The following is a 65335-nucleotide window of genomic DNA, read 5'->3' as shown; positions in this document are numbered from 1 at the left end:
GCATTGAAGAAGTACAAACATTTGACAAATAATGTCAGTTTACATAAACTATGTTTCACAATTGGATATTCAAATGTATCAAAGTAATGAAGTGGGTTATCTTCAGCGTTTGTTCAAATGATGAGCCCTTGAAAGCTGTTGTCACCGACAGGTGAAGGTTGCTGGCCGGATAATTGCCAACATGTGGCTGAAGCTTTGAGGTTTTCCAACCAATTGTGTCGAAAATAAGTTCATTACTCGAGGCTTTGATTAACGCAATGTACACTAGTGGCACCTACTGGTCAAAAGAGTTTAGAGCAGCCAAATGATTATAGATGACGTCTCACACGCTGTAGCACGTGCACAGAGTAGCCTTTTTTGTCTTCTACCCAATCAATCAGATGGTTGTTTGACAAAACAAAGCTTCAGACGTCATTGATCACGTTCATCTGAAAAAGTGATACAGGTATCGCACACTGGGCGGTGGGGCGATTTGCACGTGGAGCTTGGCAAAGGGGGGGGGGGGGGGGGGGGGGGGGCGATTTGCACGTGGAGCTTGGCAAAGGGGGGGGTGGGGCGATGTGCACGTGAGCTTGGCAAAAGGGGGGGTGGGGCGATTTGCACGTGGAGCTTGGCAAAAGGGGGGGTGGGGCGATTTGCACGTGGAGCTTGGCAAAAGGGGCGGGTGGGGCGATTTGCACGTGGGCTTGGCAAAAGGGGGCGGTGGGGCGATTTGCACGTGGAGCTTGGCAAAAGGGGGGGGTGGGGCGATTTGCACGTGGAGCTTGGCAAAAGGGGGGGGTGGGGCGATTTGCACGTGGAGCTTGGCAAAGGGGGCGGTGGGGCGATTTGCACGTGGAGCTTGGCAAAAGGGGGGGGTGGGGCGATTTGCACGTGGAGCTTGGCAAAAGGGGGCGGTGGGGCGATTTGCACGTGGAGCTTGGCAAAAGTGTGGGGGGGGGGGGGCATGATTTGTCGACGTATTTGTAATCCAAATCCAACCGTCATTTACTCATTGTGCCGCACTGAGGTTTCAAACTCAGTTTTGTGACGAGAAATACTTGATGACCAAAATATAAGAATTGGGCTGCCTGTGTGAACGCAGCTATAGGGGCACTAGCTTTGGGAAAGTGATCTGGATTCGTCTAAGAAGGGATACTGTCTTTACAAAAATAGATTAAAGTTTACAAACTATTTCAGCTATTTCCTGGTCAAAGGTAGCTAGATATTTCAAATAGTTAATAAAAAAAATAACTTTGATATCAAGTGTGCATTTGACGCACTAGGTCAGTTGTTGTGTGTGACCGGATAAACGGTGTCGTGGCTGTTGAAAGGAGAGGACCAAGGTGCAGCGTGGCGAGCGGACATTTTCTTTATTAAATCAAAATGACGCCGAACAAAACAATAAACACTACAAAAACAAACCGTGAAGCTAAAGGCTACGTGCCCTAAACAAAGTCAACTTCCCACAAAGACAGGTGGGGAAAAGGGCAGCCTAAGTATGGTTCTCAATCAGAGACAACGATAGACAGCTGCCTCTGATTGAGAACCACACCTGGCCAAAACATAGAAATAGAAAACATAGAAATAAAGAAACTAGAATTCCCACTCTAGTCACACCCTGGCCTAACCAAAATAGAGAATAAAAGCCTCTCTATGGCCAGGGCGTGACAAACGGTTGAAACATTGCCCCTCAGGAAAGCAGGAAGGCCATCCACAGAGAAGAGCGTGAATAAATAAATAACTGAATAAATTGAAAAAACAGACACAATTAACTCTGGGCAGGGACACACAACACAACAATCATCCTGGCACCGAGGTGTCATGGCGACCTGCATACAGACTGAGGGAGGAGACAGATGAGGTAACTAGATCAACAGGAAGCTATGCCGGCCGAGGCAGGGGTGAAAGATGGCTCTCTCTAACCACAAACAAAGGTATCTGGAGTACCAACACTCACGAAAGGGACGTGGCGCAGTAGGAGTTCCGATTCCTTCTATTTTTGACAGCATTGTTATTTGACAGCATTGTTTCACAGACCGTGGCATGAATTCTTGAAGAGTGGAAGGGTCAAAAGAAGGTTGATAAAATGTAAACTTCAAGGAGCCAAAGATTCCAACGTGAACATGGCCCAGTTTATTGAATATTCCTGTCAAATCCCATACAGGTAATCACCAAAATTGTGTTGTTGACCTTTCCTATTTCCTAGCTGTTGCCAACTTGCCGTGCACAGCAATATCTCCATAGTTTAGGTGAGCCAAAACATATTTTTAGTTATTCCTTTAAGGACGGCAAGGATGCTCTTCTAAAAGGATCGTCTAGGTCCTATTTCTGGGTGTGATTTCTGCCACATCTAATTCATCTATCTCCTGAGCTCAGGCGAGGAAGAATCTTTTCTGAATTTCCATTTTCTAAATTCAATCACACGAGTCATATCTTCCAGCCGCTGCAGTGACAGTAAGATCTAACCTTGAACCTACAATCAGATAACTGGGGGGGGGGCTGTCAAGAAAAGCCTGTGTAACCCCCATCACTACCCTCCCTTCCCTGACTCCATCCCTCATGCATACAGTATAATGTCCTGGGTGTAACCTAGCCTGGTGGAACCAGTCTGATCACTGTGTTCACAACCACCATTGAAAATGTAATCTCTATGTGTGTATGTCAATTAATGGGGCTCTGTAAAGACCTCACCTCCAGCCTCACCTCTAGTCTCATCTCCAGCCTCACCTCTAGTCTCATCTCCAGCCTCACCTCTTGCCTGCTCACCAATGGTCGTCGATGGGGAGAACAGAATAAGGTTGGTTTAACCTGACCTGTTCAAACTTCAACATAGTACCTGTTTTTGTGTGTCACCTATCCTAACTGGCGTTAGTAATGTAACAGTGACTATGTGTATATGTGTCCACAGAAGCATGTAGTCCAGACTGATTCGATACTGACGTCTCTGAACGGAGAGAGACCTGGTACTTAGCATTAAGATTTTACTAGACACAACTTTTACTTGTATTGTCTTTTTTAAATGTATTATTGTGTGTATTATTGTGTGTTCTGCACCAGGATCAGGTATCAGTCAATATGTAGAGGGAGAAACCCTGTGTATTCTGCACCAGGATCAGGTATCAGTCAATATGTAGAGGGAGAAACCCTGTGTATTCTGCACCAGGATCAGGTATCAGTCAATATGTAGAGGGAGAAACCCTGTGTATTCTGAACCAGGATCAGGTATCAGTCAATATGTAGAGGGAGAAACCCTGTGTATTCTGCACCAGGATCAGGTATCAGTCAATATGGGGAGGGAGAAACCCTGTGTATTCTGCACCAGGATCAGGTATCAGTCAATATGTAGAGGGAGAAACCCTGTGTATTCTGCACCAGGATCAGGTATCAGTCAATATGTAGAGGGAGAAACCCTGTGTATTCTGAACCAGGATCAGGTATCAGTCAATATGTAGAGGGAGAAACCCTGTGTATTCTGCACCAGGATCAGGTATCAGTCAATATGGGGAGGGAGAAACCCTGTGTATTCTGCACCAGGATCAGGTATCAGTCAATATGTAGAGGGAGAAACCCTGTGTATTCTGAACCAGGATCAGGTATCAGTCAATATGTAGAGGGAGAAACCCTGTGTATTCTGCACCAGGATCAGGTATCAGTCAATATGTAGAGGGAGAAACCCTGTGTATTCTGCACCAGGATCAGGTATCAGTCAATATGTAGAGGGAGAAACCCTGTGTATTCTGAACCAGGATCAGGTATCAGTCAATATGTAGAGGGAGAAACCCTGTGTATTCTGCACCAGGATCAGGTATCAGTCAATATGTAGAGGGAGAAACCCTGTGTATTCTGCACCAGGATCAGGTATCAGTCAATATGGGGAGGGAGAAACCCTGTGTATTCTGAACCAGGATCAGGGAACTCCTGTTGCATACAGGACACCACCCAGGAAGGTATGACCACTGACATGTTACCATGGTAGCACCATTACCACCACCCAGGAAGGTATGACCACGCTGACATGTTACCATGGTAACCCCATTACCACCACCCAGGAAGGTATGACCACGCTGACATGTTACCATGGTAGCACCATTACCACCACCCAGGAAGGTATGACCACGCTGACATGTTACCATGGTAGCACCATTACCACCACCCAGGAAGGTATGACCACTGACATGTTACCATGGTAGCACCATTACCACCACCCAGGAAGGTATGACCACTGACACGTTACCATGGTAGCACCATTACCACAACCCAGGAAGGTATGACCACTGACATGTTACCATGGTAGCACCATTACCACCACCCAGGAAGGTATGACCATGCTGACATGTTACCAAGGTAACCCCATTACCACCAGACAGGAAGATATGAACACTCTGACATGTTACCATGGTAACCCCATTACCACCAGACAGGAAGATATGAACACTCTGACATGTTACCATGGTAACCCCATTACCACCACACAGGAAGGTATGAACACTCTGACATGTTACCATGGTAACACCATTACCACCAGACAGGAAGGTATGACCACTGACTAAGGGTTAAGGTTAGGGTTATCCCTGAGATAGCCTCTAAGGGTTAGGGTTATCCCTGAGATAGCCTCTAAGGGTTAGGGTTATCCCTGAGATAGCCTCTAAGGGTTAGGGTTATCCCTGAGATAGCCTCTAAGGGTTAGGGTTATCCCTGAGAAAGCCTCTAAGGGTTAGGGTTATCCCTGAGATAGCCTCTAAGGATTAGGGTTATCCCTGAGAAAGCCTCTAAGGGTTAGGGTTATCCCTGAGATAGCCTCTAAGGGTTAGGGTTATCCCTGAGATAGCCTCTAAGGGTTAGGGTTATCCCTGAGATAGCCTCTAAGGGTTAGGGTTATCCCTGAGAAAGCCTCTAACGATTAGGGTTATCCCTGAGATAGCCTCTAAGGGTTAAGGTTATCCCTGAGATAGCCTCTAAGGGTTAAGGTTAGGGTTATCCCTGAGATAGCCTCTAAGGGTTAGGGTTATCCCTGAGATAGCCTCTAAGGGTTAAGGTTATCCCTGAGATAGCCTCTAAGGGTTAAGGTTATCCCTGAGATAGCCTCTAAGGATTAGGGTTAGGGTTATCCCTGAGATTGCCTCTAAGGGTTAAGGTTAGGGTTATCCCTGAGATAGCCTCTAAGGGTTAGGGTTATCCCTGAGATAGCCTCTAAGTATTAGGGTTATACCTGAGATAGCCTCTAAGGATTAGGGTTAGGGTTATCCCTGAGATAGCCTCTAAGGGTTAAGGTTATCCCTGAGATAGCCTCTAAGGGTGTCTGCCGTTCACATTATTATACTTATTCCCATCATCTGTCGATCCACTTTTCGGTACACCGCGTGTGTTCACCATTGTCGGCCAATGAATTTCTTACTACCGCTGACTTTGCTGATAGCAGCTTTATTCAGGAAATGTTTTACTTACTATGATTGTGATATGTGGTTGTCTTACCTAGCTACCTTGAGATGAATGATGTGGTTGTCCCACCTAGCTACCTTAAGATGAATGATGTGGTTGTCTCACCTAGCTACCTTGAGATGAATGATGTGGTTGTCCCACCTAGCTACCTTAAGATGAATGATGTGGTTGTCCCACCTAGCTACCTTAAGATGAATGATGTGGTTGTCTCACCTAGCTACCTTAAGATGAATGATGTGGTTGTCTCACCTAGCTACCTGTAGATGAATGATGTGGTTGTCTCACCTAGCTACCTGTAGATGAATGATGTGGTTGTCTCACCTAGCTACCTGTAGATGAATGATGTGGTTGTCTCCCCTAGCTACCTGTAGATGAATGATGTGGTTGTCTCACCTAGCTACCTGTAGATGAATGATGTGGTTGTCTCACCTAGCTACCTGTAGATGAATGATGTGGTTGTCCCACCTAGCTACCTTAATATGAATGATGTGGTTGTCTCCCCTAGCTACCTGTAGATGAATGATGTGGTTGTCTCACCTAGCTACCTGTAGATGAATGATGTGGTTGTCTCACCTAGCTACCTGTAGATGAATGATGTGGTTGTCTTACCTAGCTACCTTAAGATGAATGATGTGGTTGTCCCACCTAGCTACCTGTAGATGAATGATGTGGTTGTCCCACCTAGCTACCTGTAGATGAATGATGTGGTTGTCCCACCTAGCTACCTGTAGATGAATGATGTGGTTGTCCCACCTAGCTACCTGTAGATGAATGATGTGGTTGTCCCACCTAGCTACCTGTAGATGAATGATGTGGTTGTCTCACCTAGCTACCTGTAGATGAATGATGTGGTTGTCTCACCTAGCTACCTGTAGATGAATGATGTGGTTGTCCCACCTAGCTACCTGTAGATGAATGATGTGGTTGTCTCACCTAGCTACCTGTAGATGAATGATGTGGTTGTCTTACCTAGCTACCTTAAGATGAATGATGTGGTTGTCCCACCTAGCTACCTGTAGATGAATGATGTGGTTGTCCCACCTAGCTACCTGTAGATGAATGATGTGGTTGTCTCACCTAGCTACCTGTAGATGAATGATGTGGTTGTCTCACCTAGCTACCTTAAGATGAATGATGTGGTTGTCCCACCTAGCTACCTGTAGATGAATGATGTGGTTGTCCCACCTAGCTACCTGTAGATGAATGATGTGGTTGTCCCACCTAGCTACCTTAAGATGAATGATGTGGTTGTCCCACCTAGCTACCTGTAGATGAATGATGTGGTTGTCCCACCTAGCTACCTTGAGATAAATTATGTGGTTGTCTTACCAAGCTACCTTGAGATGAATGCACTAACTGTAAGGTCACTCTGGATAAGAGTGTCTGCTAAATTACCAAGAAAATGCCAATGGAAGACATTTATCAAGCTAATATTTCACATCCCATCAGAGAGAGGGAATCCAAAATGAGTAGTAGGGTATTCTTCACAGCTCTATGTCCATTCCCTACAAGAGAATCCCAACAAATATGTTGTTGAAAACTGTTTCCTGCAGCGTGTGTTAAGGACTGGGCCCTTGTCTCAGAGTTTGAGTGTAGTATTTTGTATGGCAAGAATAGCCAATAGCACCAACGTGCTGTGATGAACAGCCTAGGTCTCCAATAGGGGTCTCTATTACAGGTCCCAAGTGTTTTAAAGAGGTGTACTCACCCCTCTGTGTGTGCCAGCAGGTCTCTGATCCGCTTAAATCTCCCCTGACTTTCATGAGAAGGGAAGTAAACCTTAAATCTCCCCTGACTTTCATGAGAGGGGAGGTAAACCTTTGGCCCTTTTTTCGATTGCTTCCTTTAGATCCCTATCTGCATAGTAACGACTCCAGCAGCACTGTAGCTGCTAACAGCACTGTAGCTGCTAACAGCACTGTAGCTGCTAACAGCACTGTAGCTGCTAACAGCACTGTAGCTGCTAACAGCACTGTAGCTGCTAACAGTACTGTAGCTGCTAACAGAAGGGTTATGTTCCACTGCTATCAACATCACACCGACTGCCTTACTGGGCAGACATATATCAACATCACACCGACTGCCTTACTCGGCAGACAGATAATAACATCACACCGACTGCCTTACTCGGCAGACAGATATCAACATAACACCGACTGCCTTACTCGGCAGACAGATATCAACATCACACCGACTGCCTTACTCGGCAGACAGATATCAACATCACACCGACTGCCTTACTGGGCAGACAGATATCAACATCACACCGACTGCCTTACTCGGCAGACAGATAATAACATCACACCGACTGCCTTACTCGGCAGACAGATATCAACATCACACCGACTGCCTTACTCGGCAGACAGATAATAACATCACACCGACTGCCTTACTGGGCAGACAGATAATAACATCACACCGACTGCCTTACTCGGCAGACAGATATCAACATCACACCGACTGCCTTACTCGGCAGACAGATAATAACATCACACCGACTGCCTTACTCGGCAGACAGATAATAACATCACACCGACTGCCTTACTGGGCAGACAGATAATAACATCACACCGACTGCCTTACTCGGCAGACAGATAATAACATCACACCGAGTGCCTTACTCGGCAGACAGATATCAACATCACACCGACTGCCTTACTCGGCAGACAGATATCAACATCACACAGACTGCCTTACTGGGCAGACAGATAACATCACACCGACTGCCTTACTCGGCAGACAGATATCAACATCACACCGACTGCCTTACTCGACAGACAGATATCAACATCACACCGACTGCCTTACTCGGCAGACAGATATCAACATCACACCGACTGCCTTACTCGGCAGACAGATATCAACATCACACCGACTGCCTTACTGGGCAGACAGATATCAACATCACACCGACTGCCTTACTCGGCAGACAGATATCAACATCACACCGACTGCCTTACTCGGCAGACAGATAATAACATCACACCGACTGCCTTACTCGGCAGACAGATATCAACATCACACCGACTGCCTTACTGGGCAGACAGATATCAACATCACACTGACTGCCTTACTCGGCAGACAGATAATAACATCACACCGACTGCCTTACTCGGCAGACAGATATCAACATCACACCGACTGCCTTACTCGGCAGACAGATATCAACATCACACAGACTGCCTTACTGGGCAGACAGATAACATCACACCGACTGCCTTACTCGGCAGACAGATATCAACATCACACCGACTGCCTTACTCGACAGACAGATATCAACATCACACCGACTGCCTTACTCGGCAGACAGATATCAACATCACACCGACTGCCTTACTCGGCAGACAGATATCAACATCACACCGACTGCCTTACTCGGCAGACAGATATCAACATCACACCGACTGCCTTACTCGGCAGACAAATATCAACATCACACCGACTGCCTTACTCGGCAGACAGATATCAACATCACACCGACTGCCTTACTCGACAGACAGATAACATCACACCGACTGCCTTACTCGACAGACAGATAACAACATCACACCGACTGCCTTACTCGGCAGACACATATCAACATCACACCGACTGCCTTACTGGGCAGACAGATAACATCACACCGACTGCCTTACTGGGCAGACAGATATCAACATCACACCAACTGCCTTACTCGACAGACAGATATCAACATCACACCGACTGCCTTACTCGGCAGACAGATAATAACATCACACCGACTGCCTTACTCGGCAGACAGATATCAACATCACACCGACTGCCTTACTCGGCAGACAGATATCAACATCACACCGACTGCCTTACTCGGCAGACAGATAATAACATCACACCGACTGCCTTACTCGACAGACAGATATCAACATCACACCAACTGCCTTACTCGGCAGACAGATAATAACATCACACCGACTGCCTTACTGGGCAGACAGATATCAACATCACACCGACTGCCTTACTCGGCAGACAGATAATAACATCACACCGACTGCCTTACTCGACAGACAGATATCAACATCACACCAACTGCCTTACTCGGCAGACAGATATCAACATCACACCGACTGCCTTACTGGGCAGACAGATAACATCACACCGACTGCCTTACTCGGCAGACAGAAAATAACATCACACCGACTGCCTTTCTCGGCAGACAGATATCAACATCACACCGACTGCCTTACTTGGCAGACAGATATCAACATCACACCGACTGCCTTACTCGGCAGACAGAAAATAACATCACACCGACTGCCTTACTGGGCAGACAGATATCAACATCACACCGACTGCCTTTCTCGCCAGACAGATATCAACATCACACCGACTGCCTTACTCGGCAGACAGATATCAACATCACACCGACTGCCTTACTCGGCAGACAGATATCAACATCACACCGACTGCCTTACTGGGCAGACAGATAACATCACACCGACTGCCTTACTCGACAGACAGATAACAACATTACACCGACTGCCTTACTCGGCAGACAGATATCAACATCACACCGACTGCCTTACTGGGTAGACAGATAACATCACACCGACTGCCTTACTGGGCAGACAGATATCAACATCACACCGACTGCCTTACTCGGCAGACAGATAATAACATCACACCGACTGCCTTACTGGGCAGACAGATAATAACATCACACCGACTGCCTTACTCGACAGACAGATAACAACATCACACCGACTGCCTTACTGGGTAGACAGATAACATTACACCGACTGCCTTACTGGGCAGACAGATATCAACATCACACCGACTGCCTTACTCGGCAGACACATAACATCACACCGACTGCCTTACTCGGCAGACAGATAATAACATCACACCGACTGCCTTACTGGGCAGACAGATAACATCACACCGACTGCCTTACTCGGCAGACAGATATCAACATCACACCGACTGCCTTACTTGGCAGACAGATAATAACATCACACCGACTGTCTTACTCGGCAGACAGATATCAACATCACACCGACTGCCTTACTCGGCAGACACATAACATCACACCGACTGCCTTACTCGGCAGACAGATATCAACATCACACCAACTGCCTTACTGGGCAGACAGATAACATCACACCGACTGCCTTACTCGACAGACAGATAACAACATCACACCGACTGCCTTACTCGGCAGACAGATATCAACATCACACCGACTGTCTTACTCGGCAGACAGATATCAACATCACACCAACTGCCTTACTGGGCAGACAGATAACATCACACCGACTGCCTTACTCGACAGACAGATAATAACATCACACCGACTGTCTTACTCGGCAGACAGATATCAACATCACACCGACTGCCTTACTGGGCAGACAGATATCAACATCACACCGACTGCCTTACTCGGCAGACAGAAAATAACATCACACCGACTGCCTTTCTCGGCAGACAGATATCAACATCACACCGACTGCCTTACTTGGCAGACAGATATCAACATCACACCGACTGCCTTACTCGGCAGACAGAAAATAACATCACACCGACTGCCTTACTGGGCAGACAGATATCAACATCACACCGACTGCCTTTCTCGCCAGACAGATATCAACATCACACCGACTGCCTTACTCGGCAGACAGATATCAACATCACACCGACTGCCTTACTCGGCAGACAGATATCAACATCACACCGACTGCCTTACTGGGCAGACAGATAACATCACACCGACTGCCTTACTCGACAGACAGATAACAACATTACACCGACTGCCTTACTCGGCAGACAGATATCAACATCACACCGACTGCCTTACTGGGTAGACAGATAACATCACACCGACTGCCTTACTGGGCAGACAGATATCAACATCACACCGACTGCCTTACTCGGCAGACAGATAATAACATCACACCGACTGCCTTACTGGGCAGACAGATAATAACATCACACCGACTGCCTTACTCGACAGACAGATAACAACATCACACCGACTGCCTTACTGGGTAGACAGATAACATTACACCGACTGCCTTACTGGGCAGACAGATATCAACATCACACCGACTGCCTTACTCAGCAGACAGATATCAACATCACACCGACTGCCTTACTCGGCAGACAGATAATAACATCACACCGACTGCCTTACTGGGCAGACAGATAACATCACACCGACTGCCTTACTCGGCAGACAGATAACAACATCACACCGACTGCCTTACTCGGCAGACAGATATCAACATCACACCGACTGTCTTACTCGGCAGACAGATATCAACATCACACCAACTGCCTTACTGGGCAGACAGATAACATCACACCGACTGCCTTACTCGACAGACAGATAATAACATCACACCGACTGTCTTACTCGGCAGACAGATATCAACATCACACTGACTGCCTTACTGGGTAGACAGATAACATCACACCGACTGCCTTACTGGGAAGACAGATATCAACATCACACCGACTGCCTTACTCGACAGACAGATATCAACATCACACCAACTGCCTTACTCGGCAGACAGATAATAACATCACACCAACTGCCTTACTCGGCAGACAGATAATAACATCACACCAACTGCCTTACTCGGCAGACAGATAATAACATCACACCAACTGCCTTACTCGGCAGACAGATAATAACATCACACCAACTGCCTTACTCGGCAGACAGATAATAACATCACACCAACTGCCTTACTCGGCAGACAGATAATAACATCACACCAACTGCCTTACTCGGCAGACAGATAATAACATCACACCAACTGCCTTACTCGGCAGACAGATAATAACATCACACCTACTGCCTTACTCGGCAGACAGATATCAACATCACACCGACTGCCTTACTCGGCAGACAGATATCAACATCACACCAACTGCCTTACTCGGCAGACAGATAATAACATCACACCAACTGCCTTACTCGGCAGACAGATATCAACATCACACCGACTGCCTTACTGGGCAGACAGATAATAACATCACACCAACTGCCTTACTCGGCAGACAGATAATAACATCACACCAACTGCCTTACTCGGCAGACAGATAATAACATCACACCAACTGCCTTACTCGGCAGACAGATAATAACATCACACCAACTGCCTTACTCGGCAGACAGATAATAACATCACACCAACTGCCTTACTCGGCAGACAGATAATAACATCACACCAACTGCCTTACTGGGCAGACAGATAATAACATCACACCGACTGCCTTACTGGGCAGACAGATAATAACATCACACCAACTGCCTTACTCGGCAGACAGATAATAACATCACACCAACTGCCTTACTCGGCAGACAGATAATAACATCACACCAACTGCCTTACTCGGCAGACAGATAATAACATCACACCAACTGCCTTACTCGGCAGACAGATAATAACATCACACCAACTGCCTTACTCGGCAGACAGATATCAACATCACACCAACTGCCTTACTCGGCAGACAGATAATAACATCACACCAACTGCCTTACTCGGCAGACAGATAATAACATCACACCAACTGCCTTACTCGGCAGACAGATAATAACATCACACCAACTGCCTTACTCGGCAGACAGATAATAACATCACACCAACTGCCTTACTCGGCAGACAGATAATAACATCACACCAACTGCCTTACTCGGCAGACAGATAATAACATCACACCAACTGCCTTACTCGGCAGACAGATATCAACATCACACCAACTGCCTTACTCGGCAGACAGATAACATCACACCAACTGCCTTACTCGGCAGACAGATAATAACATCACACCAACTGCCTTACTCGGCAGACAGATAATAACATCACACCAACTGCCTTACTCGACAGACAGATAATAACATCACACCAACTGCCTTACTCGACAGACAGATAATAACATCACACCAACTGCCTTACTCGGCAGACAGATAATAACATCACACCAACTGCCTTACTCGACAGACAGATAATAACATCGGTTTGACTACTTACACATTTTGTTGTGTTACAGCCTGAATTTAAAATTTATTAAATTTAGATTTTTTTTGTCACTGGCCTACACACAATACCCCATAATGTCAAAGTGGAATTAGGTTTTTTGGACATTTTTACAAATTCATTAAAAATGAAAATCTGAAATGTCTTGAGTCAATAACTATTCAACCCCTTTGTTATTGACAAGCCTAAATAAATTCAGGAGTAAACAGGTGCTTAGCAAGTCACAAAGAGTTGCATTGTGTGCAATAATAGTGTTTTAATCCGGAAGAGTTATTGCTATTAGCCCGTAGAAACGCATTGAATAACAAATTCACAAAATAGTCCCCCCCCAAAAAATCAAAAGGACGTTTGTTTAAAAGTCTGTCCTATAACTGAGAGATATAAGACAGATCAAAATTATTATTTTTTACTCGTATTTAACAACTTCCATATTTACTTCCATAACTGGTACCAGGCTACCTTCATACCAGGCTACCTTCATAACAGGCTACCTTCATACCAGGCTACCTTCATACAAGAATATCTTCATACCAGGCTACCTTCATACCAGGCTACCTTCATAACAGGCTACCTTCATACAAGAATATCTTCATACCAGGCTACCTTCATACAAGAATACCTTCATACAAGAATACCTTCATACCAGGCAACCTTCAAACCAGGCTACCTTCATACCAGGCTACCTTCAAACCAGGCTACCTTCATAACAGGCTACCAGGCTACCTTCATACAAGAATACCTTCCTACCAGGCTACATTCCTACCAGGCTACCAGGCTACCTTCATACAAGAATACCTTCATACAAGAATACCTTCATAGCAGGCTACCTTCATATCAGGCTTTTAGGCGTCATAGTGTCTTGTGAGAGTCTCATCTTTCCATAGAGTGATCATATTAGTTTCGTAGGCCAAACTGTTCAGAAGCTACAGAAATTTTTGTGAAAAGAGCGATTGCTGTGGCTCGTCCACCTTCCACCGCAAGTGCGGAAGGCCGCCATTGGTGGATGCGGTGGGTTGAGACGCAGGCCGTGCAAAAAAACAGATATCCTTAGTTAATACAGTTTAACGGGGATGTTTTTATTATGCTAATTAGATTACCGCGGGAGCGCGGACATCAACTCTAGGGGGTTAACATGATTTCTGAATGATCTCATCTCTGTACCCCACACATACAACTATCTGTATGGTCCCTCAATCAAGCAGTGATTTTGAAACAAAGATTTCAATTTCCAATGGCTTGCAAAGAAGGGCACCTATAGGTAGATGGGTAAAATAAAAAAGCAGACACTGAATATCCCTTTGAGCATGGTGAGGTTATTCAATACACTTTGGATGGTGTATCAATACACCCAGTCACTACAAAGATAAAGGTAACTCAGTTGCCGGAGAGGAAGGTAACCGCTGAGGGATTTCACCATGAGTGTAATGGTGATTTTAAAGCAGTTATAGAGTTTAATGGTTGTGAGAAAACTGAGGATGGATAAACAACATTGTAGTTACTCCAGAATAAAAGGAGGAAGTAATAAAAAATATTCCAAAACATGTTTGGAACAAGGCACTAAAGTAATACTGCAAAAAATGTGCCAAAGCAATGAACTTTTTTATTTTAAAAAACAAACTTTTACCCCTTTTTCTTCCCAATTTCGTTGGTAGTAGTTACAGTCTTGTCTCATCGCTGCAACTCCCGTATGGACTCAGGAGAGGTGAAGGTCGAGAGCCATGCGTCCTCCGAAACACAACCCAACCAAGCCGCACTGCTTCTTGACACAATGCACATCCAACCTGAAAGCCAACCGCACCAATGTGTCGGAGGAAACACTGTACACCTGGCGACCTGGTCAGCGTGCACTGCGCCCGGCCTGCCACAGGAGTCGCTAGTGTGCGATGAGACAAGGATATCCCTGCCGACCAAACCCTCCCTAACCCGGACAACGCTGGGCCAATTGTGCGCCGCCCCATGGGCCTCCCGGTCGCGGCCGGCTGCGACAGAGCCTGGGCGCAAACCCAGAATCTCTGGTGGCACAGCTAGCACTGCGATGCAGTGCCTTAGACCACTGCGCCACCCGGGAGGCCTGCAATTAACAAGTGAAAGTGTTATGTTTGGGGCAAATCCAATACAACACATTACTGGGTACCACTCTCCATATTTTCAAGCATTTTTAATTTTTGTATTTTATTTCACTTTTATTTAACCAGGTAGGCCAGTTGAGAACAAGTTCTCATTTAGAACTGCGACCTGGCCAAGATAAAGCAACGGAGTGCGACACAAACAACAACACAGAGTTACACATGGAATAAACAAACATACAGTCAATAACACAATAGAGGGAAAAAAGTATACTGTATATACAGTGTGTGCAAATTAGGTAAGATGAGGGAGGTAAGGCAATAAATAGGCCATAGTGGCGAAATAATTACAATTTAGCAATTAAACACTGGAGTGATATATGTGCAGAAGATTAATGTGCAAGTAGAGATACTGGTGTGCAAAGGAGCAGAAAAATAAATAACAGTATGGGGATGAGGTAGTTGGATGGGCTATTTACAGATGGGCTATGCACAGGTGCCGTGATCTGTGAGCTGCTCTGACAGCTGATGCTTAAACTTAGTGAGGGAGATATAAGACTCCAGCTTCAGTGATTTTTGCAATTCGTTCCAGTCATTGGCAGCAGAGAACTGGAAGGAAAGGCGGCCAAAGGAGGAATTGGCTTTGGGGGTGACCAGTGAAATATACCTGCTGGAGCGTGTGCTACGTGTGGGTGCTGCTTGTATGGTAACCAGTGAGCTGAGATAAGGCAGGGCTTTACCTAGCAAAGACTTATAGATGACCTAGAGCCAGTGGGTCTGACGATGAATATGAAGCGAGGGCCAGCCAACGAGAGCATGCAGGTCGCAGTGGTGGGTAGTATATGGGGCTTTGGTGATAAAACGGACGGCACTGTGATAGACTGCATCCAATTTGCTGAGTAGAGTGTTGGAGGCAATTTTGTAAATGACATCGCCAAAGTCAAGGATCTACAGGATAGTCAGTTTTACGAGGGTATGTTTGGCAGCATGAGTGAAGGATGCTTTGTTGCTAAATAGGAAGTTGATTCTAGATTTAATTTTGGATTGGAGAAGCTTAATGTGAGTCTGGAAGGAGAGTTTACAGTCTAACCAGACACCTAGATATTTGTAGATGTCCACATATTCTAAGTCAGAACCGTCCAGAGTAGTGATGCTGGATGGGCGGGCAGGTGCAGGCAGCGATCGGTTGAGAGCATGCATTTAGTTTTACTTGCATTTAAGAGCAGTTGGAATCACCAGCAGCAAGAGCGACATCATTGATGTATACAGAGAAAAGAGTCGGCCCGAGAATAGAATCCTGTGGCACCCCCATAGAGACTGCCAGAGGTCCGGACAACAGGCCCTCCGATTTGACACACTGAACTCTGTCTGAGAAGTAGTTGGTGAACCAGGCGAGGCAGTCATTTGAGAAACCAAGGCTATTGAGTCTGCCTGTAAGAATGTGGTGATTGACAGAGTCGAAAGCCTTGGCCAGGTCGATGAATACAGCTGCACAGTATTGTCTCTTATCGATGGTGGTTATGATGTCGTTTAGGACCTTGAGCGTGGCTGAGGTGCACCCATGACCAGCTCTGAAACCAGATTGCATAGTGGAGAAGGTACGGTGGGATTCGAAATGATCGGTGATCTGTTTGTAACGTGCATAGTGGTGGCTACATCATGTTATGGGTATGCTTGTAATTCTTAAGGATACATGGAGCTAAGCACAGGCAAAATCCTAGAGGAAAACCTGGTTCAATCCGCTTTCCACCAGACACTGGAAGATGAGTTCACCTTTCAGCAGGACAATAACTTAAAACACAAGGACAAATCCACACTCGAGTTGCTTACCAAGAAGACAGTGAATGTTCCTGAGTGGCCGAGTAACAGTTTTGTCTTAAATCTACTTGGAAATCTATGGCAAGACCTGAAAATGGTTGTTTAGCAATGATCAACAACTAATTTTACAGAGCTTGAATAATTTTGAAAAGAAGAATGGGCAAATATTGTACAATCCAGGTGTAGAAAGCTCTTAGCGACTTACCCAGAAAGACTCACAGCTGTAATCGCTAGCAAATGTGCTTCTACAAGTATTGACTCAGGGGCAGGTGGCCTAGTGGTTAGAGCGTTGGACTAGTAACCGAAAGGTTACAAGATCGAATCCCCGAGCTGACAAGGTGGAAATCTGTCGTTCTGCCCCTGAGCAAGGCAGTTAACCCACTGATCCTAGACTGTTATTTTTTTTTACTTACTACTAAATGAGATATTTCTGTATTTCATTTTCAAAAAATTTATAAAACATGTTTTCAGCTTCATTATGAGGTATTGTGTGTAGATGGGGGAGATATATTTAGTTAATTTAATCCATTTTGAATTCAGGCTGTAACACAACAAACTGTGGAATAAGTCAAGGTGTACTAATACTTGAAGGCACTGTAAATCATTGGCCAAAACGACCAGATTACAAATTACAGCACATATTGTACGAAGGGATTGTTTGCTCATCTATTAAAATGACAGTTACTGTACATTACCACATTACGCATTCACAGCTTCTGCAGTCTGCCGTCGTGTTGATTAACTGACTGGACTTTTGGGTAGGCTACATACAAACAAAATAACCGCTCTCAGTGCCAGTGAACGGCACAGGACAATACCAAGCCACAGTTATTCTCAACTGAGTCCAAAAAAAATCTGTGTATCAAGGAGTTTATTTTAAACACAGTTCTTTTGGTGACTGACAACCTTTACAGAGAGTTTTTTCCCCCCCAAATCCCCGTTGGGCACAACCTTTTCAATCACACAAACAAGACCTGTATCTGATGGGCACATGTGAGAGAGGGGGGGTCGCATTCAGATTGAGGATGCCTCTGGTTTCTCTCTGCCTTGGAAGAATGGAACTCTTTGTCCTCTGGACCACGGCGACAGGTCTATTTGGGGTTAGTGAAGATACTGTACATGAGGGATGTTTGTGATCTGTCGACAGGGGTTTGGACTAGAACATTTGTGCTTGCTGTTTAGGGGTTTCAGGCTGGGGTTCTGTAAAGCACGTTGTAACATCGGCTGTTGTAAAAAAAAAAAAAAAAAAAAGGGCTTTGTAAAATACATTTGATTGATTGATTGATAAGGTGAGAGGGAAAGGGTTGGATGATGGGATGGACGTTTAATGGTGCCTTAATAGCCCTCTCCGACATTCAGCATCCCTCCACCTCCCAATCCCTCCTCTACCTCTTTAAGTGAAGAGAAAGTAGTGAGGACTAACAAGCAATAAAATACTGTCTGTGTCTAGGGGGATCAAAACAAGATGTCTAGCATTAGAGCATATGTATTCTGTATGGTCGCTCTGGAAGGAGCTTTCTGTCACGTTGAGGCTTTTAATTCCTAAACGACGGGAAAGGCGGAGAGAAAAGGGGGAGCAGCGGGGGGGGGGGTGGGGGGTGGGGGGGGTGGGGGGTGTGTGTGAAGGTATGCAGGTGAATGTAGAGATGGAGATCTCTACAGGTGAATGAGTTTACCAGACACCTGCATATCTGTCTGTCGGGAAAACCCCCACAGACTGAGAATGAATGTTTTTGAATCTACAATACAGGAGGCTGTTCCAGGCCTTGTAGATTAGGGTGTCTACTGTCTGGAGTACCGTAAACTTTCCCTGTCTCCGAGAGTTGTCCTTTGTGGTGTGTGTGTGTGTGTGTGTGTGTGTGTGTGTGTGTGTGTGTGTGTGTGTGTGTGTGTGTGATTACTCAGGCCAAGGATAGCCCCCCCCCCCCCCCCAAAAAAAATATCCAGGACTAGTCAATTAGAAAAGGATTAGAGATCCATCAGACCGTCTGACCGACCAACTAGACCAGGAGGCTAACAGGAAACTGAGAAGTCCGTCCAATCCACACAGGTTTGAACCTCCAGATAAAGAGAGCCAGAACAACTAGATCTTAGATTAGCACTTCAGGGTACACCGGGGGGGGGGGGGGGGGGGGGGGTCAGTACAGTAAGCCGGAAGCAGAGGCAGAAACCTGTGTTTGTAATTGAATGCAAAGAGTGCACGTATTTACACACCTGTTATTGCTCATGCCAACCTGACGTACCGTAGCATCATCGATTGCCCAACGAACCAGAAAGACCAACTCATTAAAAAAAAAAACACATGTCAGTAGTTTATTCATTCGGAACACATTCTCCATATCACGTAGAACATTTTCAAGCATTACAACCAAACAAATTGAAACCGTTCAATACTTTTGAACATACCTCATTTCAAGAGTAAACATATTTTGAATTGGTCCGAAAGAACTTAGCTAATGTAATCCATTTCCTCTTTTTTTGGGGGGGGGGGGGTTGGTTTTCTTTCTGATAGATGTCGATATATATATATATATATAGTATTTATTTAACCTTTATTTAACCAGGAAAAGCCCATTGAGACCCAGAGTCTCTTTTTTCAAGGGAGACCTGGCCAAGGCATAAACAATCATTATATATAAACGTTTAAACACCAAGCTGTATATAAATAACATCAACAGTGTGTCCTTATATATATATATATATATCTCATTACACATACAGTACACAAATACGTGTACAAATTACACGGTATAGAAATGTAATATAACATTGGTGCGTTAAGAAACAATGGAACATGTATATAATGAATATTCCTAGTTCAATCTGTACATCAGTCTTATCTTGATGCTATTGTGGTAATATTTCACAGCAGGTAACATTCAGTGCGTTCAAGACCATGTAATATAAGCCGTGAACACAAGTCACGTGTTCTCAAAAGGGACGGTTTAATTGGCCGAGCCGGTGGAGAAGTATACAGTTTCTGAAGTGCCTAGGGTGGCTAGGTAGAAAGTGTGTACAGTCTCTATGGTTCTCTATGAGAGAGAGAGACAACATGCAGATCCATGCTAAACAGTTGATATGGATAATTGGTCATAAAACTATAATGACATTGGTCAAATAAGTATCAGTCAATCTGTCAATCAATCAATCAATTAGTCTATCTATTTATCAATCAATTAGTTGGTTATTTTAAATATTGCTGTGTCCACTCCCTATTTCAGCTTCTGGTTTTCTTCTGTGTGTTCAGAATCGCCCCTGTCAATCGCCTCATGACCTGTTGTCAGAGCAGTTTTTGGAGGGAGCCGGAAAGCTCATCACTCCAGCACCGCATCATCATCTTCCTCCACCTCCTCTTCCTCCTGGTGGAGCTCATGTGTGACTGGGGGGGGGGGGGGGGGGGGGTTTGGGAGTTGGGACAGGGACAGGGACAGTCCAGCCTCTAAACACTTTAACACTCACTATGGTGCGTTGTGTTCCTCATGGGTCAGCCTGTGTCCTTTAGTTACCCCTGGGCCCTGGGTGAGTGATTCACGTGTTGCTATGGGGACCTCCGTCCTCCTTAGATAATGTTGCCCCGGGGCCCGTGGTGGGTGGCAATAGAAAGCCCACCTGACTGGTGACGGTGGTTGCGATAATGGAAGTTCATGGACTTGGCAATGCAGAGGGAAAGATCAGGTCATGGCATCTCTCTTCCTCTCCTCGGTTTTAATCTGGAGACTGGAAAGTATTTATGACTGTAAGCTATTAATAGCGACTAGCCACCATCCACACGTTCCATTCAAGAACATGATCACTTGCCAGTCCAGTGCCAACCAGGTCATGGATGTATAGGCCTCTGTGTTTAGCCTATAGCAGCAGCCCGACCACCTGAACACAGAGAAAAGTGTCCTCACATTTTGTATTGTAACTTTAGACTGAGGACTCTAAATTGACCCGACATTGAACAGGGAGGGATGTTGAACTTATGAACTCGTGAAACTCGAGAGCTCTAATACTAGAGTTTGAGAAGGAATGAATCCCTATAGGTCATTGTAAAGGGGTCTGGGGCATGTTGGTTTTCAAAGCTGAGACTTGTCAAAGGTCAAGGGGCATGGATGTTGGTTGATTGGTGCCGTATAGTTTAGTTTGTTGATTTGGTGGTTGGTTCTGAGAACTCGTGGTGTTCATGCTGGTGGTGGTGGTGGTGCGGCTCGCTCGCATCGGAATGCCTTCCTCTAGTTGGGCTGTGACAGTCCCGTCGCCATGGCGACGGAAGCCACGAGGAGCGCGACGCTGGCCAGTACCACTGCGCCTCCGGACCGGTACACTACGCGGCGGTTCAGGGGCTGCACCGGCCGGAAGGTATCCACCATGTCCTTGCCATCCTTAAACTGGAGTTCTGAAAACTTAAGCAGCTGGAAGACAGAACCAACAGGCAGACACGCAAAGGTCACGGAGACACAGCTGATACTAATAGTAACAATAAGTAGCATCATATCAAACCAACAGTGTATCTACTGGTAGAGTTTGTTCAACTACTCAAATAACTAAACACTGTTCTGAAAGCTACGGTTCTCCACCACATAACTGTTCTGAATGATACGGTTCTCCACCACATCACTGTTCTGAATGATACGGTTCTCCACCACATAACTGTTCTGAATGATACGGTTCTCCACCACATAACTGTTCTGAATGATACGGTTCTCCACCACATCACTGTTCTGAATGATACGGTTCTCCACCACATAACTGTTCTGAATGATACGGTTCTCCACCACATAACTGTTCTGAATGATACGGTTCTCCACCACATCACTGTTCTGAATGATACGGTTCTCCACCACATAACTGTTCTGAATGCTACGGTTCTCCACCACATAACTGTTCTGAATGCTACGGTTCTCCACCACATCACTGTTCTGAATGATACGGTTCTCCACCACATAACTGTTCTGAATGATACGGTTCTCCACCACATAACTGTTCTGAATGCTACGGTTCTCCACCACATCACTGTTCTGAATACTACGGTTCTCCACCACATAACTGTTCTGAATGATACGGTTCTCCACCACATCACTGTTCTGAATGATACGGTTCTCCACCACATAACTGTTCTGAATGATACGGTTCTCCACCACATCACTGTTCTGAATGATACGGTTCTCCACCACATAACTGTTCTGAATGATACGGCTCTCCACCATATAACTGTTCTGAATGATACGGTTCTCCACCACATAACTGTTCTGAATGATACGGCTCTCCACCATATCACTGTTCTGAATGCTACGGTTCTCCACCACATAACTGTTCTGAATGATACGGTTCTCCACCACATAACTGTTCTGAATGATACGGTTCTCCACCACATAACTGTTCTGAATGATACGGTTCTCCACCACATAACTGTTCTGAATGATACGGTTCTCCACCACATAACTGTTCTGAATGATACGGTTCTCCACCACATCACTGTTCTGAATGATACGGCTCTCCACCACATCACTGTTCTGAATGATACGGTTCTCCACCACATAACTGTTCTGAATGATACGGTTCTCCACCACATAACTGTTCTGAATGATACGGTTCTCCACCACATCACTGTTCTGAATGATACGGCTCTCCACCACATAACTGTTCTGAATGATACGGTTCTCCACCACATAACTGTTCTGAATGATACGGTTCTCCACCACATAACTGTTCTGAATGATACGGCTCTCCACCACATCACTGTTCTGAATGATACGGCTCTCCACCACATCACTGTTCTGAATGATACGGTTCTCCACCACATAACTGTTCTGAATGATACGGCTCTCCACCACATAACTGTTCTGAATGATACGGTTCTCCACCACATCACTGTTCTGAATGATACGGTTCTCCACCGCATAACTGTTCTGAATGATACGGTTCTCCACCACATAACTGTTCTGAATGATACGGTTCTCCACCACATCACTGTTCTGAATGATACGGTTCTCCACCACATCACTGTTCTGAATGATACGGTTCTCCACCACATAACTGTTCTGAATGATACGGTTCTCCACCACATCACTGTTCTGAATGATACGGTTCTCCACCACATAACTGTTCTGAATGATACGGTTCTCCACCACATAACTGTTCTGAATGATACGGCTCTCCACCACATCACTGTTCTGAATGCTACGGTTCTCCACCACATAACTGTTCTGAATGATACGGTTCTCCACCACATAACTGTTCTGAATGATACGGCTCTCCACCATATAACTGTTCTGAATGATACGGTTCTCCACCACATAACTGTTCTGAATGATACGGTTCTCCACCACATCACTGTTCTGAATGATACGGTTCTCCACCATATAACTGTTCTGAATGATACGGTTCTCCACCACATAACTGTTCTGAATGATACGGTTCTCCACCACATAACTGTTCTGAATGCTACGGTTCTCCACCACATAACTGTTCTGAATGCTACGGTTCTCCACCACATCACTGTTCTGAATGATACGGCTCTCCACCACATAACTGTTCTGAATGATACGGCTCTCCACCACATAACTGTTCTGAATGATACGGTTCTCCACCACATCACTGTTCTGAATGATACGGTTCTCCACCACATCACTGTTCTGAATGATACGGTTCTCCACCACATCACTGTTCTGAATGATACGGTTCTCCACCACATAACTGTTCTGAATGATACGGTTCTCCACCACATCACTGTTCTGAATACTACGGTTCTCCACCACATAACTGTTCTGAATGCTACGGTTCTCCACCACATCACTGTTCTGAATGATACGGTTCTCCACCACATAACTGTTCTGAATGCTACGGTTCTGCACCACATAACTGTTCTGAATGCTACGGTTCTCCACCACATCACTGTTCTGAATGCTACGGTTCTCCACCACATCACTGTTCTGAATGCTACGGTTCTCCACCATATAACTGTTCTGAATGATACGGTTCTCCACCACATAACTGTTCTGAATGATACGGTTCTCCACCACATAACTGTTCTGAATGATACGGTTCTCCACCACATCACTGTTCTGAATGATACGGTTCTCCACCACATAACTGTTCTGAATGATACGGTTCTCCACCACATAACTGTTCTGAATGATACGGTTCTCCACCACATAACTGTTCTGAATGATACGGTTCTCCACCACATCACTGTTCTGAATGATACGGTTCTCCACCACATCACTGTTCTGAATACTACGGCTCTCCACCACATAACTGTTCTGAATACTACGGCTCTCCACCACATAACTGTTCTGAATGATACGGCTCTCCACCACATCACTGTTCTGAATGATACGGTTCTCCACCACATCACTGTTCTGAATGCTACGGTTCTCCACCACATAACTGTTCTGAATGATACGGTTCTCCACCGTATAACTGCTCTGAATGATACGGTTCTCCACCACATCACTGTTCTGAATGATACGGCTCTCCACCACATAACTGTTCTGAATGCTACGGTTCTCCACCGTATAACTGTTCTGAATGATACGGTTCTCCACCACATAACTGTTCTGAATGATACGGTTCTCCACCACATCACTGTTCTGAATGATACGGTTCTCCACCACATAACTGTTCTGAATGATACGGTTCTCCACCACATAACTGTTCTGAATGATACGGCTCTCCACCATATAACTGTTCTGAATGATACGGTTCTCCACCACATAACTGTTCTGAATGATACGGTTCTCCACCACATAACTGTTCTGAATGATACGGTTCTCCACCACATAACTGTTCTGAATGATACGGTTCTCCACCACATAACTGTTCTGAATGATACGGTTCTCCACCACATAACTGTTCTGAATGATACGGCTCTCCACCACATAACTGTTCTGAATGATACGGCTCTCCACCACATAACTGTTCTGAATGCTACGGTTCTCCACCACATAACTGTTCTGAATGATACGGTTCTCCACCACATAACTGTTCTGAATGATACGGTTCTCCACCACATAACTGTTCTGAATGCTACGGTTCTCCACCACATAACTGTTCTGAATGCTACGGTTCTCCACCGTATAACTGTTCTGAATGCTACGGTTCTCCACCGTATAACTGTTCTGAATGCTACGGTTCTCCACCACATAACTGTTCTGAATGCTACGGTTCTCCACCGTATAACTGTTCTGAATGCTACGGTTCTCCACCGTATAACTGTTCTGAATGCTACGGTTCTCCACCATATCACTGTTCTGAATGATACGGTTCTCCACCACATAACTGTTCTGAATGATACGGTTCTCCACCACATAACTGTTCTGAATGCTACGGTTCTCCACCACATAACTGTTCTGAATGCTACGGTTCTCCACCACATAACTGTTCTGAATGATACGGCTCTCCACCACATAACTGTTCTGAATGCTACGGTTCTCCACCACATAACTGTTCTGAATGATACGGTTCTCCACCACATAACTGTTCTGAATGCTACGGTTCTCCACCACATCACTGTTCTGAATGATACGGTTCTCCACCACATAACTGTTCTGAATGATACGGCTCTCCACCACATAACTGTTCTGAATGCTACGGTTCTCCACCACATCACTGTTCTGAATGATACGGTTCTCCACCACATCACTGTTCTGAATGATACGGCTCTCCACCACATAACTGTTCTGAATGATACGGCTCTCCACCACATCACTGTTCTGAATGATACGGTTCTCCACCACATAACTGTTCTGAATGATACGGTTCTCCACCACATAACTGTTCTGAATGCTACGGTTCTCCACCACATCACTGTTCTGAATGATACGGTTCTCCACCACATAACTGTTCTGAATGATACGGTTCTCCACCACATAACTGTTCTGAATGCTACGGTTCTCCACCACATCACTGTTCTGAATGATACGGTTCTCCACCACATCACTGTTCTGAATGATACGGTTCTCCACCACATCACTGTTCTGAATGATACGGCTCTCCACCACATAACTGTTCTGAATGATACGGTTCTCCACCACATAACTGTTCTGAATGATACGGTTCTCCACCACATCACTGTTCTGAATGCTACGGTTCTCCACCACATAACTGTTCTGAATGATACGGTTCTCCACCGTATAACTGTTCTGAAAGCTACGGTTCTCCACCATATAACTGTTCTGAATACTACGGTTCTCCACCACATCACTGTTCTGAATGATACGGTTCTCCACCACATAACTGTTCTGACTGATACGGTTCTCCACCACATAACTGTTCTGAATGCTACGGCTCTCCACCACATAACTGTTCTGACTGATACGGTTCTCCACCACATAACTGTTCTGAATGATACGGTTCTCCACCGTATCACTGTTATGCTTTCAGAGTGTTTCCTAATGTACCAACAAGACGTTGGGTTAAACAGCTGCTGTACCTGGTTTTTGCTGAGAGGAATGGGCTTCTCAAACACGGTCCAGACCACAGACTCGGTGCAGTTGGGGGTGGTGAGGGAGCCTTTGTAACGGTAGTAGTTGGTCAGGTTCTGCTGGGGAGGAATCAGCTGCTCCAGAGACACAGCACTCAGAGTGGCTTGAGCATCTGCAACAGCACAGCGTACAATCAGAAACATTGAGCCCTGAAACAAATGGAGACAAATTGTATCTGCTACACAGAACTTATATTAATCTTAGCAAAACATTGGTGTTGGTACATGCCAACAGACAAGACATGGGAGAAACATAGAGCATTGAAACAAATTGTATCTGCGATGCACAAGTTACATACAAAAGGGTACATTAATCTTGGCATGAATTCATGAAAATATTTGGCATCTGGAGGCAGATAGGACAAGACACAGAGGAAAGCATTGAAGACATTAGTGAAGACATCAAATCTCCTCAGTCTCTCTTGTTGCATGTCAATTAAATGAAACTAAGGATGAACAGTATCTGCTATACAGGAGCATACACAGAACGTATCATGTACATTATTACATGTACAAAGATGTGAGATGGTTTCCAGCTTCGTAAATCAAATTTATGATACATGCCACATCTTTAGCAAGATGGATCTGAATAACCCATACATTAGTTGTGAAATATACTCACCAGTCGTACTGATGCTCTGGAGAGATCTAACATTAGCTATAAAATATACTCACGAGTCGTCCTGATGCTCTGGAGAGCTTTTACAATGGGGTCATATTTTCGGTTTTCACTGAGAGATTCCTGACAACGGTACAAAATAAGAATCATGACTCGAGTATACAGTGCCTTCAGAGAGTATTCACACCCCTTGACCTTTTCCACACTTTGTTGAGTTACAGCCTGCATTTCAAATGGATTTACATTTAGATGTTGTGTCATTGGCCTATGCATAATACCCCATAATGTCAAAGTGGAATTAAGTTGTTCTATTTATTTTAATTAATAATTTAAAAAACGACAAGCTGGAAGGTCTTGAGTCAATAAGTTTTCAACCCCTTTGTTATGACAAGCCTAAATAAGTTCAGGAGTAAACATTTGCTTAACATGTCACATTACAAGTTGTATGGACTCACTCTGTGTGCAATAATAGTGTTTAACATGATTTTTTTAAGGACTACCTCAGCTCTGTACCCCACACATACAGATAATTGTAAGGTCCCTCAGTGAATTTCAAACCACAAAGACCAGAGAGGTTTCCAATGCCTTGCAAAGAAGGGCACCAATTGGTAAATGGGTAAAAAAAAATATTTAAAAAAAGCAGACATTGAATATCCCTTTGAGCATGGTGAAGTTATAATTTACATTTAGGATGGTGTATCAATACACCCAGTAACGAGAAGATACAAGTGTCCTTCCTAACTTCCTTCCTAACTCTGTTGCCAGAGAGGAAGGAAACCGCTCAGGGATTACACCATGAGGCCAATGGTGACTTTAGAATAGTTACAGAGTTTAATGGCTGTGATAGGAGAAAATGGAGGATGGATCAACAACATTGTAGTAAGTATTTGAGATTGAGAAGTAACCTATTTAACAGAGTGAAAATAGGGAAGCCTGTACAGAATAAAAATACTCCAAAACATGCATCCTGTTTGGAACAAGGCACTAAAGTGATACTGTAAAAATTGTGCCAAAGCAATTGACTTTTTGTCCTGAAGACAAAGTGTTATGTTTGTGTCAAATCCAATAAAACACATTACGGAGTACCATTCTCCATATTTCAAGTATAGCGGAGGCTGCATCATGTTATGGGTATGCTTGTAATCGTTAAGGACTGGGGAGTTTTGCAGGATAAAAAAGAAATGGAATAAAGTTAAGCACAGGCAAAACCCTATCCAAAACCTATGGCAAGACCTGAAAATGGTAGTCTAGCAATGATCAACAACCCATTTGACAGAGCTTGAAGAATTTTGAAAAGAATAAATGGGCAAATGTTGAACAATCCAGGTGTGGAAAGCTCTTAGAGACTTACCCAGAAAGACTCACAGCTGTAGTCGCTGCCAAAGGTGCTTCTACAAAGTATTGACTCAGAGGGTGAATACTTATGTAAATGAGATATTTATGTATTTCATTTTCAATAAATTTGGCTAACTTTTCTAAAAAATATGATTTCACTTTGTCATTATGGGGTATTATGATGTCATTATGGGGTATTGTGATGTCATTATGGGGTATTATGATGTCATTATGGGGTATTGTGTTGTCATTATGGGGTATGATGTCATTATGGGGTATTAGGATGTCATTATGGGGTATTATGATGTCATTATGGGGTATTGTGTGTAGATGGGTGAGAAAAACAACAACTATATTTAATCCATTTTGAATTCAGGCTGTAACACAACAAAACGTAGAATACGTCAAGGGGTGTGAATACTTTCTGAATGCACTGTATATATATATACACATAAATACACGTCAATATATAAACACACAGTATATCACATACAAGACAAATGCAGGGTGCTATGATGTCATTTCATTTACAAGTGTTGCCACGGATATGTGTATTCAAAAGTCAAAAGACTGACTTGCTATATGGCAAAAACCATTCAAACATATTGAAACGTTAACCTCGTAGAAAAATCCCAGGACTGCAACTCCGGATGGATCTTTCAAGGCATCTCCCAAGTTTGAGTGCTGCTGTTTCATGTGAACAATATGCAGCTGTAGAAAAGCAAATAGAAAGTCCTTAGCATCACTATGAGACTTTGTAGCATTTTAAAAACCTTCCTCTGGACTCCGTTTCAGCTCATTTTCAATTGGACTGTGATCCTCTGTTATGGATTGACACTGATAAGAACATTTCAAGAAACAAAACATTTAAAAAAGTGTGTTCGTGTGCGTCAAAATCAAACTTTATTGGTCACACACACACACACGGTTAGCAGATGTTATTGCGAGTGTAGTGAAATGCTTGTGCTTCTAGTTCCGACAACGCAGCAATATCTAACATGTAATCTAACAATTCCACAACAACTTCCTAATAGACACAAATCTAAGTAAGGAATGGAATAAGAATATAAACATATAAATATATGGATGAGTAATGACAGAGCGGCATAGGCAAGATGCAATAGATGCAATAAATTGCCCTCGCTAGAAGCCTGTGTTTCAGACATAAGGAAGTGGATGGCTGAAAACTTTCTACTTTTAAACTCGGACAAAACAGAGATGCTTGTTCTAGGTCCCAAGAAACAAAGAGATCTTCTGTTAAATCTGACAATTAATCTTGATGGTTGTAAAGTCGTCTCAAATAAAACTGTGAAGGACCTCGGCGTTACTCTTGACCCTGATCTCTCTTTTGACGAACATATCAAGACTGTTTCAAGGACAGCTTTTTTCCATCTACGTAACATTGCAAAAATCAGAAATTTTCTGTCCAAAAATGATGCAGAAAAATTAATCCATGCATTTGTTACTTCTAGGCTAGACTACTGCAATGCTCTACTTTCCGGCTACCCGGATAAAGCACTAAATAAACTTCAGTTAGTGCTAAATACGGCTGCTAGAATCCTGACTAGAACCAAGAAATTTGATCATATTACTCCAGTGCTAGCTTCCCTACACTGGCTTCCTGTTAAGGCAAGGGCTGATTTCAAGGTTTTACTGTTAACCTATAAAGCATTACATGGGCTTGCTCCTACCTATCTTTCCGAGTTGGTCCTGCCGTACATACCTACACGTACGCTACGGTCACAAGACGCAGGCCTCCTAATTGTCCCTAGAATTTCTAAGCAAACAGCTGGAGGCAGGGCTTTCTCCTATAGATCTCCATTTTTATGGAATGGTCTGCCTACCCATGTGAGATACGCAGACTCGGTCTCAACCTTTAAGTCTTTACTGAAGACTTATCTCTTCAGTAGGTCATATGATTGAGTGTAGTCTGGCCCAGGAGTGTGAAGGTGAACGGAAAGGCTCTGGAGCAACGAACCGCCCTTGCTGTCTCTGCCTGGCCGGTTCCCCTCCACTGGGATTCTCTACCTCTAACCCTATTACAGGGGCTGAGTCACTGGCTTACTGGTGCTCTTTCATGCCGTCCCTAGGAGGGGTGCGTCACTTGAGTGGGTTGAGTTACTGACGTGATCTTCCTGTCTGGGTTGGCGCCCCCCTTGGTTTGTGCTGTGGTGGAGATCTTTGTGGGCTATACTCGGCCTTGTCTCAGGATTGTAAGTTGGTGGCTGAAGATATCCCTCTAGTGGTGCGGGGGCTGTGCTTTGGCAAAGTGGGTGGGGTTATATCCTTCCTGTTTGGCCCTGTCCGGGGGTATCATCGGATGGGGCCACAGTGTCTCCTGACCCCTCCTATCTCAGCCTCCAGTATTTATGCTGCAGTAGTTTGTGTCGGGGGGCTAGGGCCAGTTGGTTATATCTGGAGTACTTCTCCTGTCTTATCCAGTGTCCTGTGTGAATTTAAGTATGCTCTCTCTAATTCTCTCCTTCTCTCTTTCTTTCTCTCTCTCGGAGGACCTGAGCCCTAGGACCATACGTCAGGACTACTGGGCATGATGACTCCTTGCTGTCCCCAGTCCACCTGGCCTTGCTGCTGTCCCAGTTTCAACTGTTCTGCCTGCAGCTATGGAACCCCTACCTGTCCCAGACCTGCTGTTTTCAACTCTTAATGATCGGCTATGAAAAGCCAACTGACATTTATTCCTGATTATTATTTGACCATGCTTGTCATTTATGAACATTTTGAACATATTGGCTCTCTCTAATTCTCTCCTTCTCTCTTTCTTTCTCTCTCTCGGAGGAACTGAGCCCTAGGACCATACGTCAGGACTACCGGGCATGATGACTCCTTGCTGTCCCCAGTCCACCTGGCCTTGCTGCTGTCCCAGTTTCAACTGTTCTGCCTGCGGTTATGGAACCCCTACCTGTCCCAGACCTGCTGTTTTCAACTCTTAATTATCGGCTATGAAAAGCCAACTGACATTTACTCCTGATTATTATTTGACCATGCTTGTCATTTATGAACATTTTGAACATCTTGGCCATGTTCTGTTATAATCTCCACCCGGCACAGCCAGAAGAGGACTGGCCACCCCTCATAGCCTGGTTCCTCTCTAGGTTTCTTCCTAGGTTTTGGCCTTTCTAGGGAGTTTTTCCTAGCCACCGTGCTTCTACACCTGCATTGCTTGCTGTTTGGGGTTTTAGGCTGGGTTTCTGTACAGCACTTCGAGATATTAGCTGATGTACGAAGGGCTATATAAAATAAACTTGATTGATGGTATAAAACACAGTATATTGCATCTTGCCTATGCCGCTCAGTGTCAGTGTCAGTGTCAGTGTGTGTGTGTGTGTGTGTGTGTGTGTGTGTGTGTGTGTGTGTGTGTGTGTGTGTGTGTGTGTGTGTGTGTGTGTGTCAGACAGCGGCTGTCCTACATAACATTACCTCCATGGGGTACTGCTCTCCGTCGATGGTGTGTTCTGACCCCGGCCCTCCTTTCTTGCCCCAGTGCAGGTGGAACTGCACCGCCTTATAGGGCATCTCCAGGTCTCCACCAATCACATAGGCATCGTGAGGCACGCTCACCTGAACTGGAGGGGATAACACAGTGGAAATTAGATTGACAAAAATATAGATGTTATATAGATCTTTCTAGATGTTTGTTGCTAGGAAACGACATGCTTCTGGGAGGGAAGTGGTGGGTTATTGGGATCAACAACAACATGTTTTGTCTTTGAATGTAAACAATTTCAATAAATAAAAGCATCTTCACATAATTTAGATAAAGTTTAGGTAGGCATGAGGAAAGACTGTTCAGGGGCCTTAATGAAACATACCAGAGTGTCCATTGTTTTTGATCGGGCCTTAATGAAACATACCAGAGTGTCCATTGTTTTTGATCGGGCATTAATGAAACATACCAGAGTGTCCATTGTTTTTGATCGGGCCTTAATGAAACATACCAGAGTGTCCATTGTTTTTGATCGGGCATTAATGAAACATACCAGAGTGTCCATTGTTTTTGATCGGGCATTAATGAAACATACCAGAGTGTCCATTGTTTTTGATCGAGCCTTGGAAGGAATCCTGGTACTGTTTGAATTGGAAAGGTGTGAGGCGCTTGTCTGGTACGGTCTTCCTGTGGACGATGTTGATGGGGGATTGGTTCTCGCCAGCACAGACTCTGTTGACATGTTCCCACTTCTCTGGTCCTGTAGAACAGTGAGGATAAAAATACACATCATCCTGGTGACAGCAAGACACACACCAGGAATGTTCTAGTTCATTATATCTGTCTGAGTAAAACTGTTTTTGAGGAGTGGGTAAGTGTTTCATTGGGAGGGAGGGAGGGAGGGAGGGAGGGAGGGAGGGAGGGAGGGAGGGAGGGAGGGACAGGTTTGGACGGATGGACAGGTGGGAAAGGAAGTGGATTTATTGCTATAACTGTCATGTCCCTGCTTAAATAACTTGAACTTGTGACATGACAAACATGAACTAAAGGATGCAGTCAGTGTCATCACTGTGTTGTGTGGACAGATTTAACATGACATTTCTTGTTTCATCACTGTGTTGTGTGGACAGATTTAACATGACATTTCTTGTTTCATCACTGTGTTGTGTGGACAGATTTAACATGACATTTCTTGTTTCATCACTGTGTTGTGTGGACAGATTTAACATGACATTTCTTGTTTCATCACTGTGTTGTGTGGACAGATTTAACATGACATTTCTTGTTTCATCACTGTGTTGTGTGGACAGATTTAACATGACATTTCTTGTTTCATCACTGTGTTGTGTGGACAGATTTAACATGACATTTCTTGTTTCATCACTGTGTTGTGTGGACAGATTTAACATGACATTTCTTGTTTCATCACTGTGTTGTGTGGACAGATTTAACATGACATTTCTTGTTTCATCACTGTGTTGTGTGGACAGATTTAACATTACATTTCTTGTTCATTACTGTGTTTCAAACTCACCATTACAAGGGGTGTCACAGGTATTTTGGGACTGGTAGCACCAATCTGAAACAACATGACAAATATCAGTAAGCCATACATGATCAGAATACATTCTAATCCTATGGCAGCCCCATACATTCTAATCCTATGGCTGCCCCATACATTCTAATGCTATGGCTGCCCCATACATTCTAATACTATGGCTGCCCCATACATTCTAATCCTATGGCTGCCCCATACATTCTAATACTATGGCTGCCCCATACATTCTAATACTATGGCTGCTCCATACATTCTAATCCTATGACGGCCCCATACATTCTAATCCTATGGTGGCCCCATACATTCTAATCCTATGGCGGCCCCATACATTCTAATGCTATGGCGGCCCCATACATTCTAATCCTATGGCGGCCCCATACATTCTAATCCTATGGCGGCCCCATACATTCTAATCCTATGGCGGTCCCATACATTCTAATCCTATGGCGGTCCCATACATTCTAATGCTATGGCGGCCCCATACATTCTAATCCTATGGCGGCCCCATACATTCTAATACTATGGCTGCCCCATACATTCTAATCCTATGGCCCCATACATTCTAATACTATGGCTGCCCCATACATTCTAATCCTATGGCCCCATACATTCTAATCCTATGGCCCCATACATTCTAATCCTATGACGGCCCCATACATTCTAATCCTATGGCGGCCCCATACATTCTAATCCTATGGCGGCCCCATACATTCTAATCCTATGGCGGCCCCATACAGTCTAATACTATGCCTGCCCCATACATTCTAATACTATGCCTGCCCCATACATTCTAATCCTATGGCCCCATACATTCTAATCCTATGGCCCCATACATTCTAATCCTATGACGGCCCCATACATTCTAATCCTATGACGGCCCCATACATTCTAATCCTATGGCGGCCCCATACATTCTAATCCTATGGCGGCCCCATACATTCTAATACTATGGCTGCCCCATACATTCTAATCCTATGGCCCCAAACATTCTAATCCTATGGCGGCCCCATACATTCTAATCCTATGACGGCCCCATACATTCTAATTCTATGGCTGCCCCATACATTCTAATCCTATGACGGCCCCATACATTCTAATTCTATGGCTGCCCCATACATTCTAATCCTATGACGGCCCCATACATTCTAATTTTATGGCCCAATATATTCTAATTCTATGGCCCCACACACTCCATTTATACATCTCTTTCTGGACAGAGGCAGTTATCACTTGCGTAAACAATGTTTATACACTCATCATATTGTTAACCCTCACAGTTAACAACATTCTGCACTGCAGTCTATTTTGAGAACTCAGAGGAGGGAGGAAGATGGATGTTACAAACAGCAGTTATTCTGGAGAATGACCAGAAACCGCATCCGCAAGATTTCAAAGATATTTATCAAATCTGCCGATTATCAATAGTTCGTTTATTTTCGCTTTTCCGCAAACAATGAATTGTTCAAGTTTTGCTGAAAGTCAACTGTTATTGCCGGTCATACAAATGGCCCTAATACACAGGAATTGTGTTTTCTATTGTTCAAGTACACAAAGGCACACTAACAAGTTTACGTGCTATTAGAATAAATACACACAAAAAAAACAATATTTAACATCAAAGGACAACTTTTCACGCTTGTTTTGAAAGTTTATTAATATTTCACAATGGACTTGCATGTTTCCATCTAGCTCTTGCTCTGAGACAAATATCTACTGCTGTCTCGCAGATCGAATATTTATGGAAAATGAAAAAAACTGAATATAAATTGTTATTAGTACTGGACTGGAAGAGTTTGTCCTCCCGGAGCTGAAGGAAGTGCTGTGAATTGGGTACAAATTCCTGGTTTCTTTCTTTGCCACCGTTGGTTGGTAAGCACATTTCCTTCTGTACTGGTGTGATCACGGCTATAAATACATTTCCTTCTGTACTGGTGTGATCACGGCTATAAATACATTTTCAAAAAGCCCAAATAAACTCTGCAGGGGGTTTAGACTTGGAAGGCCACAGAGTGTACCCATATGGTGCCATTATTAATATATTGTTTTCAATAAATAAATAACCTTCAAGCTGATCAAACAAAAGAGACAGCACCATACAGGGAGGAAGAAAAAATGAGCAGGAGCACTTTTGGTACTCCAAAACAACCACAGGTGCTCTGATATGAGAATAGTACTAAAAAATGTCCCTAAACTAAATTTGGTTTGCCCCCCCCCCCCCCACACACCCTTTGCAGTAGAAGATTTCAGTGGCAGAATTGTCTGAAATGTGTTATAAAATTGCAGCATTTAGTTTGCACGCAATTGCAAAATGTCTACAATTGCATAAAACTCGCTTTAAAACTAGCATTTTCTTTACAACACCATGGCAAAATGTATAGAATTGCAAATCAAATGTGTATTTTAAGGTTATTTTCCTGCAATTCTACACATTTTGCAATTGCGTGCAAACAAAATGCTGTAATTTTATAACACATTTCAGACAATTCTACTAATTTTGCCATGAGGCAGAGAATTTTTTTGTTGTTGCAGTTTTACAGCTAATTTCCTGAAATTCTATCCATTTTGCCATGGGGTGGTGATATATTTTTGCCGTTTTAAAGCTCATTTGTTGCAATTCTACACATTTTGCCATGACTTATGCCATGTTAATATGATATCTGAGTGAGAATGACTAACACAATCAATAGAGGCCCCATGGAGGTCAGGGCCCTGGGCACTTACCCTGTGAGCCCGGTCAGTATTCGGCCATGATTACTACAAGTCCAGATAGCTAGCTAGACTAACTAGGCTAACTACCAATCTAAACATTGTTAGCTGACTAGGCTAACTACCAATCTAAACATTGTTAGCTGACTAGGCTAACTACCAATCTAAACATTGTTAGCTGACTAGGCTAACTACCGATCTAAACATTGTTAGCTGACTAGGCTAACTACCAATCTAAACATTGTTAGCTGACTAGGCTAACTACCGATCTAAACATTGTTAGCTGACTAGGCTAACTACCAATCTAAACATTGTTAGCTGACTAGGCTAACTACCAATCTAAACATTGTTAGCTGACTAGGCTAACTACCAATCTAAACATTGTTAGCTGACTAGGCTAACTACCGATCTAAACATTGTTAGCTGACTAGGCTAACTACCAATCTAAACATTGTTAGCTGACTAGGCTAACTACCGATCTAAACATTCTTAGCTGACTAGGCTAACTACCAATCTAAACATTGTTAGCTAACATGGCTAATTGATTGACTGTTAGTGAGTGACGTAACAATAGATACACTTCTAAATTACACCTGGTGTATTGTATTATTCTTACTCTCAATAGTAAGTTAAGACCCCGACTGAGTTCCTAAAATAGTTGCCGGGGGCCCTAAGCGACCGCTTATGTCACGTATGCCTGGAGTCGGACCAGGGTTTGCAAGTTGAAAAGTCTTTCAATGTGTGGGCTAAGTCATACACCAACGCCTATTGGCTAATGCCTTCATTGGCCAAGTAGCCTCCCCTTCTACCCTGGCCTACATAATCCCACCCCAACTTCCACCTGTAGAATTAGTTCTAGGAGTTAAACTTCCTAGATGACTTCATGTCCGTTACCAAGTGCACTAGCAGCACCATCAGAACCGTTATCTTTCACTATTGTCCAACAAAAAAAAAAGTTAAATATCCTCTAATGGCATTTGTAAACCATGCATGAGTGGAATAGTGTATTTTAAAAGGCATTTGTAAAACCATTCATGAGTGGAATAGTGTATTTTAAAAGGCATTTGTAAAACCATTCATGAGTGGAATAGTGTATTTTAAAAGGCATTTGTAAAACCATTCATGAGTGGAATAGTGTATTTTAAAAGGCATTTGTAAAACCATGCATGAGTGGAATAGTGTATTTTAAAAGGCATTTGTAAAACCATTCATGAGTGGAATAGTGTATTTTAAATGGCATTTGTAAAACCATTCATGAGTGGAATAGTGTATTTTAAAAGGCATTTGTAAAACCATTCATGAGTGGAATAGTGTATTTTAAAAGGCATTTGTAAAACCATTCATGAGTGGAATAGTGTATTTTAAATGGCATTTGTAAAACCATTCATGAGTGGAATAGTGTATTTTAAAAGGCATTTGTAAAACCATTCATGAGTGGAATAGTGTATTTTAAAAGGCATTTGTAAAACCATTCATGAGTGGAATAGTGTATTTTAAATGGCATTTGTAAACCATGCATGAGTGGAATAGTGTATTTTAAAAGGCATTTGGCATTTGTAAACCATGCATGAGTGGAATAGTGCATTTTAAAAGGCATTTGTAAACCATGCAGGAGTGGAATAGTGTATTTTAAATGGCATTTGTATACTGATTTCCTCAGAGAAATAGGTATGGGGTGTACTAAGTCTTTTATGAACGCATTTTAAAAACGTACACAGTCCTTAATGTCAATCAATTATCCTACAAAACAAAGCCTGCTTCTGTTAATTGGCATCTAATCAGATTTCCGTGCTCACAATTCCTGTGTGACCAATAGCTGATCTGCTGATAGGCAGACCTCGACGCTACTTTGATCTTTATACCAATGCAGGGCAAAGTAACATTGAACAATGGGTTCTTAAATGGTGTTGAGCTGAGTGCGCACTCCCAGGGAAGCAAGGTTTTGAGCAGCCAAGAAATAGGAAACTGTCAAAGAGAAACAAAAGGCAACGAAAGAAAAAATAAATAAGTCTGTCTGCACATTTGCAGACATCGTTAGGATATTAGGACGTGTTAAACAAAGACAGCGAGAGCGAGATCTGAGATGTGTCATGGTGCTCTCCACACGTATCTCGATCTGTAGGCCTATAGGTTGTATAGGGAACTTACTCTAGACTAGATATAGACTTAATTACACAACCTGGTCTCAGAGCATTTTGTATTATTCTGTACGTAAATCTGCCACACTCCATTTTGTATGATATGTTATGTTTTGTATGGTATGTATTCATTTCTGCCACACTCCATTTTGTATGATATGTTATGTTTTGTATGGTATGTATTCATTTCTGCCACACTCCATTTTGTATGATATGTTATGTTTTGTATGGTATGTATTCATCACCCATTTCATACGGTATGTTACAAATTACAATTCGTATTATTTGTTACAAATTACAATTCGTATTATATATTACGAATTCGTAAAATGTACAATATGTTACGAATTTGCAAACGTACAATATGTTACAAATTTACAAAACGTGTGATATGTTATGAATTCTAGCTAGGTGGGGTAGGTTAGCTAACATTAACTAGCTGGCTAATATTAGCTAGGCTAGGGGTTAAGGTTAGGATTAAGTTTACAGTATGTGTTAGGTTAAAGGGTTAAGGTTAGGGGAAGGGTTAGCTAACATGCTAAGTAGTGGCAAAGTAGCTAAAAGGTAGTAAGTAGTTGAAAAGTTGCTAACTATCTAAACTGATAACGTTGTTTGTTATGAGATTCGAACTCGTTGCTAGATGTTTGTGTTATACACCTACCCCGACAAACCACCCTACATATCATACTAATTTGAACATCTCAGTTTTACATTTACTATGTTACGTCTAGTCTATGAGACCAGGCTGAATTACAAGGAGATATGAAATAACCATAATAATCAACGATTTACAGATGATATAGCAAATGGGACTATGGTGGTTGGCATGAGGTCAGTGTGTCTTTTGGGATGCAAAGGGAACAATTCCCCCTATAATTTTTATTGGTCAGTTAAGAACCCATTCTTATTTACAATGACGGCCTACAGCGGCCAAACCCGGACGACGCTGGGCCAATTGTGCGCCGCCCTATGGGACTCCCAATCACGGTCGGTTGTGATACAGCCTGGATTCGAACCAGGGTGTCTGTAATGACTCCTCTAGCACTGAGATGCAGTGCCTTAGCAGCTACGCCACTCGTGAGCCCCAAAGAGCAGGAGCAGACGGTGCACGAGTGTTTAAACCAACCAGTTCAACCATCTGCATTTTCCCACTTGAGAAAATATTTTTTATATAATGTGATGTAGCTATATTGGCATATGGGGATTTTTGTGTGGACTCAAATAGTGAAAGCTCAAGGTCAAAGGCATCTTCTTATCAGATGCAAAAGCAACGTAGCATGATGTTATCATTTACTTTTGTGGCTGCTATCTTCATCCAAATAGTATGGTATCCAATTTCGTTCTCAGTGGGGACAGCACGCTGTTCTCGACATCCGCAGAGCAGGCAGCCTAATGCAGCCTATAGTTCGTGAGCGCGTTACCCATTTCAGGACTGGGGAAAGCCAACAGATAATGTATTTTTTGTCAATTAAACCGCTAGACCTACCTGTATGAGATCTGAGTTCTCGTGTGTTTTTCCCCGAAAACGTTTGTAGAGATTTACCGTTTCTCCGCAGCTTGTTGTTGGAGCTCGTGCTGCGTCTCGTTGCGGCAAGCACGCAAGTCTCTCTCATTGGCTCGTGCTGAACTCCGTATTGGGTGCAGGTGCACGTGGAAGAATGAATGGGGATTGCGTGATATAACGGAGCTGTTTTCAAAAGCCGATTCTGAAAACGATATGATGGGCTTCTCTGTTCGTTTTCTTTTAATAGTTGCCCAGCATAATCTACCGGTCATCATGTTAACACCTAAAAACCGACACCTTTGGCACATTGATTTGTTGACAGACAGCGACACTTTAGTTTCACTGTATGTCTTTGAACTTTACTGTGCCACAGTGCTTTCCTGGTGAGGGGAAGGAGAACTGTAGATCTGCCTGCCAGCAATGCGTGGGAAATCTCTATGATGGCAGGTGTTGAATAGCATTTACGCGCGCGTTTGGGGTGATGATATGCGGCGCGGGACGGAAGCATCTCTCATGTTTGAGGCTAGTTGTGATCATAAGGTAGTAAGTACCCGAATACGTTTTTATTTATTTATATCAAGTTAGCCTGAGAAGTGTTTTCAATTTCATAGATGCTCAAATATAACATTGGATGATATCTAAGAGGCGGCTCGCGGACACTGGATTTTTTAAAGCCAAACAGGACCTTTCCAAATGAAAGGTAATTTCAACTTCAAAGAATTTATACCAAAAATATAACAGCTAAAACTGACTTCAACCAGTTGTTTTTAATGTGTTATTGGTCTACTTGTAATATTTGAATAAACCTATGCTTGAAAGCTGATCAAATACGATATAAATATATTTGTTGTCGTTTAATTAAAAAAAAAATGTAAACCCTTAATTACAACATCAACAATATAAATGTAAAACAGTAGTCTGTCTTTCAAAGGGGAACAATGATCAGGTACATCATGAATAAATAGGCTACTCATAGGATGATCAGAGGATGTAATGTGATCTCACTAAGCTGATGTGATCTTTATTAATATGTAGCCAGGACACTATTATTTAACCTCAAAGCTTTGAATGGTAGGAAATTAGTACGTTGTCGCCTGTTTACTTACATTGGATAAGTTAGGCTACAAATTATTTTTACATATATATTTATAGACCTAGTCTTTTTTTTTTAACTATACAATAAGTAAATTCCTACTTATCAAAAAAAAAAAATGTTTCCCCTTATTTATGAAAAATAGATTCACAAATCTGATTTATTGAACGAATGTAATAGTTTATACAGAGATTACAGCTTTCCTTCCAAGTTCAGAATACAATCAATTAAAATCGACTCACCTGCACCGGTGCAGATTTTTAAAAAGGATGCCAGAAAAATGGGTAGGATAAGATGCTGCTTCATTTTGGAGAGCGTCTCTGACAGGTTCGAGCGGCGCAGGGCAACACAATGAGTTATTTTTTCCCCCCCAATGTGATCGCATTCTTCTTCCAAGAGGGTCTTATACTTATCTATCATCCTACTCAACAGGAAAGAAACAACCCACGCCTAGCCCCTCCCCCCCTCGGATATTACTTCTATTGAATGTCCCCAACCGACAACATCTTCTCTAATCAAATAATTGTACACGAGAAGGCGTGTTAAACGACTGCCACTAAACGAACACCATGCAGGTAGAGATATCTGATAATATAAAGTGACAACTGACCACCTCTGATTTGACTTAAAGCAGCATATCACAACAATACAACTTTATTGTCCATATGTTTACAGCGAACAACAGAAATGGTCAACTGGACTTTAAATATCCTAGTGGATACGGTGGAAACCTCGGAAAGATGATAGAAAATTGATAAACATCCAGCAGGCCAGTGTCTGTGTGTGTGTGTGTGTGTGTGTGTGTGTGTCCATGGTTGAGAGGTATTCCCCATCTGAAATGAGCATGGTACTGGGTTACAGGTTGCTATTCTATAACCTGCCTGTAACCCAGTAACATGCTCTTTCCAGAGGGGGAACACCTCTCAACCACGGACACACACACACACACACACACACACACACACACACACACACACACACACACACACACACACACACACACACACACACACACACACACACACACACACACACACACACACACACACACACACACACAATATGCCCGACCCAAGCTGTGCTGCTCCGATAGTTGCGGCTGAAAAGGACCTATGGTGAATTGGTAAGCTAGGTTAGGCTAGGTTGGGCTAGGCTAGGTTGGGCTCGGCTAGGTTGGGCTCGGCTAGGTTGGGCTCGGCTAGGTTGGGCTCGGCTAGGTTGGGCTCGGCTAGGTTGGGCTAGGCTAGGTTGGGCTAGGCTAGGTTGGGCTCGGCTAGGTTGGGCTCGGCTAGGTTGGGCTCGGCTAGGTTGGGCTCGGCTAGGTTGGGCCCGGCTAGGTTGGGCTAGGCTAGGTTGGGCTCGGCTAGGTTGGGCTCGGCTAGGTTGGGCTCGGCTAGGTTGGGCTAGGTTGGGCTCGGCTAGGTTGGGCTAGGCTAGGTTGGGCTAGGCTAGGTTGGGCTCGGCTAGGTTGGGCTAGGCTAGGTTGGGCTAGGCTAGGTTGGGCTAGGCTAGGTTGGGCTCGGCTAGGTTGGGCTCGGCTAGGTTGGGCTCGGCTAGGTTGGGGTAGGCTAGGTTGGGCTCGGCTAGGTTGGGCTCGGCTAGGTTGGGGTAGGCTAGGTTGGGCTAGGCTAGGTTGGGCTAGGCTAGGTTGGGGTAGGCTAGGTTGGGGTAGGCTAGGTTGGGGTAGGCTAGGTTGGGCTAGGCTAGGTTGGGCTCGGCTAGGTTGGGCTCGGCTAGGTTGGGCTCGGCTAGGTTGGGCTAGGCTAGATTGGGCTCGGCTAGATTGGGCTCGGCTAGATTGGGCTAGGCTAGGTTGGGCCCGGCTAGATTGGGCCCGGCTAGATTGGGCTCGGCTAGGTTGGGCTAGGCTAGGTTGGGCCCGGCTAGGTTGGGCCCGGCTAGGTTGGGCCCGGCTAGGTTGGGCCCGGCTAGGTTGGGCCCGGCTAGGTTGGGCCCGGCTAGGTTGGGCTAGGCTAGGTTGGGCTAGGCTAGGTTGGGCTCGGCTAGGTTGGGCTCGGCTAGGTTGGGCTCGGTTCCTTCTGTTTATCGTTATCATATTCAACCCCTCTTCAAATATACTGAATGGTACTGGAAAGGTTGTTATATCACCATCACAATAGTTATTATTGTTTTATACCAATAATGTTAAAATAACATTTATGCAAATGAACAGCTAATATTATTGACCTGTAAAAACTCTCATTCATTTGCGTGACTTTGTATTGTACAAGAGTCTACCTGTTACAACACCGCATATAGATCTGTTTCCATGTTACTGTCCCCCTCTAAACCACTAGGGTTTCCATGTTACTGTCCCCCTCTAAACCACTAGGGTTTCCATGCTACTCTCCCCCTCTAAACCACTAGGGTTTCCATGATACTGTCCCCCTCTAAACCACTAGGGTTTCCATGCTACTCTCCCCCTCTAAACCACTAGGGTTTCCATGCTACTGTCCCCCTCTAAACCACTAGGGTTTCCATGCTACTGTCCCCCTCTGTACCACTAGGGTTTCCATGCTACTCTCCCCCTCTGTACCACTAGGGTTTCCATACTACTGTCCCCCTCTAAACCACTAGGGTTTCCATGCTACTGTCCCCCTCTGTACCACTAGGGTTTCCATGATACTGTACCCCTCCGTACCACTAGGGTTTCCATGATACTGTCCCCCTCTAAACCACTAGGGTTTCCATTCTACTGTCCCCCTCTAAACCACTAGGGTTTCCATGCTAGTGTCCCCCTCCATACCACTAGGGTTTCCATGATACTGTCCCCCTCCGTACCACTAGGGGTTCCATGCTACTGTCCCCCTCTGTACCACTAGGGTTTCCATGATACTGTCCCCCTCTAAACCACTAGGGTTTCCATGCTACTCTCCCCCTCTAAACCACTAGGGTTTCCATGCTACTCTCCCCCTCCATACCACTAGGGTTTCCATGCTACTCTCCCCCTCTAAACCACTAGGGTTTCCATGCTACTCTCCCCCTCCGTACCACTAGGGTTTCCATGCTACTGTCCCCCTCTAAACCACTAGGGTTTCCATGCTAGTGTCCCCCTCTCTACCACTAGGGTTTCCATGCTACTGTCCCCCTCTAAACCACTAGGGTTTCCATGCTACTGTCCCCCTCTAAACCACTAGGGTTTCCATGTTACTGTCCCCCTCTGTACCACTAGGGTTTCCATGCTACTGTCCCCCTCTAAACCACTAGGGTTTCCATGCTACTGTCCCCCTCTAAACCACTAGGGTTTCCATGCTACTGTCCCCCTCTAAACCACTACGGTTTCCATGATAATGTCCCCCTCTGTACCACTAGGGTTTCCATGCTACTGTCCCCCTCTAAACCACTAGGGTTTCAATGCTACTGTCCCCCTCTAAACCACTAGGGTTTCCATGTTCTTGTCCCCCTCTAAACCACTATGGTTTCCATGCTACTGTCCCCCTCTGTACCACTAGGGTTTCCATGCTACTGTCCCCCTCTAAACCACTAGGGTTTCCATGCTAGTGTCCCCCTCTAAACCACTAGGGTTTCCATGCTACTGTCCCCCTCTAAACCACTAGGGTTTCCATGCTAGTGTCCCCCTCTAAACCACTAGGGTTTCCATGCTAGTGTCCCCCTCTCTACCACTAGGGTTTCCATGCTACTGTCCCCCTCTAAACCACTACGGTTTCCATGATAATGTCCCCCTCTGTACCACTAGGGTTTCCATGCTACTGTCCCCCTCTAAACCACTAGGGTTTCAATGCTACTGTCCCCCTCTAAACCACTAGGGTTTCCATGTTCTTGTCCCCCTCTAAACCACTATGGTTTCCATGCTACTGTCCCCCTCTGTACCACTAGGGTTTCCATGCTACTGTCCCCCTCTAAACCACTAGGGTTTCCATGCTACTGTCCCCCTCTAAACCACTAGGGTTTCCATGCTACTGTCCCCCTCTAAACCACTAGGGTTTCCATGCTACTGTCCCCCTCTGTACCACTACGGTTTCCATGATAATGTCCCCCTCTGTACCACTAGGGTTTCCATGCTACTGTCCCCCTCTAAACCACTAGGGTTTCAATGCTACTGTCCCCCTCTAAACCACTAGGGTTTCCATGTTCTTGTCCCCCTCTAAACCACTAGGGTTTCCATGCTACTGTCCCCCTCTAAACCACTAGGGTTTCCATGCTACTCTCCCCCTCTGTACCACTAGGGTTTCCATACTACTGTCCCCCTCTAAACCACTAGGGTTTCCATGCTACTGTCCCCCTCTAAACCACTAGGGTTTCCATGCTACTGTCCCCCTCTAAACCACTAGGGTTTCCATGCTACTGTCCCCCTCTAAACCACTAGGGTTTCCATGCTACTGTCCCCCTCTCTACCACTAGGGTTTCCATGCTAGTGTCCCCCTCTAAACCACTAGGGTTTCCATGCTAGTGTCCCCCTCTCTACCACTAGGGTTTCCATGCTACTGTCCCCCTCTAAACCACTAGGGTTTCCATGCTACTGTCCCCCTCTCTACCACTAGGGTTTCCATGCTACTGTCCCCCTCTCTACCACTAGGGTTTCCATGCTACTGTCCCCCTCTAAACCACTAGGGTTTCCATGCTACTGTCCCCCTCTAAACCACTAGGGTTTCCATGCTACTGTCCCCCTCTAAACCACTAGGGTTTCCATGCTACTGTTCCCCTCTAAACCACTAGGGTTTCCATGCTACTGTCCCCCTCTAAACCACTAGGGTTTCCATGATAATGTCCCCCTCTAAACCACTAGGGTTTCCATGATACTGTCCCCCTCTGTACCACTAGGGTTTCCATGCTACTGTCCCCTTCTAAACCACTAGGGTTTCCATGCTAGTGTCCCCCTCTAAACCACTAGGGTTTCCATGCTACTGTCCCCCTCTAAACCACTAGGGTTTCCATGATACTGTCCCCCTCTAAACCACTAGGGTTTCCATGCTACTGTCCCCCTCTCTACCACTAGGGTTTCCATGCTAGTGTCCCCCTCTAAACCACTAGGGTTTCCATGCTAGTGTCCCCCTCTCTACCACTAGGGTTTCCATGCTACTGTCCCCCTCTAAACCACTAGGGTTTCCATGCTACTGTCCCCCTCTAAACCACTAGGGTTTCCAGGCTACTGTCCCCCTCTAAACCACTAGGGTTTCCATGCTACTGTCCCCCTCTAAACCACTAGGGTTTCCAGGCTACTGTCCCCCTCTAAACCACTAGGGTTTCCATGCTACTGTCCCCCTCTGTACCACTAGGGTTTCCATGCTACTGTCCCCCTCCATACCACTAGGGTTTCCATGCTACTGTCCCCCTCCATACCACTAGGGTTTCCATGCTACTGTCCCCCTCTAAACCACTAGGGTTTCCATGCTACTGTCCCCCTCTAAACCACTAGGGTTTCCATGCTACTGTCCCCCTCTAAACCACTAGGGTTTCCATGCTACTGTCCCCCTCTAAACCACTAGGGTTTCCATGCTACTGTCCCCCTCTAAACCACTAGGGTTTCCATGCTACTGTCCCCCTCTAAACCACTAGGGTTTCCATGCTACTGTCCCCCTCTGTACCACTAGGGTTTCCATGCTAGTGTCCCCCTCTAAACCAATAGGGTTTCCATGCTACTGTCCCCCTCTAAACCACTAGGGTTTCCATGCTACTGTCCCCCTCTAAACCACTAGGGTTTCCATGCTAGTGTCCCCCTCTAAACCACTAGGGTTTCCATGATACTGTTCCCCTCTAAACCACTAGGGTTTCCATGATACTGTTCCCCTCTAAACCACTAGGGTTTCCATGCTACTGTCCCCCTCTAAACCACTAGGGTTTCCATGCTACTGTCCCCCTCTAAACCACTAGGGTTTCCATGATACTGTCCCCCTCTAAACCACTAGGGTTTCCATGCTACTGTCCCCCTCTAAACCACTAGGGTTTCCATGCTAGTGTCCCTCTCTGTACCACTAGGGTTTCCATACTAGTGTCCCCCTCTGTACCACTAGGGTTTCCATGCTACTGTCCCCCTCTGTACCACTAGGGTTTCCATGCTACTGTCCCCCTCTAAACCACTAGGGTTTCCATGCTACTGTCCCCCTCTAAACCACTAGGGTTTCCATGCTAGTGTCCCCCTCTCTACCACTAGGGTTTCCTTGCTACTGTCCCCCTCTCTACCACTAGGGTTTCCATGCTACTGTCCCCCTCTAAACCACTAGGTTTTCCATGCTACTGTCCCCCTCCATACCACTAGGGTTTCCATGCTACTGTCCCCCTCCATACCACTAGGGTTTCCATGCTACTGTCCCCCTCCATACCACTAGGGTTTCCATGTTATTATTCCACCTCTAAACCACTAGGGTTTCCATGTTACTGTCCCCCTCTAAGCCACTAGGGTTTTCATGCTACTGTCCCCCTCTAAACCACTAGGGTTTCCATGCTCCTGTCCCCCTCCGTACCACTAGGGTTTCCATTTCTAGTGTCCCCCTCTAAACCACTAGGGTTTCCATGCTACTGTCCCCCTCTAAACCACTAGGGTTTCCATGCTACTGTCCCCCTCTAAACCACTAGGGTTTCCATGCTACTGTCCCCCTCTAAACCACTAGGGTTTCCATGCTACTGTCCCCCTCTGTACCACTAGGGTTTCCATGCTACTGTCCCCCTCTAAACCACTAGGGTTTCCATGCTACTGTCCCCCTCCGTACCACTAGGGTTTCCATGCTACTGTCCCCCTCCATACCACTAGGGTTTCCATGCTACTGTCCCCCTCTAAACCACTAGGGTTTCCATGCTACTGTCCCCCTCTAAACCACTAGGGTTTCCATGATACTGTCCCCCTCTAAACCACTAGGGTTTCCATGATACTGTCCCCCTCTAAACCACTAGGGTTTCCATGCTACTCTCCCCCTCTAAACCACTAGGGTTTCCATGCTAGTGTCCCCCTCTAAACCACTAGGGTTTCCATGCTACTGTCCCCCTCTAAACCACTAGGGTTTCCATGCTACTCTCCCCCTCTAAACCACGAGGGTTTCCATGCTAGTGTCCCCCTCTGTACCACTAGGGTTCCCATGCTAGTGTCCCCCTCTAAACCACTAGGGTTCCCATGCTAGTGTCCCCCTCTAAACCACTAGGGTTTCCATGCTAGTGTCCCCCTCTAAACCACTAGGGTTTCCATGTTAGTGTCCCCCTCCGTATCACTAAGGAGTCCCACAGCAACAACATGGAACAATCAGAACATTACAAAATGATTACACTTTATCCTGTTCTCCCCATCTCTGTAGTATGTTGCCCCTCCTTACCTGTCTGTCCACCTTGGCCTCTCACCTGGCCATAGAGGGGAAGCCTCTCACCTCCTCCTGGTCATAGAGAGGAAGCCTCTCACCTCCTGGTCATAGAGGGGAAGCCTCTCACCTCCTCCTGGTCATAGAGAGGAAGCCTCTCACCTCCTGGTCATAGAAGGGAAGCCTCTCACCTCCTCCTGGTCATAGAGAGGAAGCCTCTCACCTCCTCCTGGTCATAGAGGGGAAGCCTCTCACCTCCTCCTGGTCATAGAGGGGAAGCCTCTCACCTCCTCCTGGTCATAGAGAGGAAGCCTCTCACCTCCTCCTGGTCATAGAGAGGAAGCCTCTCACCTCCTCCTGGTCATAGAGAGGAAGCCTCTCACCTCCTCCTGGTCATAGAGAGGAAGCCTCTCACCTCCTCCTGGTCATAGAGAGGAAGCCTCTCACCTCCTCCTGGTCATAGAGGGGAAGCCTCTCACCTCCTCCTGGTCATAGAGAGGAAGCCTCTCACCTCCTCCTGGTCATAGAGAGGAAGCCTCTCACCTCCTCCTGGTCATAGAGAGGAAGCCTCTCACCTCCTCCTGGTCATAGAGAGGAAGCCTCTCACCTCCTCCTGGTCATAGAGAGGAAGCCTCTCACCTCCTCCTGGTCATAGAGAGGAAGCCTCTCACCTCCTCCTGGTCATAGAGAGGAAGCCTCTCACCTCCTCCTGGTCATAGAGGGGAAGCCTCTCAACTCCCCCTGGTCATAGAAGGGAAGCCTCTCACCTGGTCATAGAAGGGAAGCCTCTCACCTCTCACCTGGTCATAGAGGGGAAGCCTCTCCCCTGGTCATAGAGGGGAAGCCTCTCACCTGGTCATAGAGGGGAAGCCTCTCACCTGGTCATAGAGGGGAAGCCTCTCACCTGGTCATAGAGGGGAAGCATCTCACCTGGTCATAGAGGGGAAGCATCTCACCTGGTCATAGAGGGGAAGCCTCACCTCCTGGTCAGAGGTAAAGCCTCTCACCTCCACCTGGTCATAGAGGGGAAGCCTCTCCCCTGGTCATAGAGGGGAAGCCTCTCACCTGGTCATAGAGGGGAAGCCTCTCCCCTGGTCATAGAGGGGAAGCCTCTCACCTGGTCATAGAGGGGAAGCATCTTTGTTTATTACTGTCAGGGAGAAACTGTGGTCATCCTTCATGTCTGGACAGACAGACAGGGGTGTATCTAATGTATGAATGTCAATGACCCCTACCTCCAACACACTGTCATGGCATGAAGTAATGTCTTAGAAAGCGTTCTGATGAAGCAGAGCCTGTGTAGGAGGGCTTTACTGCTGTACTGTGTCAATATTATACTGTGGCATATTGAATAAAACCAACTGTATTCACTTCGAAACACTACCACCCTGTGGTCAAATTGGAAAATACAGGAAGTTATTTCTCACTAGGATGTTCCATTGCCGGGGGGACGAGATTCCCTAAAAACACACCAGCTCGATACAGCTACAATCATAAGGGCCTTTTTCGTAGCAGGTTAGGAGAACTAACGTTGCTGGTTAGGAGAATTTACGCAAGAGGTTAGGAGAATTAACGTAACAGGTTTAGGGGATTTAGGTTAGGAAAAGGGTTAGCAAAAATGCTCTCCTAACCTGCTACGAAGTCACTTCCGGTCGTAGCTGTATCGAAGTGGCGTGTTGAAAAGGGAGTCTCGCCAGGGGACCTCCATCAGGGACATAGCATCCATGTGAAATGAAGAACCAATAGCAGAGGGCCATTATTAATCAACTTTACACTGCCAATACATCTATGATCTATTGTTCTGTTATTAATGGCATATTACTGCAACTGACATTTATTACATTTTTAATTAACCTTTATTTAACTAGGCAAGTCAGTTAAGAACAAATTCTTATTTTCAATGATGGCCTACCGGGGGAACAGTGGGTTAACTACCTTGTTCAGGGGCAGAATGACAGATTAGTACCTTGTCAGCTCAGGGATTCAATCCAACAACCTTTCGGTTACTGGCCCAACGCTCTAACCACTAAGCTACCTACTGCCTCTACACTCTAACCACTAGGCTACCTGCCCCCCCTACACTCTAACCACTAGGCTACCTGCCACCCCTACACTCTAACCACTAGGCTACCTGCCCCCCCTACACTCTAACCACTAGGCTACCTGCCCCCCCTACACTCTAACCACTAGGCTACCTGCCCCCCCTACACTCTAACCACTAGGCTACCTGCCCCCCCTACACTCTAACCACTAGGCTACCTGCCCCCCCTACACTCTAACGACTAGGCTACCTGCCCCCCCTACACTCTAACCACTAGGCTACCTGCTGCCCCTACACTCTAACCACTAGACTACCTGCCCCCCTACACTCTAACCACTAGGCTACCTGCTTCCCCTACACTCTAACCACTAGACTACCTGCCTCCCCTACACTCTAACCACTAGGCTACCTGCCCCCCTACACTCTAACCACTAGGCTACCTGCTTCCCCAACATCCCATTGGATTCCCTCCGTCAGCCCATCCACCGTCTGAGGCTAAAGCCATTACAACACGAGGTTAATAACTAACTGGAAGAAAAATAAAATAAAACAGTTAATGATGGCTATGAATGATCATGTCCTTGATATCGTAACCTTTAGAGCAGGGATGGGTAACTTCGATAGGGGAGGGGCCCACAAAATCTGAATTGGCGGGTCCGCAGTTGGTCGCAGGTCTGCGTACCCACGTGTACACATTTTGCCATAGGGTGGAATAAATAAAGAAAATCGGATAATATATGCGTGACGAACAAAATCGGGGAGGGCCCCCCGGTCTACTCTTCGACCTGACAAGTTGAAATTGAGCCTGCTTTTGAGGGACGGCATTGCAGGAGAGCTCCAATCCACCTGCTCTACTTCCTGGGTTGGCATGTAGAGGGAAGAGTGTGTGTGTGTGTGTGGGGGGTCTCAGTGTGATTGGTGTACAGCCAAGCTTCCTGTCCTGTGATTGGTGTACAGCCAAGCTTCCTGTCCTGGATAGGTAGAGGGACAGGTGTTGCTGGTCTGAACTCAAAAGCCTGTTATGTGCATGATTGATTTATCTTTGTTGAAAACCCCCCAAAAAGTCCCAGAAGTGCACTGAAAAGCTTTGAAGAAAAGAAAACAGTCCATGGTTGCACAATATTACATAATAACATAAAAAAACAGAATGAAGATGAAACACATCCACGATATAGATAATATTTGTTTATTTTAACCAATAGGATCTCTTTTACAGTGCATTTGTTTTCTTTACACAATTATTCGCTAAGTGACAGGTTTTAGCCACTAGTACTGAATCAGATAATTATATATTATATTACATTACATATCTGGGTTCGACCACTTCCACGTTCAGATTTTCCCATCAAGACCCCACGTGAAAGCCCCCCCCCCCCCCCCTAAAATGTTATTGGGCAATGGGTAACCGTGACAACCGTACAGGCTCACCATCTCATTTAAATCTTCAGTTCATACATTTTTTTAACAAATCATTCTCATTACCTCTTCATCTAACGGACATGTCCCTGTTCGGATCTTTAAAATCATTCCCATGTTGTTAAGCAGCTACCGTTAAAACAAACCAAGTACTGGCCAGTTCAGTTAGTTACCTGCTGTCGTCTCTATGAGAAAAAGGTTTAAAAAATAAAAAAGACAATATGGCACTTCTGTCTCAAGGAACAAAACACACCGATTAGATGGAACCCCCCCCCCAAAAAAGACTTTTTTTTGTTGTTGTTGCCATAGGACAATTTCTAGGATCCACAGCCAAACTAGCATGTCATCCTAACTGATTTCACTACGTTCCACAAGTTTCACTTCCGTTTGGTAACATGGTAAACTCAGTTTAGATACAAGGCTAGACAAACTCCCCCTACGGTACAGGAAAAACAAATTAAAAAAGGAAATTCGTAGCACTTTAGTACTTTCTCCGGAGTTATTTTAAGTGCCAGTCATTGACATTCTTGGACAGGAACCTGACAAGAATGGTTGATTAAAAGAGGACGTTTGAGCAGAACTATGTTACTGTACATCAAGCCTCTCTCACATCAGTGTAGAAGTATAAACTCCCATTATTCAAAAACCTCTCCTTCCTCATACAACGAACGACCACCAAGTACTTTCCCGTTGACCTTTCATTGTAAGTGGTACGACAACATTGCAAGGAAAACACACTTATTTGGAAATCATGGCAACACCGTTGTCTTGTCTGGTTGCTTAGCAGATTCATTCAAATGTTGTTGTTTTTTTGAAGAGACTCGTCTGATCAGATGCATATCTGAATGACAATTCTAGATGTGATCTAATTAACCGTTTGTCCACACAGATAGTGGGATACCTCAGATTTTCTAAATGTTGTCAGGGTTACACTTGACAAAGACAGAACCACATTAACTGTGCATATAATATTTTTTTTTCTTAAAAATAAAATAAAACTCACAGGAATGAACAAGTACACAACCGACCTAATGAACATAAAGACATTATCATCACCATCCGTCTTCCAGTTACTCTAACACTTGTCCATTTAATTTCAAACGTTTACATTCAACCCCCACAATAAAAGGATACGACCCGCAAGTAAACAGAAGATTTTTTTCCCTCCCTTCCGCTCGAGTTTGGTCTCAAATTTGCTGAAATAGACAAAGATCTTGTAGTGCACAAAATAATAATACAAAATTAGACTTTTAGATAATGTAGCAGCATTTTGCTGCAGCATTTTACAAAGTTTAAAGTTGTTGTAAGCCACCAGTAGAACAGGTAAAGGCTTTGGAATCCCCCACACTTAGGAGGGCGAGAGATTGTCCTCTGAGGAGAGTAGGAGTGTGTGTGTGTGGGGGGGGGGGTACATCATAGAGTGGCTGGTAGGTGTGTGACAGGGATGCACTAGAGTGTGTGTGTGTGTGTGTGTGGGGGGGGGGGGGGGGGGGGGGGGGGGGTTGAGATGATGGAACACCTCCTAGTAGGTTTACAGGAGCAGGGAGGTGTGATATGGGACATCAGGGGGGTTATGGTGCACCACTAGAGGACAACAGCCCCAGGACTGGACAGGGCAGGGCAGAACAGGGCGGGGCAGAACAGGGCGGGGCAGAACAGGTCAGGTCAGGAGAGAACAGGGCGGGGCAGGACAGGGCAGAACAGGGCGGGGCAGAACAGGGCAGGACACTGAAGCCTTCCTTCCAAGCTGGAAATGTGTTTGACCAAAAGGGGTTAAACTCAGTGGGATAGCCTCTATAACATCTGCTCCTCTTCCTCCTACATTTCATTCACTACCATCCCCTCTTCTACTCCACTCGGTGTCTCTCATCCCCAGCAGTCAGCGGCCTCTCTCCATTCTCAAGCTTTGCCTCCCTTCCACAGAGCAACAAGTCCTTCTCATCTTCCCCCACAGCCAAGACCAGACCATGTTAGGGTAGTGGGAATGGGGCACTTGGCTCATGTCTGTCCAAAAGCTGATCCAAGATGGTGCTGATCCAGGTCCTAACTGGGCCAAACTGAACCGAGCCAAGCCAGGCCAGACTGAGCCATTCAGTAAAGGGCTCTCTCTCCTGTCTCTCAGCTGGAGGCTGTGGCGATGGGCTTCTTGAGCTGCTGGCTGCGGATCTCTCTGTTCCTAGCCTCCAGCAGTAGGTCGTAGCAGACGTTACACACCAAGACAGGGTCATACAGCTGCTGGTCTGGGATGGGCAGCTTCAGGTGGCAGCAGTCTTTACAGAACACATTGCCACAGTTCCTGAGGAGGACAGAGTCGACTAGATTCACATTTCAGTCATTTAGCAGACGCTCTTATCCAGAGAGTACATTTAACTAAGGTCGGTAAAACAAACCCTAACCCAAATATATATATATATATATATTTTTTTTTTGTGTTACTTTTCGCAAAACAGGAGCTGTCGTTCGTGCAGCTAAGTCCTTTTTATAATCTCAAATCCCTAGTAGGTATAATATCTGCTGAGCGTTGAAAGTATGGACTATGTTTATTATCCTACATTTTACAGGAGCATACTTTGATCTCTTATCTAGGGACATCTCTTATCCTGTCTAGGGACATCTCTTATCCTGTCTGGGGACATCTCTTATCCTGTCTGGGGACATCTCTTATCCTATCTGGGGACATCTCTTATCCTATCTGGGGACATCTCTTATCCTATCTGGGGACATCTCTTATCCTATCTGGGGACATCTCTTATCCTATCTAGGGACATCTATCTTGGGACATCTCTTATCCTATCTAGGGACATCTCTTATCCTGTCTGGGGACATCTCTTATCCTGTCTGGGGACATCTCTTATCCTGTCTGGGGACATCTCTTATCCTGTCTGGGAACATCTCTTATCCTGTCTGGGGACATCTCTTATCCTGTCTGGGGACATCTCTTATCCTGTCTGGGGACATCTCTTATCCTGTCTGGGGACATCTCTTATCCTGTCTGGGGACATCTCTTATCCTATCTGGGGACATCTCTTATCCTGTCTGGGGACATCTCTTATCCTGTCTGGGGACATCTCTTATCCTGTCTGGGGACATCTCTTATCCTGTCTGGGGACATCTCTTATCCTGTCTGGGGACATCTCTTATCCTGTCTGGGGACATCTCTTATCCTGTCTGGGGACATCTCTTATCCTATCTAGGGACATCTCTTATCCTATCTAGGGACACCTATCTAGGGACATCTCGTATCCTATCTAGGGACATCTCTTATCCTATCTGGGGACATCTCTTATCCTATCTGGGGCCATCTCTTATCCTATCTAGGGACATCTATCTTGGGACATATCTTATCCTATCTAGGGACATCTCTTATCCTGTCTGGGGACATCTCTTATCCTGTCTGGGGACATCTCTTATCCTGTCTGGGGACATCTCTTATCCTGTCTGGGGACATCTCTTATCCTGTCTGGGGACATCTCTTATCCTATCTGGGGACATCTCTTATCCTATCTGGGGACATCTCTTATCCTGTCTGGGGACATCTCTTATCCTGTCTGGGGACATCTCTTATCCTGTCTGGGGACATCTCTTATCCTGTCTGGGGACATCTCTTATCCTGTCTGGGGACATCTCTTATCCTGTCTGGGGACATCTCTTATCCTGTCTGGGGACATCTCTTATCCTGTCTGGGGACATCTCTTATCCTGTCTGGGGACATCTCTTATCCTGTCTGGGGACATCTCTTATCCTATCTAGGGACACCTATCTAGGGACATCTCGTATCCTATCTAGGGACATCTCTTATCCTATCTAGGGACATCTCTTATCCTATCTGGGGACATCTCTTATCCTATCTGGGGCCATCTCTTATCCTATCTAGGGACATCTTATCCTATCTAGGGACATCTTATCCTATCTAGGGACAGCTCTTATCCTATCTAGGGACAGCTCTTATCCTATCTAGGGACAGCTCTTATCCTATCTAGGGACAGCTCTTATCCTATCTAGGGACAGCTATCTAGGGACATCTCGTATCCTATCTAGGGACACCTATCTAGGGACATCTCGTATCCTATCTAGGGACAGCTCTTATTTAGGGACATCTTGACTTCTTGATTGAAGTTTAACAAACCTGCAGTGATGACGTCTCTTGGCCATCCAGAACTCACAGTCACAGTTGAAACAATGAGAGGCCATGTGATCAGGCACCCACCTCGTGACCTACACACACAAACACACACATTAGAACAGTGTGTGGCACATAGGTATCTGTTGCAGAAGGGTAAAAGGTTAGAGGTAGGGGTTAGGGGGTTGGGTATTGGGCTTAGGTGTTGGGCTTAGGTGTTGTGGGGTTAGGCGTTGTGGGGTTAGGCGTTGTGGGGTTAGGCGTTGTGGGGTTAGGCGTTGTGGGGTTAGGCGTTGTGGGGTTAGGCGTTGTGGGGTTAGGCGTTGTGGGGTTAGGCGTTGTGGGGTTAGGCGTTGTGGGGTTAGGCGTTGTGGGGTTAGGCGTTGTGGGGTTAGGCGTTGTGGGGTTAGGCGTTGTGGGGTTAGGCGTTGTGGGGTTAGGCGTTGTGGGGTTAGGCGTTGTGGGGTTAGGCGTTGTGGGGTTAGGCGTTGTGGGGTTAGGCGTTGTGGGGTTAGGCGTTGTGGGTTAGGCGTTGTGGGGTTAGGCGTTGTGGGTTAGGCGTTGTGGGGTTAGGCGTTGTGGGGTTAGGCGTTGTGGGGTTAGGCGTTGTGGGGTTAGGCGTTGTGGGGTTAGGCGTTGTGGGGTTAGGCGTTGTGGGGTTAGGCGTTGTGGGGTTAGGCGTTGTGGGGTTAGGCGTTGTGGGGTTAGGCGTTGTGGGGTTAGGCGTTGTGGGGTTAGGCGTTGTGGGGTTAGGCGTTGTGGGGTTAGGCGTTGTGGGGTTAGGCGTTGTGGGGTTAGGCGTTGTGGGGTTAGGCGTTGTGGGGTTAGGCGTTGTGGGGTTAGGCGTTGTGGGGTTAGGCGTTGTGGGGTTAGGCGTTGTGGGGTTAGGCGTTGGGGGCTAGGCGTTGGGGGCTAGGCGTTGGGGGCTAGGCGTTGGGGGCTAGGCGTTGGGGGCTAGGCGTTGGGGGCTAGGCGTTGGGGGCTAGGCGTTGGGGGCTAGGCGTTGGGGGCTAGGCGTTGGGGGCTAGGCGTTGGGGGCTAGGCGTTGGGGGCTAGGCGTTGGGGGCTAGGCGTTGGGGTTAGGTGTTGGGGTTAGGTGTTGGGGTTAGGTGTTGGGGTTAGGTGTTGGGGTAGGGTTATATATAAGAAGCAGTAGAGAGAGAAACCTGCAGTAGACTATGAGGAACGCTGACCTCTGTGTCCTTCTGCTCCACTCTGTCCCAGCTGCCCTCTGAGAAACGGTCCTCGCTGTGGTCTGACAGACTGTCCTCCTCATCACTGTCGTCTGACTCACGCAGACAAGTCTGGAGATGGAGAGGACAGACAGGTCAACATGAGAGGGAGGGTGACGAGATGAGAGGGAGGGAGGGTGACGAGATGAGAGGGAGGGAGGGAGACGAGATGAGAGGGAGGGAGGGAGACGAGATGAGAGGGAGGGAGGGAGACGAGATGAGAGGGAGGGAGGGTGACGAGATGAGAGGGAGGGAGGGTGACGAGATGAGAGGGAGGGAGAGTGACGAGATGAGAGGGAGGGAGGGTGACGAGATGAGAGGGAGGGAGGGTGACGAGATGAGAGGGAGGGAGGGTGACGAGATGAGAGGGAGGGAGGGTGACGAGATGAGAGGGAGGGAGGGTGACGAGATGAGAGGGAGGGAGGGAGACGAGATGAGAGGGAGGGAGGGTGACGAGATGAGAGGGAGGGAGACGAGATGAGATGAGAGGGAGGGAGGGTGACGAGATGAGAGGGAGGGAGGGTGACGAGATGAGAGGGAGGGAGGGTGACGAGATGAGAGGGAGGGAGGGTGACGAGATGAGAGGGAGGGAGGGAGACGAGATGAGAGGGAGGGAGAGTGACGAGATGAGAGGGAGGGAGGGAGACGAGATGAGAGGGAGGGTGACGAGATGAGAGGGAGGGTGACGAGATGAGAGGGAGGGAGGGAGACGAGATGAGAGGGAGGGAGGGTGACGAGATGAGAGGGAGGGAGAGTGACGAGATGAGAGGGAGGGAGGGTGACGAGATGAGAGGGAGGGAGGGTGACGAGATGAGAGGGAGGGAGGGTGACGAGATGAGAGGGAGGGAGGGTGACGAGATGAGAGGGAGGGAGGGTGACGAGATGAGAGGGAGGGAGGGTGACGAGATGAGAGGGAGGGAGGGTGACGAGATGAGAGGGAGGGAGGGTGACGAGATGAGAGGGAGGGAGGGTGACGAGATGAGAGGGAGGGAGGGAGACGAGATGAGAGGGAGGGAGGGAGACGAGATGAGAGGGAGGGAGGGAGACGAGATGAGAGGGAGGGAGGGTGACGAGATGAGAGGGAGGGAGGGTGACGAGATGAGAGGGAGGGAGAGTGACGAGATGAGAGGGAGGGAGGGTGACGAGATGAGAGGGAGGGAGGGTGACGAGATGAGAGGGAGGGAGGGTGACGAGATGAGAGGGAGGGAGGGTGACGAGATGAGAGGGAGGGAGGGTGACGAGATGAGAGGGAGGGAGGGTGACGAGATGAGAGGGAGGGAGGGAGACGAGATGAGAGGGAGGGAGGGTGACGAGATGAGAGGGAGGGAGACGAGATGAGATGAGAGGGAGGGAGGGTGACGAGATGAGAGGGAGGGAGGGTGACGAGATGAGAGGGAGGGAGGGTGACGAGATGAGAGGGAGGGAGGGAGACGAGATGAGAGGGAGGGAGGGAGACGAGATGAGAGGGAGGGTGACGAGATGAGAGGGAGGGTGACGAGATGAGAGGAGGGAGGGAGACGAGATGAGAGGGAGGGAGGGTGACGAGATGAGAGGGAGGGAGGGTGACGAGATGAGAGGGAGGGAGGGTGACGAGATGAGAGGGAGGGAGGGTGACGAGATGAGAGGGAGGGAGGGTGACGAGATGAGAGGGAGGGAGGGTGACGAGATGAGAGGGAGGGAGGGTGACGAGATGAGAGGGAGGGAGGGTGACGAGATGAGAGGGAGGGAGGGTGACGAGATGAGAGGGAGGGAGGGAGACGAGATGAGAGGGAGGAGGGAGACGAGATGAGAGGGAGGGAGGGTGACGAGATGAGAGGGAGGGAGGGTGACGAGATGAGAGGGAGGGAGACGAGATGAGATGAGAGGGAGGGAGGGTGACGAGATGAGAGGGAGGGAGGGTGACGAGATGAGAGGGAGGGAGGGTGACGAGATGAGAGGGAGGGAGGGAGACGAGATGAGAGGGAGGGAGAGTGACGAGATGAGAGGGAGGGAGGGAGACGAGATGAGAGGGAGGGAGGGTACATCTATTCCAACTATCTCCACTAGTACATGTACAAGTCATTTAGCAGACGCTCTGATCCAGGGAGACTTACAGGACCAATTAGGGTTAAGTGCCTTACTCAAAGACACGTCGGCAGATTTTTCACCTAGTCGGCTCAGGAATTCGAACCCAGCAACGTTTTGGTTACTGGCTATTACTCTCTCTATTAAAGGGTAATTCCACCAAAGATAACATTTGGGTTGTAATTATGAAGTATTTAGTAATGCCCAACATGCATATCCTTTCACATCACAGTAATAACACATTGAGGTACTGTTCCAAGTCCAAGTAGGAGACTACTCACAATGTCGTCCTCGTAGTCGACGTCAGGCTCGGAGGGCGGCGTGCTGTACTGTTTCCTCTCCAGCCTCATCTGCAGCTGGCGCACCTGGCTTCTCAGCACCTCCACTTCCTGTTTATACCCCGCCTCCATCTGCCTGAGGCGCTGCTGCACCGCGTCCATTGGCACCGGCAGCCCATCATCATCCAGGTAGGCCGGGTGGGGCAAAGGGGAGGCTGAGGAGCAGGGAGAGGTTGGGAGGAGCTGGCAGGTTGAAAAGGTGGGTGGTGAGCTGGTGGTGGTTGGACCCATGATGGCAGCGTAGCCCGAGCTGCTCCTGACTGCAGAGAGCCAGCTGGACCCTGACTTGACAGGGCTGGAGGTGGCTGGGGCTGGAGCCGAGGAGCGGATCCTTTCCTCCCTCCGGCCGTACTGCCAACCCCCGTTAGGCACCCCGTTAGGCACGGCCATGCCCTGGGTGCGCAGCAACTTGCCAGCCAGGCGTCGGCTCTGGTAGGCCGTGGGCTGGAGGGCCCGACAGAAGCCTGACGAGAGGTTGGCTGAGAGGCCAGAGTGGCTGGCTGCAGTGCTGCAGGCAGACTGGACCATGCCCTGGACACTCTCCCAGTGAGAGCCCAGCAGAGACAGCTCCTCACTGACACGCAGTTGGCTCTGGGAGATGGGGCGTCGCAATGCCACCGCCTGGCTGTTGTCAACAGGGGGCACTGTGGAGGCAGAGGATGCTGCTTCCTTTGATGTTGGTACTGCTACCACACATTCTCTCAGAGGCACCAAGTTTCTACCACTCACACTCTCTGTCCTCTTCCCCTCTCTCTCCTCTCCCTGGGTTTTGGGTAAGGCCCATTCTAGGGCTTTGGGCTGGCCTAGACTTTCTCTCCTGCTAGGGGGCAGCGTTGGTGGGGCCTCTGCTTCGTCCGTAAGCGTCTCGGTGGAGTCCTCCATGGCCGTAGGGAACATGGGAACTAGCTGCTCGAGTGCCAGCAGCTCTGCAGAAGCGGAGGGGACGTTCTGGAGGCCGTTGGTGATAGGCCCGTTCAGAACGGCTGCGGGTAGTGGGCCCTTCCAGGCAGGTGGTGATGGTATGCAGCCAGGACGGGTAGTGACCGAGGCAGTCCTGGAGTGACTGTCAGCCGTCTGATGTGGCAGTCGAGGGGGAGGAACTGGGGGGCTAGTGGTCTGGGAGAGGGCCTGGTGGAGGATGGGTGTGAGCAGGGGGAGAGGGGGGAAGTGGGGGAGGCCCTGCTCCAGTGCGATGGGGGGGAGGGGCAGGGAGGGCAGGGGCTGGGTGGTGAGACAGATCTCCTCTCTCATCTCCGCCTCCTCGAAGCCCTCTTCCCTCTGCTCCATCTCCACAGGTGTGGTAGGAGGAGTCTGAGTGACGGGCTCCACCTCCGAGTCGTCGCTTTCCAATCCCGTGTCAGGGCTGACGTCCTCGGGGCTGTCGGGTGCGGCCCCTCCTCCTACAGAAGCCATAGGCTCCAGGCCATGGGCAGTACGGCCCTCCTGACAGTGCTTGTTGAGGTTGGGGTCGCTGGAGGTGCGGGTGAGGGCCACCCCGTTCTCAAAGGCAGACACCAGGTTGTCCATGGAGCGAGTCTTAGGAAGCCTGCACAGAGGGGTATAAAAAGTGGTGGAGCTTCATTAATCTGTGAGCTTCCCTTCTGTACCACTAGAGGGCAGGCAGGTGAGCTTCCCTTCTGTACCACTAGAGGGCAGGCAGGTGAGCTTCCCTTCTGTACCACTAGAGGGCAGGCAGGTGAGCTTCCCTTCTGTACCACTAGAGGGCAGGCAGGTGAGCTTCCCTTCTGTACCACTAGAGGGCAGGCAGGTGAGCTTCCCTTCTGTACCACTAGAGGGCAGGCAGGTGAGCTTCCCTTCTGTACCACTAGAGGGCAGGCAGGTGAGCTTCCCTTCTGTACCACTAGAGGGCAGGCAGGTGAGCTTCCCTTCTGTACCACTAGAGGGCAGGCAGGTGAGCTTCCCTTCTGTACCACTAGAGGGCAGGCAGGTGAGCTTCCCTTCTGTACCACTAGAGGGCAGGCAGGTGAGCTTCCCTTCTGTACCACTAGAGGGCAGGCAGGTGAGCTTCCCTTCTGTACCACTAGAGGGCAGGCAGGTGAGCTTCCCTTCTGTACCACTAGAGGGCAGGCAGGTGAGCTTCCCTTCTGTACCACTAGAGGGCAGGCAGGTGAGCTTCCCTTCTGTACCACTAGAGGGCAAGCAGGACCTCAAATCAAACTATATTTGTCACATGCGCCGAATACAACAGGTGTAGACCTTACTTTGAAATGCTGACTTACACGCCCTTAACCAACAATGCAGTTCAAGAAGAGTTAAGAAAATATTTACCAAATATACTAAAGTAAAAAAATAACAAAAAGTAACAATAAAATAACAATAACGAGGCTATATACAGGGGGTACCGAGTCAGTGTGCAGGGGTACAGGTTAGTTGAGGTAATATGTACATGTAGGTAGGGGTGAAGTAACTATGCATAGATAATAAACAGCGAGTAGCAGCAGTGTACAAAACAAATGGGGGGGGGGGGGTCTATGTAAATAGTCTGGGTGGCCATTTTATTAATTGTTCAGCAGTCTTATGGCTTGGTGGTAGAAGCTGTTGAGGAGCCTTTTCTAGAAACACCAGAGCTGTAGATACAGAGCCCCACATGCAGTTTTCACCATGAGCCTGTTCATCTCGATTTACCCCACTGTGAGTAAATCCTTAAAATCAATAACTAAAAATAAATCCTTGAAAAGACAAGAGCTCAGAGATACAAGGAGATATAATTAAGTCAAGGATATATATATATATATTTTTTTACAAATGCACTAAGAGACAGAGATCGAAGAATAGAGTGAGTGGATAGCCCCCACCTGTCCAGGGACCGTGAGGTGAGCTCGTCTCCCTGTACGCTGGGGGACAGGTAGAGCTCCATGGCGTCCTCGGCAGAGGTGCAAGGGGAAGAGGTGGGCAGGTAGACGGCCGTCCACAGCTGCAGGGCCCGGGTGTGGCACACCGGTTGCAACACCTGGACACAGGGGGACAGGTAGGAGCAGAGGTCAGAGGTCAATAAAAGACCACAAATAACTTTTTGTCTCAGTAAAGCCATTTAAAATGTTAATAATAATAATATATATATGTATGCTATTAAATATATATGCTATTGGTGCTCATCCACTGAATATATTGGATGAGTACATATTTCCTTTTTAAACCCTTAGCAGTCTAAACTGGACGAGGGGGTTATACTAAACTAAATGGAATTGTTTTAAGAAGGTCTTACCAACGATAATTCAAATATTTGATTTTGAATTTTAAGATCCCTTGAAGTATCATAAATAAAGAATTTTGGGCCTTACTGCTACTAGCCTATACAAACACATTGAGTAACAGATTCACTACACGGAACAGATAGTCCCCCCCCCAAAGAAATGTAAAGGAAGTTTGTTTCCGTCTGTCCTATATCTGAGAGATGTAAGAAAGATCAGGAAATATGTTATTAATATGTATTTAACCCCTTATTTTTGCCACTAAGCAGTCTCCATATATACACTTCCATTCGTGTTTTTAACTGGTACCGGGGGACCTTCAGACGAGTCTTGTGAGGCCTGTTCGGCGTTCCTAGAGCCAGATGTGTCAGAGAGAGTCTCACCTTTCCACAGAGGGGTCATATTAGTATGTAGCCCAAACACTTTTGATGCTACAGACCATTTTGTGAGAAGATTGATTTCTGGGCAAAAAATGTTTTGTTTTCTGCCATTTTTGCTACTGTGATATGTGAAGCACACCTGATCCCTCTGTTAATAACCAGGACAGGAGAAGGAGAGGAGAGGAGCGGAGAAGAGAGGAGAGGAGAAGAGAAGAGAGGAGAAGAGAAGAGGACAGGACTGGACAGGACAAGAGAAGAGGACAGGACAAGAGGAGAGAAGGGAAGGGAGGGGAGGGGAGGGGAGGGGAGAGGAGAGGAGAGGAGCGGAGCGGAGCGGAGAGGAGAGGAGAGGAGAGGAGAGGAGGACAGGAGAGGAGAAGAGGACAGGAGAAGAGAAGAGGACAAGAGAAGAGAGGGGAGGGGAGAGGAGGGGAGAGGAGAGGAGAGGAGAGGAGAGGAGAGGAGAGGAGAGGAGAGGAGAGGAGAGGAGAGGAGAGGAGAGGAGAGGAGAGGAGGAGAGGAGAGGAAGAGAAGAGAAGATAAGAGAGGAGGAGAGGAGGAGGGAGAGAAGAGAGGAGCGGAGAGGAGAGGAGAGGAGAGGAGAGGAGAGGAGAGGAGAGGAGAGGAGAGGAGAGGAGAGGAGAAGAGAGGGCAGGAGAAGAGAGGAGCGGAGAAGAGAGGAGCGGAGAAGAGAGGAGCGGAGAAGAGAGGAGCGGAGAAGAGAGGAGCGGAGAAGAGAGGAGAGAAGGAGAGGAGAGAAGGAGAGGAGCGGAGAGGAGAAGAGAGGGCAGGAGAAGAGAGGAGCGGAGAGGAGAAGAGAAGAGAAGAGAGGAGAGGAGAGGAGAGGAGAGGAGAGGAGAGGAGAGGAGAGGAGAGGAGAGGAAGAGAAGAGAGGAGAGGAGGAGGGAGAGAAGAGAGGAGCGGAGAAGAGAGGAGAGAAGGAGAGGAGAGGAGATGAGCGGAGAGGAGAAGAGAGGGCAGGAGAAGAGAGGAGCGGAGAAGAGAGGAGAGGAGAGGAGAGAGGAGAGAAGACAGGAGCGGGGACAGTAGTGGTTACCATATCATGACCGGGGATAAAGAGGAAGTTCTGGAAGTTCTTGTTGGCGGTGCGGAGCAGAGACCAGACGGAGCAGGTGCGGTTGTAGATGTTGCGGACCTCTCTCTCCCGCCCGTTGTTACACAGGAACGTCCCGTACAGACACGAGTACGTGTGCTGCACCAGCTTGACCTGGGGGAGACAAACAAAAACACGCACGTTAGGCCTTTACACATTCCTTAATGCACACGTCCCTAGTACTAACCTACTACACAGTAACAGTACGCTCCTAACCTACTACACATTCCTTAATGCACACAGAAACAGTACGTCCCTAACCTACTACACAGAACACAGTACGTCCCTAACCTACTACACAGTAACAGTACGTCCCTAACCTACTACACAGAAACAGTACGTCCCTAACCTACTACACAGAACACAGTACGCTCCTAACCTACTACACAGAACACAGTACGCTCCTAACCTACTACACAGAACACAGTACGCTCCTAACCTACTACACAGAACACAGTACGCTCCTAACCTACTACACAGAACACAGTACGCTCCTAACCTACTACACAGAACACAGTACGTCCCTAACCTACTACACAGTAACAGTACGTCCCTAACCTACTACACAGAACACAGTACGTCCCTAACCTACTACACAGAACACAGTACGTCCCTAACCTACTACACAGTAACAGTACGTCCCTAACCTACTACACAGTAACAGTACGTCCCTAACCTACTACACAGTAACAGTACGTCCCTAACCTACTACACAGAAACAGTACGTCCCTAACCTACTACACAGAACACAGTACGCTCCTAACCTACTACACAGAACACAGTACGTCCCTAACCTACTACACAGTAACAGTACGTCCCTAACCTACTACACAGAAACAGTACGTCCCTAACCTACTACACAGAACACAGTACGCTCCTAACCTACTACACAGAACACAGTACGCTCCTAACCTACTACACAGAACACAGTACGCTCCTAACCTACTACACAGAACACAGTACGTCCCTAACCTACTACACAGAACACAGTACGCTCCTAACCTA

At 46.5% G+C, this 65335-nt stretch overlaps 2 protein-coding genes across 3 annotated transcripts; both read right to left on the bottom strand.

Moving 5' to 3' along the window:
* Positions 1–19588: 19588 nt before the first annotated feature.
* Positions 19589–41593, bottom strand: LOC120042928 (carbonic anhydrase 4-like). 2 transcript variants are annotated; one of them, XM_038987691.1, is made up of 8 exons: positions 41412–41593; positions 33705–33749; positions 32766–32930; positions 32164–32309; positions 29344–29436; positions 27447–27513; positions 26721–26884; positions 19589–21699 (listed from the first exon to the last, which is right to left on the bottom strand). In XM_038987691.1, the coding sequence occupies exons 1-8, from the start codon at positions 41587–41589 to the stop codon at positions 21520–21522; spliced, it is 1038 nt and encodes a 345-aa protein (XP_038843619.1). In that variant the 5' UTR covers positions 41590–41593; the 3' UTR covers positions 19589–21519. The 2 variants fall into 2 exon arrangements, with proteins under 2 accessions (XP_038843619.1, XP_038843620.1); XM_038987692.1 differs by lacking the exon at positions 41412–41593 and adding an exon at positions 40059–40361.
* An 11740-nt stretch (positions 41594–53333) lies between these two features.
* On the bottom strand, positions 53334–64478 carry LOC120042929 (myotubularin-related protein 4-like; the record flags this gene model as incomplete). The annotated part of the gene is made up of 6 exons (XM_038987693.1): positions 53334–54166; positions 55997–56085; positions 57184–57294; positions 59568–61170; positions 62441–62595; positions 64274–64478. Coding segments are annotated over 6 exons (2341 nt in total), but the record flags the coding sequence as incomplete, so codon positions are not given.
* Between the last annotated feature and the right edge of the window lie 857 nt (positions 64479–65335).

Source organism: Salvelinus namaycush, unplaced genomic scaffold (genome assembly GCF_016432855.1).
Source record: "Salvelinus namaycush isolate Seneca unplaced genomic scaffold, SaNama_1.0 Scaffold813, whole genome shotgun sequence".
Classification (NCBI taxonomy): domain Eukaryota; kingdom Metazoa; phylum Chordata; class Actinopteri; order Salmoniformes; family Salmonidae; genus Salvelinus; species Salvelinus namaycush.
Note: the sequence above shows the minus strand (reverse complement) of the source record. Positions and strands in the feature narration are given on the sequence as shown.

What these genes read in the sequence shown, in the direction of transcription:
- LOC120042928 (XM_038987691.1), bottom strand. Translation starts at nt 41,589, where the DNA reads ATGATAGATAAGTATAAGACCCTCTTGGAAGAAGAATGCGATCACATT. An exon ending in AAAAATCTGCACCGGTGCAG is followed by an intron (nt 33,750 to 41,411) that starts GTGAGTCGATTT and finishes ATGTTGTTTCAG; the next exon opens with ATTGGTGCTACCAGTCCCAA. An exon ending in CCAGAGCATCAGGACGACTC is followed by an intron (nt 26,885 to 27,446) that starts GTGAGTATATTT and finishes GTGCTGTTGCAG; the next exon opens with ATGCTCAAGCCACTCTGAGT.